Source organism: Engystomops pustulosus, chromosome 6, assembly GCF_040894005.1.
Source record: "Engystomops pustulosus chromosome 6, aEngPut4.maternal, whole genome shotgun sequence".
NCBI classification, from domain to species: Eukaryota; Metazoa; Chordata; class Amphibia; order Anura; family Leptodactylidae; genus Engystomops; species Engystomops pustulosus.
In genome coordinates this window covers 18,623,142-18,695,230 of record NC_092416.1, presented here as the reverse complement: position 1 = coordinate 18,695,230, position 72,089 = coordinate 18,623,142, and the positions used below count along the sequence as shown (strand labels likewise).

General features: G+C 43.8%; 3 protein-coding genes and 1 long non-coding RNA gene across 4 annotated transcripts; all 4 read left to right on the top strand.

The window, feature by feature from the left end:
- Positions 1–24,678: 24,678 nt before the first annotated feature.
- Positions 24,679–29,282, top strand: LOC140065540 (SCO-spondin-like). The gene is made up of 4 exons (XM_072113138.1): positions 24,679–24,749; positions 24,868–24,945; positions 26,329–26,358; positions 28,712–29,282. Exons 2-4 carry the CDS (start codon positions 24,906–24,908, stop codon positions 29,074–29,076), a joined length of 435 nt encoding a protein of 144 aa, XP_071969239.1. The 5' UTR covers positions 24,679–24,749; positions 24,868–24,905; the 3' UTR covers positions 29,077–29,282.
- A 4,056-nt stretch (positions 29,283–33,338) lies between these two features.
- Positions 33,339–37,571, top strand: LOC140065538 (SCO-spondin-like). Its single transcript, XM_072113137.1, has 4 exons — positions 33,339–33,479; positions 33,598–33,675; positions 35,510–35,539; positions 37,011–37,571. The coding sequence occupies exons 2-4, from the start codon at positions 33,636–33,638 to the stop codon at positions 37,373–37,375; spliced, it is 435 nt and encodes a 144-aa protein (XP_071969238.1). The 5' UTR covers positions 33,339–33,479; positions 33,598–33,635; the 3' UTR covers positions 37,376–37,571.
- A 4,436-nt stretch (positions 37,572–42,007) lies between these two features.
- On the top strand, positions 42,008–46,025 carry LOC140065537 (uncharacterized). Its single transcript, XR_011847944.1, has 3 exons — positions 42,008–42,044; positions 44,212–44,357; positions 45,481–46,025. It is a non-coding gene; the product is annotated as an uncharacterized lncRNA (long non-coding RNA).
- Positions 46,026–59,648: 13,623 nt separating this feature from the next.
- On the top strand, positions 59,649–63,407 carry LOC140065536 (alpha-tectorin-like). Its single transcript, XM_072113136.1, has 4 exons — positions 59,649–59,721; positions 59,837–59,915; positions 61,257–61,286; positions 62,819–63,407. The coding sequence occupies exons 2-4, from the start codon at positions 59,873–59,875 to the stop codon at positions 63,181–63,183; spliced, it is 438 nt and encodes a 145-aa protein (XP_071969237.1). The 5' UTR covers positions 59,649–59,721; positions 59,837–59,872; the 3' UTR covers positions 63,184–63,407.
- The last annotated feature ends 8,682 nt before the right edge of the window (positions 63,408–72,089 follow it).

Below are 72,089 nucleotides of genomic sequence, written 5' to 3'. Positions count from 1 at the left end.
GCTTTGGACATGACCCTTGCTGAGAAGGGAGGAGTCTGTAAGATGGTGGGAGTGGCTTGTCGGATATACATCCCAGATGACATCGCCCCCTATGGATCCATTACCCATGCTCGTGAAAAGATTGAAGGACTGTCCAGGGAACTCAAGAGAAACTCTGGGGTGGACACTTTGTCCTTCACTTTGTGGTTGGGGGATTGGAAGGGTTTCCTTTAAGTGGGGGTGATATTGGGGATTGTGATTTTGCTCTTGTCACTTATTGCGCGCTATGTGGTCCCCCTCATCAAGTCCACCATGTCCCAGATGGCCGTCCAGGCGGTAAGAACCACGACAGGAGAAGTGCCCGGAGCGGAGGATGATGCTGCCTGTTTACAAACCTATGGACTATGGGGACTCAGTGATGTGATTTGAGTGTGCGGGCCTGTAACCCCTGAGTGACTGGCCTCCAGGGGATCTGGTGAAGAGGTAACAAGTCCAGCAGGTACGGGCTTAGCCTACCTGTGGGTACCTGGAGCTTGGAGGTGGAGGATGGAGTTACAGGCCAGCAAAGCTCAAAGGGGGGAATTGTTAAGGAGGTCGCACTGGTTTCGAACTCCATCTTGACTACAGCGGCCATGATACAGCGGCCATGTTCCCTAACCATTGTCAAGTTAATGTCATGATTCAAACTTCATTTTATGTAACCTGTTTGCTGGCCTGTCAGCTAATACCCTGTGACATGTAATGAGAAGCCAGTCTGTCCTCGAAGCTGCATTATATTGTGATTCTGGAGCCACTTATCTTCTACTTCTCAGCATTAGTATAAACAATATCTGTGTACAAGGTCTCTGAGAACTGAGCACAATTAATTAACTTTTTTCCCAGAATTTGCTGATGTCCAATAGCTTTGCAGTATACTATTCACGCCCCTTTGATGATTCTTCTGTTTGTTATATATTATGCATTTTGATTATTAAAAGGTAGAAGATCTTTACTAAGAGATTGACGTATGTCTTGGTCTTTATGTTCAATCATGGGTTAATTAGGACTCACCTTACAAAAGTCAAGAGGGCTGTTGGGGCCCTGCATAAAAATCCCTAACAGAGAGGAGGCTGACGAGACACGTGGAGAGACGTGGTGTGTCCAGGGATCGGAGTTAAAAAGGTAATAAAAAAATATAATATTGCTTTCTTTCAAGAACAGCGCCCCCTCTGACCATGGCCTGTGCTGGTATTGCACCTCATTTCTATATAGATGAATGGAGCTCTATCCCCTGCATTGTATTATATTATTTCCCATGGCCGGATTCCTGCATCGCATCTTGTGGGACTTGTCTGATATTGTGTAATATTACACCTGAATAAGAGCCCTCTGTTGTCCTAAATGCGGCTATTGTCTTTTATTGGCATTTTATTTAGACATCATGAAGTATACAGAGCAGAATTGTTACAGATTATTACAATTGGGCAGTTTTCAGAACGGAATATTACAGGAGGCTTCATGGACACAAATGTGGGCACTTCACTGGTCACAAGCAATGGGCAATGTGCTGTTACCTGCAGCCTATGTGACACCGGGGGCTGGGGGCCGGTCCTCCAGCCCATGTCCAGATGAAATTACTGATTACACCCCAAACACAACGAGGACTAGGACCGGCATTATCCTTTGCAGTGCAAACAGTCAGCATACACAAGGCACAGATATACGCAGTGTATGCACCGCACCCATAACCAGGGCCGGCGCTAGGGGTAGGCAAAGGTGGCAATTGCCCAGGGCCCCTGGGAGAAAGGGGAGAATCTCTTCTTTCAAATGAATCTTGAATTTTGTGTCTAGGTGCTATGGATCCAGAGATATTCAGGTTTAAAGTGAGAATATCAGGTGCCATTTTTATATATATAAAAATCACTCCCAACGGCATTTAACAGTTAATATCTCCGTTTTCCTACATTTTAGAAACACAAATTTAGATTCATATAAAAGAGGAGACTCTCTTCTTTCATAGGAAAAAAGAAGTGAGGTTCTATGTGTCACAGAGCCAGAGATACAGCCCCCTGAATTGTCCCCCCTCCAGATCCTTAGCCATCAGGCTGCAGGGAGCATTTGCTGCACACAGGAGCTGCTGCACCTCCCAGATAATGGAAATATTCACTTTATATGTTACTACATTTTGAGAAGGGATAATATCAACTAATATTCATGTTTTTAACCCTTCTCTATGCAGAACTATCTAAGAACACACTTTGGGCCACATGTATCAATCGTTTTTTTCTGTTGTTTTTGCGCCTTTTCATTCAGGCGCACCGTTTTTGTGCCATTTTTGCAACTAAACGCCAAGCTAGCTGCGCAGCAAAAATAACCAGCTTTCCCTCATTTATCCTAGCAATCCAGATGTTTTGCTGCGCCTAATGATATTCATCACTTGCGACTTTTGATTTAGGCGCAAAAACGGGCGCAAAAACACTCCAACCCGAAGGTGGCGTTAAGTGAGAAGAAAGCACTGAGCCCCTCTGCAGAACAGCTCATTTCTAGCAGCAAAGCTCAGCCAGACACTGCAGACACTAGAACAGATCATACAGACATGAGATACTCTGCAGACACTAGAACAGATAATACAGACATTAGATAATCTGCAGACACTAGTACAGATAATACAGACATTAGATACTCTGCAGACACTAGAACATATAATACAGACATGAGATACTCTGCAGACAGGAGCTGCAGACTCTATTTACAGTTCATCACCTTCTATTTACAAAACATTCTGCAGAATCCTGAGCTCAGAGCAAGAGAGAAGAGAACGTTACAGAATGTTGCACATAGTACTGACAAGTGTCCCCCATGTAATTCTGCACAGTATCACCAGTGTATCTGAGGGGGATACTGTGTAGAATTACAGGGGTGCAGCAGGAGACCAGCACTGGGGGAGCCCCTCCAGGAGAAGCCCCTGCTGAGGAGGTCACTGGATGCAGGGTGTCACACACCTGGGTGCTGCTGTGAGGGTTATCTTCATTCTGGGCTGTGGGAGAAGCAGAGAGGAGCTTGTAGCAGGATCACATGTAAGTGCCTGAATCTAACATTGCGCCTAAACTGTGTTAAAGTTAATTGATTAATAAGAGGCAGGAAATTAACTTATCACAGATGGTTGTAGCTTGTGATAATTCTGGAAAACAGTGCGCCAGAATTTAGGCGCAACTACTACACTTAGGTGCACAAAGTGATAAATGTGGCCCATTCTCTCTTATTCCCTTTTATTTTGTGATACTGTTTTAGGAAAGTAGATTTTCTTTATATAAGTATCTGGATTTGTACATATTTTAGAGGAAATTTTGAATGTTAATTGCCAAATGCATCGCCTGGTTGTCTGCTTTCAAAATTCTATAGGTTTTATGGTGCCTTTACTTTTTATTCTGTTTTATTGATATATTTTGCAGGTTGTGACTGTCTAAAAATGTCTAGCTGAAAAGCAGATATCTAGTTATTACAGTTTTAGTGATATTATGTGAACTGTACAAATGTCCACGTATTACATTTAGGAGATGTGAAGGTAAACATTTTCTGTTTGGATCAAATTTTTTGCCATCAAAGTCAAATTTTAAGTATTTTTAATAAAATGTTTCAATTTGAATCAAAATTGCATGAAGGCGCCTATGTCTATAAAATCCTTGATGCAATTTTGAAAATGGGGCAAGTGTCTGCTTTCAGAAAATATCGGTCCCTCTCCCCAATGGGCCTCACAGTCTAATCAACCTACCAGTAATTTTTTGGAGTGTAGGAGGACCCGGAGGAATCCCACGCAGACACACGCATACAAAATCTTTGCAGATGTTGACCAGCACTGCAAGGCTGTAGTGCTAATCACGGAGACACCATGCTGCCCATAAATCTCCCTATCATTTATCTATCTCCTATAAAATTCTCCCATATTACAGTATGTTTTACCATACTAAAGGAGCCTCTTGCTGACTGTGACTGGTCATAAAATAGTTTTATTTTGGGGCCCCACTTTTAGTTTTGCCCAGGGCCCCACTTTGTCTAGAACCGGCCCTGTCCATAACATGCCCAATAGAAACCAATAGGGTCGAGAGTTACTCACTGATTGTCTGGTTAGTTCATGGTCATTAGGGGAGATATAACCAGCAAAAAAACCTGTATAATATACTTTGCCACTTTCCATACATTTTTATAGAAATATGTGGGGCTTTCTTAGAAATCACTGTGATAAATGGGAGGAGCATAATGTTATGTACTTACCTGTAGGTATTGGAAAAAAATGATCTAAAAAATAAAAATAATGTCCAATTAAAGAAACTAAAGATTATTTTATGCTCTTGTGGAATTTTACACAGTTTGAAAGCCTCTTTATACACATTCCCAGCACATTCAGAATCTTTTCTTTGTGATACAATATTAGTACAATGTAATACATGTAAAGACCAACACTATATAAATCTAATATATAAAGCTCAGTGTATGTATATATGCATGTACTAGCTGTAGCTCCCGGCGGTGCCCGGGATAGTATATATCTGCTCTTAGCTACAACAAAATAGAATAGGTTAAAAATATATGTTTTAAATGTATCTACATACTGTCTCAGACTGTCACTCACTGTCTTTCTTATAAACTTTTTTGACAGTCTCTTAAAGTGACTGTTTGTCTCTGACACTCTCATTCCATCGACTGTCTGTTTCTGACACTCTTATTTCAGTGACTGTTTGTCTCTGGCATTCTCATTCCAGTGACTGTCTCTGACACTATCATTCCAGTGACTGTCTCTGACACTATCATTCCAGTGACTGTCTCTTTCTCTGACACTCTCATAACAGCGAGTGTCTCTGTCTCTGACTGTCAGTTTGGGGAGATTTGTAAGACGTATCTGAGAGCAGAACTGCTCTAGTTACTCATGGCAACCAATCAGAGCTCAAGTTTCATTTTTGCACAGCAGTTTATAAAATAAAAGCTGATCTCTGATTGGTTTCCATGGGCAACAGAAACAGTTTTACCTCTGTAATTTCTGATAAATCTCCCCCTATCTCTGTATCCCTATCCATCTTACCTCACGCATGTTGCTGTCTTATACTCATTGCCTATAGTAACCAATCACATCTCAGAGCTCATATTAATGACCTGTGGCAGAACAGCAACCAATTATGGCTCTGCTTCCAACTATCATTTAGCAGCAGACAATGGCTCTTACATATGACGCCTAAAAAGTGAATTTTGGAGATCACGGGGTGAAAATTTAGGCTCAAAACCTGCTCAATGATGTTCCAGGAGTCACAGGCAGCGACTGTGAAAAATGTGGTGATTGTGAACATGGCGGTACAGATTTCTTTAGCGGATATACATACATACACTTAGCTTTATATATTAGATGTATGTATTTCCAATTAAAAAATCTGTACCGTCCCGTTTACAATCACCACATTTTGCACAGTTGTTGCCTGCGACTCACGGAATGTAATAGACTTGGTTTTGAGCCTAAATTTTCACCCAATGCTTTCCAACATCCACTTATTAACTGCCACAGGTCATTAATATGAGCTCTGCGCTGTGATTGGTTACTATAGATAATGAGTATAAGAAGCATATGTGAGGTAAGAGAGATAGGGGAGAAATATCAGAAATGTCTGAGATAAAACTGTTCCAGCTGCCCATGGAAACCAATCAGAGCTCAGCTGTAATTTTTTTAAAAGCTGTGGGAAGATGTAATTTGAGCCCTGATTGGTTGCCATGGCCAAATAGAGCAGTTCTGCTTTCAGACACTTCTGATAAGTCTCCCCATAGAGAAAGTGACAGAGACAGACAGTCATTGGAATGAGAGTGACAGAGACAGACAGTTATTGGAATGAGAGTGTCAGAGACAGACGGTCATTGGAATGAGAGTGCCATTCACTGTTTATAGGACTGAAGGAGGATACATTTGGCCATATTCCGTGCCATGAAGAGCAGATGCTTGACCTGCTCCTCGATTTCTTTCAAGCATCCTTGTTTTTTTAAAGCAGGAACATTGTAAGAAATTCTCAGTATACTGTGTTATGAAAGTATAGGCATTCCCCTACTTAAAGGGGTTGTCCACTTTCATCAAATAATTGATATGGTGCGTGTAAGTTATACAATTTACAATATACTTTCTGTATAAATTTCTCACTGTTTTCTAGATCTCTGCTTGCTGTCCTGCTATAGAAAGCTTCTATGTTTACCAGTTGTTCGAAATATGTCCATGGTCATGTGATGTCACACAGGTGCAGGGCTCGTTAGTATAACAGAGAGTAATCAGAGCTGTGTGACATAACGAGCAGTGCACCTGTGTGACCACGGTCAGATTTCTGTGCACTGGAAATAAACATAAAAGCTTTCTATAGCAGGACAGCAAGCAGAGATCTAGAAAACCAGGAGGAATTGATTCATAAAGTACATTGGAAATTTGTATAACTGTTCCTTCCACAAACCATATAAATTATTTGCTGAAAGTAGACAACCCCTTTAAGAACACCTGACTTACAGATGAAAGCATTTTACTAATGGACCTCTGGTAATTGTTAATTTGCTGCCCTAGGTAACAATCATCAGCTATAACATTCATCAAAGGCGTCTGCAATGAAGGTTTATTGTTAATCCTCGTTCTTATGACAATCCAACATTTTTAAAATCCAATTGTCATGGAGACCAAAACATTTTTGGCTGAAAATACAATTATAAAATATACAGTTCCGACTTACATACAAATTCTTTTTTTATATAATTGTGTTTTTATTATTATTTTTCAAAAATATTTAACAAACAAGTTATCATGTACAAATATCACTTAAAAATTTTCCAATAATAAAATAATTAAAAGACAAAAGAGAAGGGATCTATTTCCCCGTGGAGTATCAACAGTGTAAATATCCTGTTTGCGTATCATAATGCAAAATCCAGCAGTAACATATGCCTACTATATTAAAACAAATACCAAAGATGGCATTATATCAATGCTTAACCATTCTGAAGAGGTTGGGAAAAAGGGTACGGACAAAGACAAAGTCATTCATACTCACTACGACAGCAATTACCACTTGGGAAGACACTAAAAGGATGACCCTGTCACTCTCCTCCTCTTGCTCGTTCCTCAATCCAGTAGCGGTCCCATCGATCCCAGGTTTTGTCAAACTGTGGAATACGATTGTTCAGGGAAGCGGTCAGATATTCCATACTGCGAGTTTCTCTAACCCTAGAGAGAAGATCCATTCGGGAGGGGGGGGCTTGTCTCTTCCAAAACTGCGCTATCAGACATCTCGCAGCTGTGAGAATGTGTAGGCTCAGTTTTGTGGTCGCCTTGGCCATGGGGTGTGGAGAGACGTTCAGCAAGTGAAATAATGGGGAGAGTGGGATATCCACCTCTACGACCTCCCGAAGGAGAGTCTTTACTTCCTGCCAGAAAGGCTGCAACAATGGGCACGTCCAGAAGATGTGTTGAAGAGTACCTCCAACTGAGCCACATCGCCAGCAAGTATCTGGTGTGTCTGGGAATAATCTGTGCAGCAAGGATGGGGTATGGTACCACTGCATCAACAGTTTGTACTGGTTCTCCTTGTGTGTAGCACACAGGGAGGTCTTAGCCGCCCTATGCCAAATCAGTCGCCAAGTGTCCTGAGATATCGGCCCCCCCACTATGCTCTCCCACTTGGCCATATACGAGTGCGCAATGAGCTCGTCTGGGCTGGGATGGAGTAGTATCATGTAGATATCTGATATGAGTCCAGATGTTTGGGTCGCAGTTTTGCAAATGTGTTCAAACGTAGTGGGTGCCGAGACTGTCTCAGCACTGTCCAGGGATTGTAGAAAGTGTCTAATTCGAATGTAGTGAAAATTGGCCGCCTGTGGGAGATGGAATTTATCCTGTAGGGCTGCAAAGGGCAAGATCTTCCTATCGCGGTAATCCACAATATCTGCAAATCTAAATAAACCCTTCTCATGCCATGGTTTAATTTCCTGCCCAGCCCCAGCTTGTTGCATGAGGGGAGTGTGTAAAAAGGATTGCATAGGGGAGCACTTGGACACCAATGGGAATCTGGCCAAACAGGCCCTCCATAACTTAATCGTGAATGAGATAGGGCCTAGTTGGGACTCAGGCAGCGCAGGCGCCTCTTTGGGCCAAAGGTAGGAGTTAGGATGAAAGGGGGCCAGCCACAGTTTCTCTATCTCCATCCACTTAGAGAATGCCAGTAGGGTGGACCATGCAGGAATGCGTCTCAAGTGTGTTGCCCAGTAGTATTTGGTTATGTCCGGCACCGATAGGCCGCCCCTGGATTTGTGAGAGAGTAGAACAGACCTGGAAACTCTGTGTCTCTTTTTCGCCCAGATAAAGTGCAATATTGATGCTTGCAGGGACCTCAGAGCGCCCAACGGCACCGCTACTGGCAAGGTTTCAAAAAGGTACAGCAGCTTAGGCAGAATAGTCATTTTGACCGCTGCTATCCTGCCAAAAAGAGAGAGGGGGAGACTGTTCCAGTTATTAAGGAGAGTCCTTATTTCCTGAAAACTACCAGGAAAATTCTGCCCGTACAGTGTATTGTAAGAGGGGGTCAGAAGTATCCCCAGATACTTAATAGCGTCTGCTTTCCAATTATATCTGAATGTGGCCTTCAATTGGTCTACCAGCGGTTGGGTAAAATTGAGGGGCAATGCCTCCGTCTTTGAGGTGTTCACTTTATAGCCCGAGAGACGGCCATATTGTTGTAGCCTCGCTTGTAGGTTGGGTAGGGAGATTAGGGGCTGAGTGATGGTGAGCAGGATATCATCTGCGAACAACGACAATTTAAATTCCTTGTCTCTAACCATAACGCCATGGATATTGGGGTCTAGACGGATAATGGAGGCCAAGGGTTCGATGCACATAATAAAGAGGAGGGGAGAGAGTGGGCAACCCTGACGTGTACCATTCTTGATCCGCAGAGGTGGGGAGGACGCGTGTGGGAGCTTAATTTCTGCTGTGGGATTTGAATATAACTCCCTCAGAGCCTGGAGAAAGGGACCCTTTATTCCTATGTGTTCCAGGACTTGAAACATAAAGGGCCAGCTGAGGCGATCAAACGCCTTCTCTGCGTCTAAACTGAGAATTAGGGCCTGATCTTTTTGCTTATTAATTACATCGATAAGATCAATTGTTCTCCTCGTGTTGTCGCCACCTTGTCGTCCAGGTACAAAGCCCACCTGGTCCTTATGGATTACCTGAGGAATCCACTGAATCAGGCGATTGGCCAGTAGTTTTGTGAATATTTTTAGGTCTGCGTTTAGAAGTGCAATCGGCCTATAATTAGCACAATCGGTTGCATCTTTCCCAGGCTTGGGGATAAGGGTGATATAGGAATGGGTGAAAGTTGTAGGCATGGGTTCACCTTGTAAGAACGCGTTAAACACTTTTGTCATATGTGGCAGCACCACAGGGGAGAAGGTCTGATAGTAAAGATATGTGAGCCCATCTGGGCCCGGGGATTTCCCATTTGGCATTTCTTTGATCACCTCCTCTATCTCATCCGACGTTAACTCTGAGTTGAGCGTCTCGATGGCCTCTGAGGGGAGTCCCGGTAGGGAGCAGGAGCTCAAGAAGTCCGAGAGCAGCGTTTTTCTAAGGCCCTCATCCAGGGGTAGAGTATTTGGCAGGGAATACAGTTTGGCATAAAATTCTTGGAAGCGAGAGGCAATCGCTCTCGGGTCATGTAATAGGTTTCCCCGGGGATCCCGTATAACATGGGGAGTTTGGTGCTCTCTCTTCTCTCTCAATTGTCTCGCTAGGAGAGAATGGTGCTTATTGGCCTGTTCGTAATACCGTTGCCTAGTAAACACTAGTAATTTCTCTACCTCTTGAGTCTGAACCTCTCGCAACTGCTCCCTAACCTCAATTAACTGTTGGAGTCTCCTCCTAGTGGGTTTGGCTAATAGGGCTGCCTCTTGCTTACCAATCTCCTTTCTCAATTCCTTTTCCAGATGGACCCTGTTTCTTTTCAATCTGGTTCCCTGTTCTATACAATGGCCTCTGAAGACCGCCTTGTGAGCTTCCCATATCATAGGGATAGAGGGGATTGAATCCTCATTAAGCTGAAAATATTCCCGTAGTGCTCCATTTAACTCCTCCTTGATCAGGGGTTTCTTAAGAAGGGATTCATTTAAACGCCAATGACATGCCCTCGTTGTGGTATGGCCCTCACTAATCTGTAATAGGACTGGCGCATGGTCTGACCACGATATGTCTCCCACCTCTGCGGAATGCATCATTCGCAAGAATTGGATGTCTCCAAACCAGTAATCTATACGAGTATGGGTGCCATGTGGTGCAGAATAGAAAGTAAATGAGCGGTCGCCCGGGTTGCCCACTCTCCACAAATCATATAAAGCAAACCTCCTGATGACTCTACGGAAAGCCGCTGAAATAGTGCTCTGTGATCTAGTGGCGGGATTGGGGTCGATAGCCAGCCGGTCCATATTTTCTGAGAAGATTACATTGAAGTCCCCTCCTATCAGTAGGGGTGCTGCTGGGAGTCTGGCTATTTTATTCAGGACCTTGGTAATGAAGCGGACCTGCGATGAATTGGGGGCGTAAATATTGCATAAAATCACAGGCGAGCCGAACATTTTGCCCTGAATAATGAGAAAGCGGCCCATGGGATCCGCAGTTACTGTCTCAGGCACTATGGGGCACGAGGTGGAGAACAGGATCGCCACTCCTGCTTTTTTGTTCTCTGTAGATGCCATATAAGATACCGGGTAAAGGTGCTTAGCAAAATTAAAGTTCCCCGTCGTATCATAGTGTGTCTCCTGCAAGAACACCACATCTGCTCTACTCCTCTTTAGCTCATTAAGCGTGAGACGTCGCTTGCGAGCTGAGTTGAGCCCCTTTACATTGAGTGTCAAAAGCTGAACCATGGTGGGTTAGCTAACCAATACTCTTGGGCAAGATACGCTGTCTCCCCTGAATAGGATGTAACTGGACAAGTTCTGTGTTAGGAGGGGGGGGGAGGGAGGTAGGAGAGGCTAAGTGTGGCCTTTTCTCCCTAAAGCCCTAGAGTGACTGTACTAAAGGGTGTCAGTGAACAGAAGCCTAGAGCGTCAGAGAAACCCGCAGAGGCAACAGGGGGGGGCGACAGGGAAAGGACAAACCTTGCACTCCACAAGACAAACAGTCAAGACAGATAAAAAAGAAAAAACAACAAACCCCCCCCCCCCGAGAGAGAAAAAAAAAAAAAAAGGGGGGGGGGGGGGTAATAAGAAAACAAGGATAAATTCCTTATACTATAACCAGGGAGAGGAGAATCTCCTGGCCCTAGTGCAGGTCTATTCAGCTGGTCTACCCCTAAGATGGGGGAGTATAGTCAGCTGAACCGGTTTCACCACCTCCTGTATCAACCCTATGCCAGGGTCAGAGGGCAGGATCCGGAGTAGACCCACTCGGTGGGGAAAAACGTGGCAATAGAACCTAATAGAGGAAAAAAGAAAAAAAGCATCAAGTGTAGTTCTACACCGAAATAGAAACTGAGATATATCTCTAACTATCGAGACACTAACCCCGGTGCCCTTGTGCAAATTACATCTGAATTCACAAAGGAGGGGAAGGGTACCCCAAATCAATGCAAATATGGGCGAACATAAGACCCCCTTCAAACAAGTATAATAACTATAAAGGATATATGTTCAGCAGATGTTCCTCTCTAATCATAAGAGTCCTGGGATGGAGCTCTGGTTCGCGGCCTTCTTCTCTTCTGTTGCAGCTGGGTCTTATTCTGCGTTTGCCGCATCTGGGGGAGAAGGTCCCCCCAGTCGTCCAGTCGTGGAGTCGGGATGTTCCAGATGTCGCAGAATTCCTGCAGCTCCTCCATCGTTGAGAGCGTCGCCGTTATTCCATCTTTAGTGGCCGACAGGGCAAAAGGAAAGTTCCAGCGATAGGAAATGTCGTGTTGACGTAAAATGTCCAGCAGCGGCCGTAAAATCCGTCTCTTCTGAAGGGTGATCCCAGAGAGATCCTGATAAAGCTGTATGGTATCCCCATTGAAAGCAAAATTCTTTTTCTTCCGCGCCGCAAACATGAGGCGCTCTTTTAATTCAAAGTCATGTACACAGCAGACCACGTCCCTCGGATTTCCTCCCATTACTTTAGGCCTCAATGCTCTATGAGCTCTGTCAAGCTTTACTTGCGTTTCCGGCTCCCCCAATAGTGTCGAGAGAAGCGCTTGAAGTGTAGCCCGGACATCTTCTTTACCTTCCACCTCCGATAGGCCCCTCACCCTTATATTATTACGCCTTCCTCTATTGTCGAGGTCTTCCAGGTGTCTGGCCATGTCTTGTAGTGTGACAGAATGAGAGTGCAGGGTATGTTGCGTATGTGCAATCTGGCGCCTTGAGTCCGCCTGTCCAGCTTCTAAGTGGTCAATTTTCTGCGTCATGCCCTGTATGTCACGCCGTATCTCCGAAATTTCAGATCTGAAAGCCTCCTTCACTTCAGCAATTAAAGATTTAAAGTCCTCTTTGGTAGGGAGATTCTGAAGATGAGTGTGCCAGAGTGGTTCTGATACCGGTGGTCTCTTGACCGCCATTTCGTCTGTGCCGAAGTGCTCAGGCGATGACGCCCATTCTGGGGAAGGTGCAGCGTAGCGGGCAAGAGTAGGGGTTGCACTTAGCTCATCTTCCGTAGCTTGGGACCGGAGGATAAACGGGATTCCAGGAACAAATTCCCCAGGCTGTGGGAGTTGGGGGGATCTCAGTGGGATGTTCTCAAGATGCCGCCCCTGTCCTTCGCTTTCAAACTGACCCTCATCCATAGGGTCGTGTTCTTCTTCAGAGGTCTGCAGATGTTGCAGGTTAGGCTGTTTTAGATGGAGGGGCGACCCCCCCTCAGTGTGGGGTGGGCTGCCTTTCTGGTCAGGATTCTGCGGAGGTGCCCCTTTAGTCTGGCGCTGCTGCGCTGCTGCATTCTGGCGCTGCTGCGCCGTTTCATTCTGGCGCTGCTGCGCCTCTTCATTCTGGCGCTGCGTCGCTTCATTCTGGCGCTGCTGCGCCTCTTCATTCTGGCGCTGCTGCGCCGCTTCATTCTGGCGCTGCTGCGCTGTTTCATTCTGGCGCTGCTGCGCCACTTTATTCTGGCGCTGCTGCGCCTCAGGAGATCCGCGCTGTCTGTCTGGCTGCGTGCCAAGATGGCGGCTCGGCGCGGCCTGAGAGGCCCGGACTGGATTGCCGCGGGCCACGTGTGGAGGCGGCGCGGCGGTGGATACCGCGGATCCCCGCTTACCCGCTGCAGGCGTGGGTGCCATGGTGAGGGCGTCTGTCGGCTGTGGCTGGTTCCTCGGCAGGCCGTCGGTTCTCTGGGCAGCACGTGGTCCTGTGCTGGCTGCTGCAGAAGAGCGGAGGAAAAAGCGGGTGAGTGGTATTTCGCCCACCCGTTTCGCTTTCTGGGGTCTTGAGGTCTTTACTCCCCTTCTGGGGGTCTTTTTAGCTTTAGGGGCCAGGGTAGGTCCCCTCCTTTAGGGTAAAATAGGCACCGGGGCTGCAGAGCTGTCTCAATGTGCTGCCATCAGGCTCAGGGTCCAGCCACGCCCCCCTTTACATACAAATTCAACTTAAGAACAAACCTACAGAATCTATCCTGTACGTAACCCGGGGACTGCCTGTATATGGTAGGATCAATCAGACAACCTAGGGTTAATGTACCCTAGGGGGGTATGAAAAAAGTAAAAAAATATATATAAATAAAAAGTAATCGAAAAATAAATTAAAAAAACAATTTAAATCGCCCTTTTCCCCTAGAACTGATATCAAAATAAACAGTAAAAATGTTAAACTTGTTAGGTAGCGCCGCATAACATAATATCCGATCTATACAATTATAATAATGATTTCCAACATTTAACCCCAAAAACGGAAAAAATAGCGCCCAAATATCTGCAAGGACACTATTTTGCCATTGTCCAACATATAAAAAATGTAATAAAATTAATCCAAAGGCCACACAGTCCTGGTTACAATGAAAACGTCATCTCACCTTGCAAAAAATTACACCTTAAACGGCTGTATGCGCCAATTATTAAAAGATTATTAGCACCAAAAGAAGGCGAAATGAAGATATTTTATTTTTTTAACCGAAGCTTTTAATTAATACAAATTTCCCAATTGAAACTTTTATATAGATGAATGGAGCTCTATCCCCTGCATTGTATTATATTATTTCCCATGGCCGGATCCCTGCATCGCATCTTGTGGGACTTGTCTGATATTGTGTAATATTACACCTGAATAAGAGCCCTCTGTTGTCCTAAATGCGGCTATTGTCTTTTATTGGCATTTTATTTAGACATCATAAAGTATCCAGAGCAGAATTGTTACAGATTATTACAATTGGGCAGTTTTCAGAACGGAATATTACAGGAGGCTTCATGGACACAAATGTGGGCACTTCACTGGTCACAAGCAATGGGCAATGTGCTGTTACCTGCAGCCTATGTGACACCGGGGGCTGGGTGCCGGTCCTCCAGCCCATGTCCAGATGAAATTACTGATTACACCGAGGACTAGGACCGGCCCGATCTTTTGTAGTGCGAACAGTCAGCATATACAATGCACAGATATACGTAGTTTATGCCCAATAGAAACCGGTAGGGTCGTGAGTTACTCACCGATTGTCTGGTTAGATCATGGTCGTAGCGCACGGTCATTAGGGGAGATAAAACCAGCAAAAAGAAAACTGTGCAATATACTTTGACACTTATAAGAATTTTCATACATTTTTATAGAAATGTGGGGCTTTCCTAGAAATCACTGTGAATTTTGATAAATGGGAGGAGCATTATGTTTATGTACTTACCTGTAAGCATTGGAAAGAAATGATCTAAAAAATAAAAATAATGTCCAATTAAAGAAACTAAAGTTTATTTTATGCTCTTGTGGAATTTTACAAACTTTGAAAGCCTCTTTATACACATTCCCAACACATTCAGAATCTTTTCTTTGTGATAAGATATTAGTACAATATAGTACATGTAAAGACTAGAGATGACCAAGCACTAAAATGCTCGGGTGCTCGTTATTGGAGACCAACTTTTCCCGATGCTCGAGTGCTCGTCTCGAATAACGAGCCCCATTGAAGTCAATGGGAGACTCGAGCATTTTTCAAGGGGACCAAGGCTCTGCACAGGGAAGCTTGGCCAAACACCTGGGAACCTCAGAAAAGGATGGAAACACCACGGAAATGGACAGGAAACAGCAGGGGCAGCATGCATGGATGCCTCTGAGGCTGCTTAATCGCACCATTATGCCAAAATTATGGGCAACAGCATGGCCATGACAGAGTTACCGAATGAGGCTAGATAGCATCTAAAACATCCAATAATTGACCCTGACACTATAGGGGACGGCATGCAGAGGCAGCGGCAGCAGTGGCAGGCTAGAGAGTGTCATGGCGACACCAAAGGAGGTGAGCAAGAAGCGCTGAAAAGGTTGACGGTATATTTAGTCGATAACAAAGCATGGTGGCGACATAGTGACCAAGTTCCATAACGTATCCGGTGAAACACCCGAAAAATGAGCCTGACACAGCTCTTTTGATAAGGGGACGACATGTGGAGGCAGCCATGGAGACGACTTCCATGATTAAGAGCGACAGTATGGGGCATTCATATTGCGCTGCTATGATTGCAACTTCAGGTCTCCAGCATGGCGGCGACAGATGGGCCGAGTTCCATTATGAATCTGGTGAAACACCCGAAAATTCTGCCTGACACAGCTGGTTTGATAAGGGGACCATGTATGGAGGCAGTAAAGTAGTAGTAGATTAAAGGTGCAGCAGTTAAAACTATGTTAGTTGGATCTTGGGATGGAGGTGGCGGTCCGCTGCCAGGTGAGCTTTCTCCTGTCCAAGCCCCTGCCTCTCGGCTCCTCCCCACCCAAAATGGGCCTGGGGGCCACAAGCGTTTACTTTGAAAAAATTATAATTTTCAAAGCAGGCGGGGGCTACAAACAGCACTTTGTATAAGATCAAGTGTAGTACTGTTCTTATAAGTAATTGGCTTGGTTATGGCGGTTATTCAGGTTGAGCTTCTTTCACCTGGTGGAGAATGGAAATCCGGAGAAATCCAGGCTTTATTCATCTTTATAAGCGTCAGCCTGTCAGCGCTGTCAGTCGACAGGCGTGTACGCTTATCGGTGATGATGCCACCAGCTGCACTGAAAACCCGCTCGGACAACACGCTAGTGGCAGGGCAGGCAAGAACCTCCAAGGCGTACAGCGCCAGTTCGTGCCACATGTCCAGCTTTGAAACCCAGTAGTTGTAGGGAGCTGTGTGATCATTTAGGACGATGGTATGGTCAGCTATGTACTCCCTCACCATCTTTCTGCAAAGATCAGCCCTACTCTGCCGAGACTGGGGGCAGGTGACATTGTCTTGCTCGGGTGACATAAAACTGGCAAAGGTTTTGTAAAGCGTACCCCTGCTAGTGCTGGAAAAGCTGCCTGCTCGCCTACTCTCCCTCGCTACTTGTCCCGCAGAAGTACGCCCTCTGCCGCTAGCGCTGTCAGAAGGGAAATACTGTTTCAGCTTGTGCACCAGGGCCTGCTGGTATTCATGCATTCTCACATTCCTTTCCTCTCCAGGGATGAGAGTGGAAAGATTTTGCTTTTACCGTGGGTCCAGGAGAGTGAATACCTACTAATCGGTGCTGGAATAAATTCTTTGAACGCGAGGGTCACGGGATAGGCAGCCTAGCATGAAATCTGCCATAGGCGCCAGAGTCCCAACGCGCAAGAATTCACTCCCCTCACTGACCTGACTGTCCATTTCCTCCTCCTTCAACTCCTCCAAATCCTCTTCTTCTGCCCATACACGCTGAACAGTGAAGGACTGAACAATGGTCCCCTCTTCTGTCTCGCCAACATTCTCCTCCTCTTCCTCCTCATCCTCCTCCACCTCCTCCAATATGCGCTGAGAAACAGACCTAAGGGTGCTTTGGCTATCAACAAGGGAATCTTCTCCCACAGTTTCTTGTGATGAAAGCAAAGCTTCCGACTTCATGCTGACCAGAGAGTTTTTCAACAGGCCAAGCAGCGGGATGGTGAGGCTGATGGTGGCGGCATCGCCACTGACCATCTGTGTTGACTCCTCAAAGTTACTCAGCTTCTGACAGATATCAGACATCCACGTCCACTCCTCATTGTAGACTTGAGGAAGCTGACTGACCTGACTACCAGTTCTGGTGGAAGTTGACATCTGGCAGTCTACAATCGCTCTGCGCTGCTGGTAAACTCTGGATAACATGGTTAATGTTGAATTCCAATTTGTGGGCACGTCGCACAACAGTCGATGAGCGGGCAGTTGGAGGCAGCGCTGCGCTGCCCTGAGAGTGGCAGCATCTGTGCTGGACTTCCTGAAATGCGCACAGATGCAGCGCACCTTCGTGAGCAAATCAGACAGATTGGGGTATGTCTTGAGGAACCGCTGAACTATGAGATTTAACACATGGGCCAGACATGGCCCACGTGTCAGTCGGCCGAGTTGCAGAGTCGCCACCAGGTTACGGCCATTGTCACACACAACAATGGCTGGCTTCAGGTTCAGTGGTGCCAGCCACAGATCAGTCTGCGCCATGATGCCCTGTAATAGCTCTTGGGTGGTGTGCCTTTTATCGCCTTGGCTCAGCAGTTTGAGCACCGCCTGCTGTCTCTTAGCGATGGCACTGCTGCTGTGCCTAGAGCTACCGACTGATGGCACCATGCCCACGGATGGTAATTCGGAGTAGGAGGTGGAAGAGGGGTGGGAGGAGGAGGAGGCATAGTAGGCCTGAGAGACAGGGACTGAGGTAGGCCCTGCAATCCTCGGCGTCGGCAGTATATGAGCAGCCCCAGGGTCAGACTCGGTCCCAGCCTCCACCAAGTTAACCCAATGTGCCGTCAGCGATATATAGTGGCCCTGCCCGGCAGCACTCGTCCATGTGTCTGTGGTCAGGTGGACCTTGTCAGAAACGGCGTTGGTCAGGGCACGGATGATGTTGTCTGACACGTGCTGGTGCAGGGCTGGGACGGCACATCGGGAAAAGTAGTGGCGGCTGGGGAACGAATACCGAGAGGCGGCCATCGCCATGAGGTTGTGAAAGGTCTCAGTCTCTACCAGCCTATAGGGCAGCATCTCCAGGCTAAGTAATTTGGAGATGTGGACGTTGAGGGCTTGGGCGTGTGGGTGGGTTGCACTGTATTTCCCCTTGCGCTCCAGCGTCTGGGGCATAGACAGCTGAATGCTACGCATGGAGACATTGGTGGATGCTGTGGAGGATCGTGGAGGTGAAGGTGTGGTTTTCGCATGGGAGGTGTTTGGTCCGGGGTCCTGGGCAGGGGGCTGACTAGCAGAGGCAGCAGATGACACAGGGGAAGGAGCAGTGGTGTTCCCTGCCGGAGGTGAACGGGCTTGGTTCCATTGAGTGGGGTGTTTAGCATTCATATGCCTGCACATACTGGTGGTGGTTAAACTGGTAGTGGTGGAACCCCTGCTGTTCCTGGTGTGGCACAGGTTGCACACCACAGTCTATCGGTCATCCGGTGTTTATTTAAAGAACCTCCAGACTTCTGAAAATCTAGCCCTCGCCACGGGAGCTTCACTACATGAAACATTTGGCGCTGATGCACCAGCTCTGGCCCTGCCTCTCCGTCTGGCCCCACCACTGCCTCTTCCAACCTGTTCTCGCCGAGGACTCGCCTCCATCTCAGAAGCACTGTGTTCACTCGACCTATCAACCCAGCTTGGGTCTGTCACCTCATCATCCTCCGATCCCTCAGTCTGCTCCCCCCTCGGACTTCCTGCCCTGACAACAACTTCACCACTGTCTGACAACCGTGTCTCCATCCGACACTTCTTTACACACTTCTTCCACTATGTCAACAATGTCATCATCACCCACAGACTGCGAACGATGGAAAACCTGGGCATCGGGAAAGAGCTCAGCAGCAACCAGACAAGTGGTTTGTGACTCTGGGAAGGGTCCAGAAAACAGTTCCTCAGAGTATGCCGGTTCAAATGCCAAATTTTCCTCGCATGGGGCAGACTAGGGGGAAGGAGGCTGAGGTGGAGGAGCTGGAGGAGTGCTGATTTCAGTGACATGGGTGGACTGCGTGGAAGACTGACTGGTGGACAAATTGCTAGAAGCATTGTCCGCAATCCACGACATCACCTGTTCGCACTGTTCTGGCCTCAACAGTGTTCTACCACGAGTCCCAGTAACTTGAGACATGAACCTAGGGAGTGTAGCTCTGCGGCGTTCCCCTGCTCCCTCATCAGCAGGTGGTCTCACCCCGCCCAGGACCACGGCCTCTGACCCCTGCAGTAGTTGGACACCCACGCCCTCGTCCTTTACCCCTACCCCTAGCCCTCGGGTTCAACATTTTCAAAATTAAATTTTTTTTTGTTTTTTTGTGTTTTTTTGTGTTTTTTTATTTGTTGTGTTTTTTGTGTTTTTTTTTTTTTTTAACAAAACGATCAGAAGAAATCACACAGCAACCACAGAAGATGATGATGATTGCTATGGCTAGTTTCTAACCTACACTGACAACACACAACAGGATTTTGTGCTTTGCCTGTGATGACTTTCAGACTGTGTGCCTAATTCAATCACACCCCTAATAAATTGTCCCACTTAGGTGTTTGAGATGTTTGTGTCACTAAGAGCTGAAAATAACGTTCGCAAGTCTCCCTGAAAATTCGTCACAATATGGCACTAGCTGCACTACTAGTGCCAGCAAGGCCAGCCACAAGCAAATAAAAAAAAAATCAAAACGGAGGAGATGCCATTTTCTCGAGCGGACGAAATAGTCGTCCGAGCAGCGAGCAGTTTCGAGTACGCTAATGCTCGAACGAGCATCAAGCTCGGACGAGTATGTTCGCTCATCTCTAATAAAGACCAATGGGGGATAAAGAGCGGGAACATTATGAATAAGGGCATAATTTGAGGGGGATTATAAATGGGGGCTTATTGAGAGGGGGCATTATAAATGGGGGCTTAATGAGAGGGGGAATTATAAATGGGGGCATAATGAGAGAGGGCATTATGAATAGGGGCAAAATGAGAGAGGGCATTATGGGGGTGTTCACATGTTGTAGGTGATTCTTAATAGGTGGTTTCTCAGATGATAAGTTTGATGGTTTCCAAGTTGGGGACAGTCTCACACATGTGTGTTGTCATCTCCATGGGATGAAAGTTGTGGATGTCAGGGTTAGTTATAAGTCAGGGTTAGTTATAAATAAGGGTAAGTTATAAGTCAGGGTTAGTTATAAGTCAGGGTTAGTTATAAGTGAGGGTAAGTTATAAGTCAGGGTTAGTTATAAGTCAGGGTTAGTTATAAATAAGGGTAAGTTATAAGTCAGGGTTAGTTATAAGTTAGGGATAGTTATAGGTCAGGGTTAGTTATAAATAAGGGTAAGTTATAAGTCAGGGTTAGTTATAAGTCAGGGTTAGTTATAAATAAGGGTAAGTTATAAGTCAGGGTTAGTTATAAGTTAGGGATAGTTATAGGTCAGGGTAAGTTATAAGTCAGGGTTAGTTATAAGTCAGGGTTAGTTATAAGTCAGGGTTAGTTATAGGTCAGGGTTAGTTATAGGTCAGGGTTAGTTATAGGTCAGGGTTAGTTATAAGTTAGGGATAGTTATAGGTCAGGGTTAGTTATAAGTCAGGGTTAGTTATAAGTGAGGGTTAGTTATAAGTGAGGGTAAGTTATAAGTCAGGGTTAGTTATAAGTCAGGGTTAGTTATAAGTCAGGGTTAGTTATAGGTCAGGGTTAGTTATAAGTCAGGGTTAATTATAGGTCAGGGTTAGTTATAAGTCAGGGTTAGTTATAGGTCAGGGTTAGTTATAGGTCAGGGTTAGTTATAAGTCAGGGTTAGTTATAAGTCAGGGTTAGTTATAAGTCAGGGTTAGTGTTTTAAACTTCATTTGTTGTTGAATTGGGAATCCAAGGAGAGAGCGGCAGAGAGGAGGCTGACGAGACACGTGGAGAGAAGTCGTGTGTCCAGCATCAGAGTTAAAAAGGTAATAAAAAATAATTATATTGCTTTCTTTCAAGAACAGCGCCCCCTCTGACCATGGCCTGTGCTGGTATTGCACCTCATTTCTATATAGATGAGTGGAGCTCTATCCCCTGCATTGTATTATATTATTTCCCATGGCCGGATCCCTGCATCGCATCTTGTGGGACTTGTCTGATATTGTGTAATGTTACACCTGAATAAGAGCCCTCTGTTGTCCTAAATGCGGCTATTGTCTTTTATTGCCATTTTATTTAGACATCATAAAGTATACAGAGCAGAATTGTTACAGATTATTACAATTGGGCAGTTTTCAGAACGGAATAATACAGGAGGCTTCATGGACACAAATGTGGGCACTTCACTGGTCACAAGCAATGGGCAATGTGCTGTTACCTGCAGCCTATGTGACACCGGGGGCTGGGGGCCGGTCATACAGCCCATGTCCAGATGAAATTACTGATTACACCCCAAACACAACGAGGACTAGGACCGGCATTATCCTTTACAGTGCGAACAGTCAGCATATACAAGGCACAGATATACGCAGTGTATGCACCGCACCCATAACATGCCCAATAGAAACCAATAGGGTCGAGAGTTACTCACTGATTGTCTGGTTAGTTCATGGTCGTAGCGCACGGTCATTAGGGGAGACATTAGGGGGATATAGTCAGCAAAAAGAAAACTGTATAATATACTTTGCCGCTTATTAGAATTTTCATACATTTTTATGAAAATATATGGGGCTTTCCTAGAAATACAGAAGGTTTTATTCTTCACATCATTATGGAATCATCCGCCCCCTATTTATAAGCGATAATAACAAAATGTGTGGGGAACAGAATATCCATGGAACCACAAAAGGTAGGGTTTAGGTCTACAAGGGAGAGGTGGGGTACAATAGATGCTCCTGGTTTTGGAAGCTTTTTCATGCATAATGTTATGTACTTACCTGTAAGTATTGGAAAAAATTCACCTAAAAAATAAAAAAATGTTCCCAGCACATTCAGAATTTTTTCTTTGTGATACAATATTAGTACAATTTAATACATGTAAAGACCAACACTATATAAATCTAATATATAAAGCTCAGTGTATGTGTATGTATATATGCATGTACTAGCTGTAGCTCCCGGCGGTGCCCGGGATTGTATATATCTGCTCTTAGCTACAACAAACTAGAATAGGTTAAAAATATATGTTTTAAATGTATCTATATACTGTCTCAGACTGTCACTCACTGTCTCTTTCTTATAAACTTTTCTGACAGTCTCTTAAAGTGATTGTCTGTTTTTGATACTCTCATTCCATCGACTGTCTGTTGCTGACACTCTCATGCCAGTGACTGCCTGTTTCTAACACTCTCATTCCAGTGACTGTTTGTCTCTGACACTCTCATAACAGCGACTGTCTCTGTCTCCGACTGTCAGTTTGGGGAGATTTATAAGAAGTGTCTGAGAGTAGAACTGCTCTAGTTGGCCATGGCAACCAATCGGGGCTCAAATTTCATTTTCTCACAGCTTTTTACAAAATTACAGCTCACCTCTGATTGGCTTCCATGGACAGTTTTACCTCAGACATTTCTGATATTTCTCCACTATCTCTCTATCTCTCTGCATCTTACCTCACATCAATGCCTCTTATACTCATTATCTATAGTAACCAGTAACCAATCAGCCAAATACGGCTCGGGTTCCAACTGCCACTTTAGCAGCAGACAATGGCTCCTGTATATGATGCTTAATAAGTGAATTTTTGAAATCACAGGGTGAAAATTTAGGCTCACACAGTCACACTCAGCTTTATATATTAGATGTATGTATGTACCGTGTGTCCCATAAAGGAATCTGTACCATTCCGTTTACAATCACCACATTTTGCACAGTTGTTGCCTGCAACTCATGGAACGTAATAGACTTGGTTTTGCGCCTAAATTTTCCCCCTGTGCTTTCCAACATTCACTTATTAACTGCCACAGGTCATTAATATGAGCTCTGAGCTGTGATTATCAGAAATGTCTGAGGTAAAACTGCTCCTGCTGCCCATGAAAACCAATCAGAGGTGAGCTGTAATTTTGTAAACAGCTGTGGGAAAATGAAATTTGAGCCCTGATTGGTTGCAACAGACAGAATTCTCTCTCCACCCGAACTGGAATACAGCTACTGTCCACATTTCAGATCGTGCTTGACAAAGGTCGATTCAGACCGAAACGTCGCCAAGGAAACTTTATGATCTGTTGTTAAAAAAAGTACCTTATTTTCATAAACCCGCTGGAGCTGTAATTATGAAATATATGATATGAAATAAATGTTAATTTAAAATTCATCACAGGATGTGTGCTACGTATCTCTCTACTGTCTATTTGGGCTGAGTGCCCGACGTAAGCACCATCCATATCCCACAAGGAGTGCGGTACCCCTGTTACCTGGACTGGTTGCCAGTGACAGAAAGTCACTGAAAGAGACTGCCGGCAACAGACAGCCACTGAAAGAGACTGCCAGTGACAGAAAGTCCCTGAAAGAGACTGCCGGCAACAGACAGTGACTGAAAGAGCCTGATGGCAACAGACAGTCACTGAAAGAGACTTTTGGTGACAGACATTCACTGAAAGAGACTGCCAGTGGCAGAGAGTGACTGAAAGAGCCTGCCAGCAACAGACAGTCACTGAAAGAGACTGATGGCAAAAGACCAACATTTTAACAGACTGCTAAGACAGGCAGTCACTGAAAGACAGTGCCAATGACAGACAGTCACTGAAAAAGACTGCCGGCGACAGGCAGTCACTGAAAAAGACTTCCGAGACTGTAAGACACAGTCAGACAATAAAGAGCGGGAGCATTATGAATAGGGGGATAATGAGAGGGGGCATTATAAAAGGACATAAGGTGAGGGGGCATTATAAAAGAGGTCGTAAGGAGAGGAGGTCACTAGACATGGGGTCATAATATAAAAAAAGGGAAAGATAAATAGGGGCACAATGAGCAGGGGCATTAGGAATAGCGGCATAATGAAAGGGGGCATTATGAATGTGGGATAATGAGTTGAGTATACCATTCAGGCCCTATAAAGCCATTTAAATTTCTTTTGTGGACCCATGGGAAGGTGCCCTCGCTGCTATACACCAAGAAGTAACATACAGTTACCTACCACTTAAGCACAAATGGGAAATAAACGAAACCAGGCTGAACTGCCCCCCCCCCCCGCAGTAGGGTAATAACTTGTCATAGGTAAATCTTAGTTGGTGGGTTCCAAGGAGGGAGCAGCAGAGAGGAGACTGACGAGACACGTGAAGAGAAGTGATGCATCCGGGCATCAGAGTTAAAGAGGTTGTAAAAAAATAATCTTGCTTCCTTGATAGAACAGCGCCCCCTCTGACCATGGCTTGTGCTGGTATTGCATCTCATTTCTATATAGATGAATGGATCTCTATTCCCTGCATTATATTATATTATTTCCCATGGCTGGATTCATGCATCTTATTACACCTGAATAAGAGCCCTCTGTTGTCCTAAATGCGGCTATTGTCTTATTATTGGAATTTTATTTAGACATCATAAAAAATACAGAGCAGAATTGTTACAGTTTTTTAACAATTATGCACTTTTCAGAGTCTAGAATCCTGTGTCTACAGCAGGTAAGTGTTACACAAGATGTTACATAAACCATTATCCCGACTCCTATAAATATCTGAGGTCCAGGAGTCCCAATACAGAAGCTTCTCCAGAACCTGGGAACCAACAGGTAAAGTAGAAGGAGGGAGATCATTACTGACCTTTCCATCCATCTGATTTTGTTTTAATATGTTAACATTTATGTGTATTTTTCTCTGTATTATCCTATCTATATATTGTCTTATCAGCGTCTTGTTATACACTAAGCCTTCACATCAGCTGAGACATGGGGATCCTGACATTGTCCATTGTCTTCCTGGTTGCATGTAAGTATTTCATTTTAATATTACATATTATATACAGAATTACCTTCCAGTCTTCCAGATGAGAAACAGTGGATAATGTTATAAATAAAATAAAATAATGGGTTAAAAAGAAAACATTTTATATATCTCTTTCTGTCTGTCTTATACCATCTCTCTAACCTTCTCTGCCTGACTTTTGCTGTTGTTCTCTGTTTCTCTCTGTCTGTCTTTGACTGCCTCTATCTGTCTGTCTTTGACTGTATGTCTATGACTGTCTCTCTTTGACTCTTTTTGACTGTTCTTTCTGTTTGAATTTAACTGTCTGTCTCTGTCTGCTTTGAGTATCTTGGCTTTCTCTCTCTTTTTCTCTGTCTGTCTTTCTGTCACTGTCTATCTTTGACTGTTTTTCTTTGACTGTCTTTTATTGTCTGTCTTTAATTGTCTCTTTCTGAATGTTTCTCCCTACTTCTCTGTGTCCCTTTCTCTGTCTCTCTATCTGTCTCAGACTATATCACTCTGTCTCGATCTGTCTGTCTGTACTTTACTGTATTTCTCTGCCTGTCTTTGACTGTTCTTGTTAGCCTTTGACATTTTCTCTCTCTGCTTTGAAAGCCTCTGCCTTTCTATGTCTGTCCTTTACTGTCTCTCTCTGTCTATGACTGTTTCCCTCTGTCTGTCTTTTATTGAATTTCTGTTTCCATCTGTATTTAACTGTCTCTCTCTCCATCTGTCTTTTACTGTCTGCCTTTAACTGTCTCTTTCAGTCACTATTTGACTGTCCCAGTCTGTCTCTGTCTTTCTGTATTTGACTGTCTCTCTATTTGACTTTGAATGTATCTATATTACCTCACAGATAATCTGTCCTTTACTCATTTCCTTTAGTAACCAATCAATGCTAAGAGCTCATAATAATGACCTGTGGCAAAACAGAAACCAAACACAGCTCAGTTTCCAACTGCCACAGCAGCAGCAGACAATGGCTCTTATGTATGGTCATTATTAGGTGTATTTTGGGAAGTGCAGGGTAAAAATTTGACTTGAAACCTAGTCTACGCCTAGAGAGTGGCTGTGCAAAATCCTTTAGCGGACATACATACATACATACATACATACACACACATGTGTATGAAATTAGATAAATCTTTTTTAAAAATTAAGCTATTTTTAAAATACTTTACAGTGTAAGAGTTTTGTAACCTATACTCTGAAGAAGACACAAATTTAGGTGTTGACAGGTAACAACCAAACCTGGCAAGTCTCTCCTTAAATGGGTGGTAGTTGGGTTCTATATGATCCCTACTCATGCATAAAGCCAGAAGAATCTGTATATGAAAATTGTTAAGTTAAGAAAAACTTGTAATGAAATGCAGTTCATTGTCATTAATCTGTATTATTCTCTTTTAGTCTTGCAGGGGGAATGTGATACATCAGAAAGTAAGTAGTATGTATGTATGTAATGTACGACATCAACAATACAATAAAAACATTTGTGCTACATAATGTTATGATATTTTGGATAGATAGGAAAGCGGGATTGTTAGATAGATAGATAGATAGATAGATAGATAGATAGATAGATATGAGATAGATAGATAGATAGATAGATAGATAGATAGATATGAGATAGATAAATATATAGATAGATAGCAGTTTTGCTAATACTGACTTATGGCCAAGTACATATAAAATAGAAAGCAGAATACAGACGGTCTCCTACTTAAGGACACCTGACTTACATACGGCCATACATTTTATTGATAATCCTTGGTCCCATTACTGGGACAAAAAAAAAATTCTGTCTGGAGCAACAATTATAAAATATACAGTTCTGACTTACATACAAATTCAACTTAAGTACAAACCCAAGGAACCTTTCTTGTATGTAACCTGGGGACTTTATCTCTCCCTCTCTTCACATTCATCTACAGTGATAGAGACAAGGAAAGGGAGGGTGAGAGCAGGACAAGTTATAATTTTGCTGCTGCAGCTCCTCCTGTTCATCAGAGCTCAGTGGTGTAAAGGATGGAGAGTTTGCACACAGTACAGTAGTAAGTGGCAGGACTTCTGAATCACTTAAAGGGGTTTTCCCAAGAAAAAAATTCTCAAATGTCAATCCCCTAGTGATGTTTACACAATAAATCATTTTTAACCCTTTACTTTACAATGTTACAAAGTTTTATTGCAGTTTTTACTCCTATCACTAAGTGACGATAAGTGCAAAATTCCAGTGTGTGGGCGGGGACTCTCCTATGCAGACACTTCATGATCTCTCTAGTTCTGTGTGCTGAAAATGTGGTTAGATTATCAGGGTACAAGGTTTATATACACTTTTATTTACCTTCTGAACATTTTTAGTATCTGACACATTGAAAAAGAGAGGAGATGATCCTGTGCCTTCCTCCTCCGATAAATAACTTATTTGTCAGTAGATTGTAGTTCTCCTTACGCTGCTTCTGGCAGAAACTCAGATTCTGCATCAGTGAGTGAGATCCACCCCGGACTGCATGGGGTGGGCCTAGAGTGCATGGGGCGGGTCTAAAATGTGGATAAAAGTGAAGGGGCGTGGCTAGAGTGCCAGGGGCAGAGAGAGAGACAGAAATCTTGGTTCCATAGCCGTCACACAGAAGTTCAAGATGACTTCCCCGACCCTAAATCAGAAGTTACAGGGTCGTGTCTAGGGGCAACTGAAATTGTATACACCAGGACTGATAGAGACAGGTTGGACTTATATCTGTGAAATGCTGCATTTTTGTTAATAACAGTGAATTAGAAGAAACTTGTCTTCGTGGGGGTACAAAGTCACGGATTATGTACAAGGCAATAGAGGCACATGAGAAATGTATGTACTGGAGTGGCCAAACCCTTTAAGCATAGTTTTACTAATCGATATGATAATTAGACTCTCAACTGTCAGTTGGGTGGCTTAGCTCCACCCATTTGACATTGATTGACAAAAATGGGTGAAGGGGTGTATAACCCGGATGATAGAAGTAAGAATGAAATGGTGCTACGATAAGATCTTTACATCTTCCTAATACTATGTTATATCACATCAGTAGGGAATGTGCAGCACATGGAGTGAAGCCAATAAAATGTAAATACATTTAAAAAAAAAACATAATTCTAGCGATAGATTAAGGTTAGAGTAAAAGGCACAATCTAGGTACAAGACACAATGTGGCAGATTTACTTACCCGGTCCATTCGCGATCCAGCGGTGCATTCTCTGCGCTGGATTCAGGTCTTCCGGCGGTTCACTAAGGCAGTTCCTCCGACGTCCACCAGGTGTCGCTGCTGCGCTGAAGTCCGCTGAGGTCCGCCGGAGTTCACGATCCATTGCTGGGTGCAGGTAAGCGCGTGTCCAGCGACACTTTTTTTGTTTTTAAATGCGTCGGTTTTTCCGAATCCGCCGGGTTTTCGTTCGGCCACGCCCCCCCCCCCCATTTCCGTTGCGTGAATGCCGGCTCCGATGCGCCACAATCCGATCGCGTGTGCCAAAATCCCGGGGCAATTCAGGAAAAATCGGCACAAATCAGAAATATTCGGGTAACACGTCGGGAAAACGCGAATCGGGCCCTTAGTAAATGACCCCCAATGTACAAGAAATAAAACACTGTGTTGTAGATGTCACTTTCTAGCAACTTTAAAATGACCTCTCCCTTATTATACATCAATAATCATCATTATTATCATTATTGTTAGTGAAAGAAGATTTTTTTTTCAATTATATGTACATTATGGTTTTTATGACCACGTATAAAATTGTACATTTCCTTCTCTTTGACTAGTTATGGAATGTCCTCCGGGAAGCACATCTGGAGAGGTTTCACCTTGTGCCTTAACCTGCGGCAATGTGGACAATCGACCGGCAGGAGAGTGCCCCGAGAAGCCCGTGCCGGGGTGTGTATGTGATGATGGATTATACGCACAGACCGGAACATGCGGCTTCACTGTGGAATGTGTTGATCCTAAATGCTGCAATGCAACGTGTGGCCCTAATAAGACCTATCAGTCTGTCGCACAAAGCTGCCCAGCAACGTGTGAGGACCCAGACCTTCCTCAACGCTGTCGGCCCCTACCACTTCCCCAATGTGCCTGTAATGAGGGATATCTTCTAAAAGATAATTACTGTGTGCTCCCCGAACAATGCTGAATCACAACCTGACTCCCTGCAGTCATCAATCCCATGATAACAAAAAAAAAATCTTATCTTATATTTCTTTCACTAAATTTACATATGAGCACATGATAAACGGAACGTGGTGACACCTGATATCTCAATAATTCAGCCATAAAATTACTTGATTAGATAATTAAATCATCAATAACAATATCAATAAAGGAATTCATTTCAATTTAGAAAAATTAATGAGTACTTATTTTTTGAGGAAGGTAAAACCTAGTGGTGCGTCTTGCGTGGTAGTTTGTATGTGACTGTCATCAGAAATTGGCCTAATAAACCACGAGCACTAGGTTGTCAAGCAGCTGGGCAGCGTCTTTCATGGTCTGGTGTGGTGGTATCATCCAGAAAATAAACTTTGAAGTGAGATGCAAATTGGTTTTATGAAGTCAAGAAGGCGGAGAGTTTATCACTGAAGTCAAACCTTTCCTGCCCTAAATGCCCCATTCACTGTAATTGATGGTCCTGCGTTTAGGGACATCATTGATCAGATGTCCTAAAGTCTGGCGCATGATGTCAATCAGATGGGAGCATGTGTTCAGAGGCAGGGAGAGCATGACTTCAATGTTAACTCTCCGCCTCCCTGACTTTATACACCTAATTTACATTCAGCAGGCTCCCAATCAGAGCCCTCCTGTAATGACTCAGAGGAAGCTGATCAGCAATCCAAGATGGTGACAGCCATCGAAAGCACTGGTAGTGTGGTGGTGTGCTGGACAGGCAGGTGCACATGCAGTTATTATCACACAACTTTGATTACTCTCTGTGATACCAGGGGTTTGTGCACCTGTGTGTCTGTCACATGACCATGGACAGATTTCTATCCACTGGAAGTAAACATAAAAGCTTTCCATAGAATCACAGCAAGCAGAGATCTAGCAAACCATGAAGAATTGATACAGAAAGTATATTGGAAAATTATGTAACCTTTCCTTACACAAAACATATCTATTATTTGCTGAAAGTGGACAACCCCTTTAACTGCCGCAATTGGTGCCATCACAGACTGCAGTAGTTACTGTCAGGTGTCAGCTGTGTAATACAGCTGACACCCTTGGCATATGGAGAGGGCTCACTCCCCCACTGCTTTACACAGTATATAGTGTTACTCCAAACTTAATTGGCTTAAAGAGGAGCTGTCACCCAATTTATCGGCACTGCACCGATAACACTGTACCCCGCCGCAGTGTTTGATAGCGTTACTGGAGGTTTCCGGTAACGCTATCACTCTAACACTGCGGCGTTTGATCAAGCACTAGGAGCTGCTTACTTTAGTAAGCAGCTCCTAGTGCCGAAAATTTAGGTGACAGGTCCTCTTTAATTAGAACACTCCTTTAGCAGACCTTTAACAACAATACAATGCACCGCCCAGCCTGAGATCCAGCCTGATATACAAGTGCTTCTCAATAAATTAGAAAAATATAGGTTTTTTTTCCCACTAATTCACTTCAAAAAGTGAAACTCATATATAGTGGACCCAAACTTTACTGAATTTTACTAGTTAAGCACCCATGGACACAGAGCCCGAACACACTACCTTATTTGGGGTCTGGCTCTGTGTTCAGGAAAAAACTGTGACTCTGCTTAATTGACTGCAGAAGCAGCCAATCAAATATCTTCCAGACCCCAGATCCTTCGTAGGCATGCCTGTGATTGGCTGGGCTGCAGTATAAGAGCAGGGTCATACCATCCAGAACCCATTACACACAGGAGATAGCCAGAGTCAGCTTGGCAGGGACTTGTTAACCAGTCACAATTGTAAGAACACTGATGTGTATAAAAGAGGCTCCTATTATTAGGGACAGACGGATGTCTGGAATAATTGCCCTTTTTGTGGGCACTGTGAAGCACTGCATCAGTTCAGGGATATTCTTAGTGATTATACAGGGTTATACAGTAATATGTAGAAAGACCAGACCTGATTATTAGCATTTACTGCATCATCCAGTAAGATCTTGAAGATCCTTTCTCTGTCTAGTATTTAGCCACATCATCAATCATACCCTGTTTGAAAATTTTCTCCTTTCAGAGAGCGCTAGTTCAGAAAAAGTGTGGTCAGTGAGAATATACTTACAGATATGTAGATCAAAAAAATTCTTCTGCTGTTACAGAATGTTGGGGAGATTTATTAAAGGGAACCTGTCACCAGGGGACCCATTTTTAGCACTCCCCCAGTCCCCACAGAGCATAGTACATACACTGCCAAAGTGTTTTTGTAAAAGATATGTTATATTGTACCTTTCAGTACCATGTGCTGTGTCACTAGGCAGTTGCCAATTGGGAGGGTCTGGAAAGTAGCAGTCCCCCCCCCAACCTTGGGGAACAGCTCCTCCATGTGACCTTTTCAAATATATGAAAACACCCATCACTTGGCTTAGCTATGCCCCCTGCTCCTCTACAGCCAATCCCGAGTGAGGGGAGTTATTCATATATTTGAAAAGGTCACATGGAGGAGCTGTTCCCCAAGGTTGGGGGGGGGGGACTGCTACTTTCCAGACCCTCCCAATTGGCAACTGCCTAGTCACACAACAGATGCTAATGAAAGGTACAATATAACATATCTTTTTGTCCGTAAAACCAATTTTTTATACACAAACACTTTGGCAGTGTATGTACTATGCTCTGTGGGGACTGGGGGAGTGCTAAAAATGGGTCTCCTGGTGACAGGTTCCCTTTAATCTGTCTACGACATAATTTTGTCTTGATTTGCACTTAAAATCGTTCTGCACCACATTTATGAAGGGTTTCAGACAGTTTTCTGGTTCTCCTACAATGTGCTTGACAATGTCATATGAAAAGGGGGTACAGCCTCGCACTAAAAAAGTCGTTCTCACAGAATGCAGAAGGCAAGACAAGTGTCATTTGCAAGCTGTGCCACAAGTCCATACAGCATGGCCAAAGCCTTAACAACCGGAGCACCGCATGTAGGACCAGGCACCTGCATAGTAAACATGGGCTGCAGTGGCTGAGGCACCAAAGAGACCTGGAAACTTCTAAGGCTCCCCCTGCTGCTTCACTTGGCCCAGCCTGATCCACCACCTCCATAGTCACAATGACACTCCTCTCCCCACAAAGGGAGAATGTGAAGCCCCCGCCACCACCATCAGCAGCACCACCATCAGCAGCAACAACACCATCATCAAGCACGTCCACACCATCCATTGAGCTCCCCATCCCCAAAATCATGGAGAGAAAGCCAAAATTTGTCCCTCACAAGCATAATATCATAAGTCCTGATTATTAGCATTTCCAAATTGCTGGCCTTTGAAATGGTCCTGTTCAGGCTGATGCAAATGGATCTGATGGTTGGTGCTGTCCAATGAAAGTAGTTTCCAGCCACCACTACTTTTCTTATCATTTTTTATGTTTTGGAAATGTGTACATTTTAGGGCCAAAAAAACGTATAACCGACAAAATTTGACCATTCTAATTTTCCCCGCCATTTTGATTTAATTATTATGAGGATCTGATAGTTTGAGGGGGGCAGATTTGAAAATGGGTTGAAACAAAGGGGGTTTATATGGTATATATTTAAAATATTATTAAAACAATAATTATCCCCAAAATAGTAAATTCTGAAAATACAGAAAACCGATATTCGATTTGTAAGCCCTCGTTACATCTAAAATAAATTATCCAGATATTTCAAAAATTATGAAAATATAAAGTAGACAATTGGGAAATGTTATACGGCAACTAATTTAGGTGGTAAATCTTTCTCCCTGAAAATGCACTGATTTCGAATTTTTAAAATTGGTAATTTTTTCCAAAAGTTCATCAGTTTTTCTTTTTTTTTTTATAAATAAAATTTACCACTGAAATGAAGTAAATAATAATAATCGCTTTGAAAAGTAACAGTGTTCAAAAGTTAAAGCGACGCAAATCAGAATACAAAATAATAGGTCTGAGCCTCAGGCTATAAAATGGCTGCATCTTAAAGAGGTTATAAAACAAAAATCTTACTTTCTTTATAGAACAGCGCCCCCTCTGAACATGGCATGTGCTGGTATTGCACCTCACTATCTATAGATGAATGGAGCTCTATCCCCTGCATTGTATTATATTATTTCCCATGGCCGGATCCCTGCATCGCATCTTGTGGGACCTGTCTGATATTGTGTAATATTACACCTGAATAAGAGCCCTCTGTTGTCCTAAATGCGGCTATTGTCTTTTATTGGCATTTTATTTAGACATCATAAAGTATACAGAGCAGAATTGTTACAGATTATTACAATTGGGCACTTTTCAGAATCTAATATAACAGGAGGTAAGTGTTACACAAGATGTTACATAACCATCACACCGGCTCCAATAAATATCTGAGGTCCCGGAGTCCCAATACAGAAGCTTCTCCAGAACCCGGGAACCAACAGGTAAAGTAGAAGGAGGGAGATCATTACTGACCTTTCCATCCATTTGCTTTGGTTTTATTATGTTAACATTTATGTGTATTTTTCTCTGTATTATCCTATCCATATATTGTCTTATCAGCGTCTTGTTATACACTAAGCCTTCACATCAGCTGAGACATGGGGATCCTGACATTGTCCATTGTCTTCTTGGTTTCATGTAAGTATTTCATTTTAATATTCCATATTATACACAGTTCAATTGTATAAAGAGATTCAGACTAGGAATGTGTTTCTGCTCTCTAATAAGTATTGTCAGAGGAATTGTTATTTTATTTTGAATCCCTATTTTTGTCAGGGTAGGAGATAAATGTATGATTGTGGAGGGCAGGCAGCCAAAACCTCATCATCTCCAAAACTGAGGATCTAAAGTCATCCTGACCTGTTTCATATCCAGTTGGGTTTCAAAGGTTCCATGGAAGTCAAGGAAGACAGAATTCAGATCTGTCCTGCCCTTCATTGACTTCTATGTTACTTCCAGATTTACATAAAGGACAACCAAAACCCTTGAGCAGGAGTAAAAGTCCCCCAGGGTTTTGGATGCTTTGTCTTTGGACCCTGTGATATATAATTTATCCTTTTTTTTTTTTAATTTGACAAAGGTTAAATATTTCACAACCTATTAAAATCATTTGATAAATTCAATGTGTTCTGTAATGTGTTCCCAGTATTGCCCCAGATAGTAAATAACTGCTCTTAGCTATAATAAAATTGCTTTACATAAAAACATTTTATATGTTTTTGACTGTCGCTCTCTGCCTGTCTTTGTCTATCTTTGACTGTCTGTCTTTGACTATATGTCTTTGACTGTCTCTCTCTGTGACTGTCTTCAAATTTCTGCCTTTGGCTGCCTGTCTTTGATTGTATCTGTCTGTATTTGACTGTTTCTTTCTGTCTGCCTTTGACTGTCTCTCTCTTACCTTGACTGTCTCTTTCTGTCTGTCTTTGAAAGTCTCTCTCTCTGTCTTTCTTCGATTGTCTGTTTTGACTGTCTTTCTCTGTCTGTATTTGAATGTTTCTTCCTGTCTGTCTTTGACAATCTCTTTCTGTCTTTAACAGGCTGTATATGACTGTCTCTCTCTCTTACCTTAACTGTCTCTTTCTTTCTGCCTTTGACATTCTCTCTCTCTCTGTCTTTCTTTAACTGTTTCTCTCTATCTGTCTTTGACAGTCTTGACTTTCTCTCTCTGTCTCTGGTTGTCTTTGACTGTCTGTCTCTATCACTTTCTGTCTGTCTTTGACTGTCTGTCTCTGTCTATCTTTTTCTATCTTTGACTGTTTCTCTTTGTCTGTATTTGACTGTTGCTGTCTTCCTTTGACATTTTCTCTCTATCTATCTGTCTGTGACTGTCCCTGCCTGTCTGTCTTTGACTGTATCCATATTACCTCACACATAAGCTGTCTTTCATCAATTGCCTATAGTAACCTATAGTTGTCTATAGTATTTATAACCTGTGGCAAAACAACAACCAATCACTGCTCAGCTTCTAAGTGCCACAGCAGCAGCAGCAGCAGACAATGGCTTCTGTATATGGTGGTTATTAAATGTATTTTGTAAAGTGCAGGTTAAAAATTTTGACTACAAGCCAAGTCTATGACGTTCCCTGACTCACAGAGAGTGGCAGAGCGGGTGTGCAAAATTTGGTGATTGTAAATGCGATGGTGCGGATTCATTGAGCAGACACACATACACATTCACTTAGCTTTATATATAAGTTAAATCATTAAAAAAAAAAAAAATTAAGATATTTTTCAAAATACTTTACAGTAACAGATTTGTAACCTATACTCTAACAAAGAAGAGGACACAAATTTAGGTGTTGACAGGGAACAACCAAAACTGGCAAATCTCTCCTTAAATGGGTGGTAGATGGGTCCTATATGATTCATCCTCATGCATAAAGCCAGAAGAATCTGTATATGAAAATTATTAGGTTAAGAAAATTGTTATGAAATGCCATTTATTCTCATTAATCTGTATTATTCTCTTTTAGTCTTGCAGGGGGAATGTGATACAGCAGAAAGTAAGTAGAATGTAATATGTGACATCAACAATACAATAGAAACATTTGTGTTACATAATGTTATGATATTTTGGATAGATAGGAAAGGGAGATTGTATTTGCCTCCTTTGTAAGCTGCAGTCGCTCCCTGTTCTCAGCATGCTGCCCTCTGTACACATACAGCTGTCACCTCTCTCTCTGCTCCAGCTCATCCATGTGACGTTGTCCTCTCTCTCTCTATCTCCCTCTCTCTCTCTTCACATTCCATCTACACTGACAAAGACGGGAAAAAAGGAGGGGGGGGGGAGACGAGTCATAACTTTACTGCTGCAGCTCCTCCTATTCAGCAAAGCTCAGTGGTGTAAAGCATGGAGAGTCTGCACACAGTACTCTGGAATTAATCCCTTAATAAACGTTCAGTAGAGGCACATGAGCAACTTATGTACAGGAGTGGCTAAGGTTGGGTTCACATAACGTTTTTTGTACACGTTAAGCATATACCTTAGGAAAGCGCCCGATGTTTATGCTTAGCGTGTACCTTGCCGAACAGTGGCCACTGGTTGTCTGGCCACTATACCTCCAGTAGGGCAAAAAATGCAGCAAGCTACGTCTTTTCATCCTGCAGCATCCCCCTGAGCGACGTATGCACTTGAAGGAAATGGGCGGCAATGGGGGGGAGGGGTGGGGGAAGCAGCATATTGCATGTCTCCCTACAGCCCATCAAGTGCATTTGTCATTTGGCACAATGGATGACCCATTGATGTCTCTGCACATATTAGGACAGTGACATCACTGGGGGAACACTCTGTTAATCGGCAGCAGCCAATTGCCACTCAGGGGGTGGGTCCCCAGGCAACGTATCCCATATAGGCATATAGTGGGATACATCTTTGTAATACATTGTATGGACATATCGGAATCCTCCTGACGTGTCCTAACAATGAATGACGAAAAAAAAGGTGTGATTCCAGCCTAATCCCTTCAAGCATAGTTTTAATAATGGATATGATAATTAGACTTCTAACTGTCAGTTAGATCGCTTAGCTCCACCCATCTTATATTGATTAACAAAAACATTTACATTGTTTTGGAATGTTGGAATGTTGTGTAGGGTAGAGTTAGTGAAGGGACTGAATAACCCGGATGATAAGAGTAAATCCGAAATGGTGCAGCAATAAGATCTTTACATCTTCATAATACTATGTTACATCACATTAGTAGAGACTGTGCAGCACATGTAGTCAGGTCAGTAAAATGTATATAATTAAAATATATATATAGAGAGAGATAGAATAAGGATAGAGTAAATTCACAATCTAGACGCAATGACCTCTCCCTTATTATACACCATTAATAATCATTCTCATAATTATTAACAAAAGAATATAGTTTTTTTATTATGTTACACTAATATTACATTATTGGGTTTTTTTGATACATTTAAAAACATTTATAATAAAATTAAATTATACATTTCCTTCTCTTTCACCAGTTATGGAATGTCCTCCAGGAAGCACAATGGGAAGTGTTTCACCTTGTGCCTTAACCTGCGGCAATGTGGACAATCCACCTGCAGGAGAGTGCCCCGAGGAGCCCGTGCCGGGGTGTGTATGTGATAAAGGATTATATGCACAGAAAGGGACATCTGGCTTCAATGTACAATGTGTCGATCCTAAATACTGCAATGCAACGTGTGGCCCTAATAAGACCTATGAGGCTGTCGCAAAGATGTGCCGAGCAACGTGTCAGGAACCAAACTTGGCAACAATCTGTTTTCCCCAACAAATTCCCCAATGTGCCTGTAATGAGGGATATCTTCTAAAAGATAATGACTGTGTGCTCCCCAAACAATGCTGAATCACCACCTGACTCCCTGCAGTCATCAATGATAACAAGAAAAATCTTCTCTTATATTTTCTTTCACTGAATTTACATATGAGCACATGATAAGCGGAACGTGGTGACACCTGATATCTCAATAATTCAGCCATAAAATTACTTGATTATATAATCGAATCATCAATAACAATATCAATAAAGGAATTCATTTCAATTTAGAAAAATAAATGAGTACTTATTTTTTGAGGAAGGTATAACCTAGTGGTGCGTCTTGTGTGGTAGTTTGTATGTGATTGTATATGGTGAATTTCATCAGAAATTGGCTTAATAAACCACAAGCAGTAGGTTGTCAAGCAGCTGAGCGGCTTCTAGAAGATGTTTCTTTCATAGCCTGGTGTGGTGTGATGATCCAGAAAATCAACTTTGAAGTAAGAGGTAAAGGTTCACTGTAGGTGGAGGTATTTTTTTTAAACAAAGACATTAAAATATAACTTTTATTATTCTTCATCTAAAATTGAAAAACAGGACTTCAGATTCAGACGTACAAACACAAAACACAAATGGTTATTTCTCAGTGTTCTGAGACTAGGTAAGTGCAGTCGCGTGTTGCTTCACCCATTTAGCGATACGGTGCGACCCTGGTTGTTGCTTTTATGTTTTCAGGCAACAGCCCCACACTGAGAAATAGTAAAAGTGGAACCAATTGTTCTGTGGCAGTGTGTGTGGATTTTTTGTTTTCCGCCACACTGCTTCACAGTTATAGCGGTGAGCTGTGTTGGTGTCAGTCAATTGAACGTATGTACTAGCATACTAGTTGAGACAATCACACAGCAGGTACAAATAGCCGGTTGTTTTTGGTTGCTGTTTGTTACACAGCAGCTTATATCATGTAAAACTGCCGTGTTGAGGAGATAGCCAATTGTTTTGATCTATTATTTCAAAACGTCTTATGGCTATTTATGCTATCACCCTGATAATCACAGGGATAGCTGCTGATGTTCTGGCTAATTTTGTCGTGTTTATAGCGGAGACATCCATCAGCTGTAGCTCAATCGTTCCAATAGCATGAAATCCACTAGCTGGTTGGTTGACTAGTTGCTAGAACTGACTGGCTATCAAGCTAGCTACTGCTCACTGCTCATATAAAACCCTAGGACTCGACGCGTTTCCTCTGCCTCAATTCATCAGGGGTCTCTATTCGTGGCTATTATATCTAGGGTATATGCCCTGTAGGTCTGTGCTGTGCGCACGTCGGCATTATTCTGGCCGCAGCGCGCTCTGTTACAGCCCTGCTTATATTCCAGATCTGTGGCTCGTCACCGCTGACGAGCCTCCCTCGTAGACCAATCGGCTGGCTCAGATTCAGGGAGGGTGTGTCTCTCCTGTCAGGCCTCCTGACCAATCAATGCTGACGGGGAGGTGCCACAAGTGACCTGGTCCATCCCTCTGGCCGTTCGTCATGCATCCGGGTGAGAGATGACGGCGGATAAGGTAAACAACCATACAGAGATCATATCCCTATTAGCGATCTATGTGCCATGATTCTTGTGTCATGCAAATTTATAGAATTACTTTCTATATCTTTGACACTAAGCTGGTACCTTTGGAGCTTATCTCCTCCCCCTCCCTGTACAATGACCTCTATATAGATAACACTGACCCATCATTACATCACTACTGACAATAGATGATGTCACAGCTTATCTCCTCCTCCCTGTACAATGACCTCTATATAGATAACACTGACCCATCATTACATCACTACTGACAATAGATGATGTCACAGCTTATCTCCTCCCCCTCCCTGTACAATGACCTCTATATAGATAACACTGACCCATCATTACATCACTACTGACAATAGATAATGTCACAGCTTATCTCCTCCCCCTCCCTGTACAATGACCTCTATATAGATAACACTGACCCATCATTACATCACTACTGACAATAGATGATGTCACAGCTTATCTCCTCCCCCACCCTGTACAATGACCTATATATAGATAACACTGACCCATCATTACATCACTGCTGACAATAGATGATGTCACAGCTTATCTCCTCCCCCTCCCTGTACAATAACCTCTATATAGATAGCACTGATCCATCATTACATCACTGCTGACAATAGATGATGTCACAGCTTATCTCCTCCTCCTCCCTGTACAATGACCTCTATATAGATAACACCGACCCATCATTACATCACTACTGACAATAGATGATGTCACAGCTTATCTCCTCCTCCCTGTACAATGACCTCTATATAGATAACACTGACCCATCATTACATCACTGCTGACAATAGATGATGTCACAGCTTATCTCCTCCTCCTCCCTGTACAATGACCTCTATATAGATAACACTAACCCATCATTACATCACTACTGACAATAGATTATGTCACAGCTTATCTCCTCCTCCTCCCAGTACAATGACCTCTAAATGGATATTATTGACCCATCATTGGCACAATGAAGGTGAAAACTGGCCCCAGAGTCTGTTAATCGTTTATCTCATTCTGGACCCTCCTTATCTACGACCTACATCATTATTTACACTGCATCTGTGTCTTTTATTTCCCATTGTCGTGTTTCATCACCTCAGGTGTGATTTGTCTGATATTGTGTAATACTGTACCAGAGTCAGATCCATCATAAATGCCTCTATTGTTTTTGTTATTGTTCCAAATTTTATTTAGACATCATAATGTCATTGACAAAGAATTTCTTTCTTCCTTCAATGACGTATATAGAGCACAATGGTTCCATATAATTACAATTATTTACGATCCAGAAATTATAATATATACATTTTTATAATCCAGAAATACAGCAGGTAAGTGTTACACAAGATGTTACATAAACCATCACACCGGCTCCTATAAATATCTGAGGTCCAGGAGTCCCAATACAGAAGCTTCTCCAGAACCTGGGAACCAACAGGTAAAGTAGAAGAAGGAAGATCGAGTCCTTACACCGATTTACATTTATTAAATTTACATATATATATACAGGCGGTCCCCTACTTAAGGACACCCGACTTACAGACAACCCATAGTTACAGACAGACCCCTCTGACCTCTGGTGAAGCTCTCTGGATGTTACTATAGTCCCAGACTGCAATGATCAGCTGTAAGGTGTCTGTAATGAAGCTTTATTGATAATCCTTGGTCCCATCAGCAAAAAATGTTTAAACTCCAATTGTCACTGGGGCCAAATTTTGTTTTGTCTGGATCTACAATTATAAAACATACAGTTTCGACTTACATACAAATTCAACTTAAGAACAAACCTCCGGACCCTATCTTGTATGTAAACCGGGGACTGCCTGTATATATATTTTCTCTGTATTATTGTATCTATTTATTGTCTCATGAAGATCTTGTGATATATGACTTTCATATCAGCAGAGACATGGGGATCCTGACATTGTCTGCAGTCTCCTTGCTTGTCCGTAAGTATTTCATTTTAATTTTGTGTATCTTAATGAATAATGAAATAATTTAGGGGAAATAAAAATGTAAAACCTTTATATGAGAAACAGTGGACAACTTTATTAACCCCTTTCTTTCCAGGCTTTGCAAGGCATTAATAATTGCATTTTGAGCAAATATATGCAGTCCCCAGGTTAGGTACAGGATAGGTTCTGTAGGCTTGTTCTTAAGTTGAATTTGTATGTAAGTCAAAACTGTATATTTTATAATTGTAGATCCAGACAAAATAAATTTTTGCCCCAGTGACAATTGGAGTTTCAAAATTTTTTGCTGTAATGGGACCAAGAATTATCAATAAAGCTTCATTACAGACACCTTACAGACACCTTACAGACATCCCCCTCTGCCCACTGTGACCTCTGGTGACCTCTCTGGATGTTACTATAGTCCCAGGCTGCAATGATCCAGAGGGGTCACCAGAGGTCACAGTGGGCAGAGGGGGTCAGTCTTTAACTTGGGATTGTCTGTAAGTCGGGTGTCCTTAAGTAGTTTATTCATACTTATTGGTCTAAGGGCCATAACTTTTTTTGTGCAATACAGTAAAAATTTTTGCAGAATTTTTTTTTTTTAAAAACAGGAAAGTTAAAAATCCCTGTAACAACTAAAAGGTCCTTTATTCATGTTTATTTTATTTTGTGGTTTAATATACAATTTTCAAATTAACCATTACACCATTACAAAGGAATTCCCTAATGTGTGTCATTTATCTTTATAATATGTATAGTCTCCGGCAAAGAGGACGTCTGTGGCAATGTTTTATATCGTGTAATGCTGGGATTTTATTATTATTATCATTATTATTATTATTATTATTATTGTTGTTATTGTTATTGGGGAACGATAATGTTTATTTCTAAATATTATTAATATGTTATTTATTGATAAATAAATATTTTTAAAAGATTTTAAAAAAGTGAAAATACACATTTCAATTTACTTTACAATTTTTAACCTTCACCCTGGTTAGGAAGAAAACACAAATTTAGGTGTTGACAGGATATAACCAAATCACGCAAATTATTAAAAATTGGTGGTAGTGGAAATCTGAAATATGATTCATGTAGAATATGATTATACTAATTGCTTTTTTATTAGGTTAAGAAGAAATTGTTATCATTTGCCGTTCTTTCTCAGTAATTTGCATTATTCTCTTTTAGTCTTGCAGTGGGGATGTGAGGCTTCGGAAAGTAAGTAGAATGTAATGTACAACATGAGATACAATCGATAAAGATGCTATATTGTTAATATAGATGTGTATAATGTTAAGAGATAGAGAGATGTTGGATAGAGAAGTAGGAGATAGAGTAAATAGATAAAATCCTAAAAACTTTGGCAGTAGGGAGAAGTGGAACTGTTAATCTTCTGTTTGGGTTTAGGTAAATATACCGAACCTGAATACTCATCCCTTTCGGTAACAATTGGCAGAAATAGTGGGAGCCACTGGCAGAGCCTGCACACCACAATGTTCCTTAGGATTGTTGTTCCCAGGACATCATTGGGGAGGAAAAAGATGGCAGCACCTACACATGGCAGTGTGTAACTAGGGGGTGCAGGACCCCATAACAGACTGCTGAACGGGACCCCCTTCCCATATATATTTGTATACTCACACATGAGTTACAATCATGCACAGTATATAGACACAATATATACATACATACAGCATACATGCATGTATATAGTACCATTTACACCCATTCATCATATACACATCACATATATGCACACATACACAGATATGTACAATGCCATATACATACATACTGCATCTACACAAACACATACAGTATATACACACCACTCACACATACAGCATATACACACACACAGTGCACACCCAATACCCCAGATGCTAGGACCCCTAACACTGTGGGCCCCATCACAGCTGCTATGGCTGCTACCCTTGTACAGAAGTTACACCCCTGGATTTTGGATGTTACAGGTCAGAAGTCATGTGCGCTTTTGAAACATTGGAACAATTGGAATATTGTCCAAGGATAGAACCTATTACTCTTCTGTGCTCTATTTATAGATATTAGGATTGCTGGATAGAAGGAAGATAGATGGGAAATAGATAGATGGATAGATAGATATGAGATAGATAAATATGAGATAGATAGATAGATAGATAGATAGATAGATAGATAGATAGCACGGTGGCTGAGTGAGTAGCACTACTTCCTTGCAGCACTGGGGTTCAATGGGGTTCAAATCCCACCCAAGTCAACATCTGCAAAGAGTTTGTATGTTCTCCCCCATGGGACCAATTTGTCATGCTTTGTGCAGCGCTGCGTAATCTGTGTGCTATATAAATAAAGAATTATTATTACTAGATAGATAGATAGATAGATAGATAGATAGATAGATAGATAGATAGATAGAGATAGATAGATAGGAGATAGATATGAGATAGATAAATATGAGATAGATATGAGATAGATAGATAGATAGATAGATAGATAGATAGATATATAGATAGATATGAGATAGATAGATAGATAGATAGATAGATAGATAGATAGGAGATAGATATGAGATAGATAAATATGAGATAGATAGATAGATAGATAGATAGATAGATAGGAGATAGATAGATATGAATACAGATAGATAGATAGATAGATAGATAGATATGAGATAGATAGATAGATAGATAGATAGATAGATAGATAGATAGGAGATAGATATGAGATAGATAGATAGATATGAGATAGATAAATATGAGATAGATATATAGATAGATATATAGATAGATAGATAGATAGATAGATAGATAGGAGATAGATAGATACTAAAAGGAAAGTCCAAGCAGCACAAACCTTAAGACAGGGAAGTGGGTGCAGGCATCCCAGGATTGGGCCACAAGTCCTCTAGTTATAATATGAAGAAAGCGGGCAGCACTCCGTTGTAGGTAAAAATTGCAAAAGTGTCTTTATTCCATAGTGAGTAACAATGACAGCGACGTTTCGGCTCTGCAAGAGCCTTTTTCAAGCCATTCAAACAGTGAAATGGTGGCCATATATATATACAACAAGTGATCGCATGACTGATTGGGATACTCCCACCATTTTTGTATAACTGTGATATAATACATATTACATAAAAAAATGCATATAGTGAATAACAAGTATAGTGCACATTATATAATACTTTTATACATGTGTAATTGACTTTAACAATATGACATATGTAGCAATCCTCTTTGTTAGTGACACAGATCGATCCATCCACTGACCTCATCTGTGTGAAAGTGCTCAAGTGCTTCTGTGCTAAAAGGCTAAGTTTCTGACAATGCTTCCCAGTTGTTTCCACGTGTCGACCATCCCTGATCGGTTGAAATTATCTCCGATATAGACTGAAAGAAAACACTGTGGTGGAACGCACGGTGGAACACACGCTCTGCGCCTAATTGTGCGCATGCGCGGTATGACCCGGCAAGCACGTCTGATGCTATGGCAACTAAGAACGAATACAAAGTAATAATTAGCGATGAAACATTAGTAAGTATCATTCCGATGTATATGTACCTGTGTATATGTACCTGTGTCTTTGTACCTGTGTCTTTGTACCTGAGTCTTTGCCTACTTCGGTATCTTCAGCCTTTCCCTGCCCTCTGTACACACAGCTGCCATCTCTATCACTCGTATTGTACAGGAGTGGACACCCCCTTTACGCAGTTTCAGTAACACATATTTTTATTACGCTGTCAACTCTCAGTTCGGTGGTCCTGGGCTGGAGCTCCATCCATCTGACTGTGATTGACAAAAATATTAAAATTGATTGTTTTGGAAAGTTGAAGGCTGGACAGAAAATCTATGAATGTGGCGCCTATTATGAATGGAAGTAGAGTTTATGGGGGTGGTGAAAGGGCAGTATAACCAGGATGATAAAAGTAAAAACAAAAATGGTGCTACACCTGCGCTACTATAAAGCCAAACTGAATTTTACCTCTGCATAATACTATATTATATCATATAAGTAGAGAATGTGCCGCACAAGCAGTGAGGTCAATAAAATGTGTATAAAATCTTTTTACAAACATAATTATAGAGATAGAATAAAGTTTTAATAAAAGGCACAATCTGAAAAGTTGATCCAGATTAAATCAAAACAAAAGACAAGGGGGCACTGTCTCCATCTGGAGAAAACAAGGTTAAAGGGCTTTTTCACTATGAGAACTGTCAGTCTGTGGAATAGCCGAGCTCAGGCGCTGGTCACAGCAGGGACAGCAGAGAGCTTCAAGAAGGGTCTAGATGCCTTTTTACACCTAAATCACATTGATGGTTATGTTATATAGAATTGTTTTCCCTAAATCCCATCCTCATCCAATCCCTTCCCTTCCTTGGTTGAACTTGTGTCTTTTTTTCAACTGGATAAACTATGACAGGTACAAGATACATTGTGCAAGAAATTAAAATGCCATGTTATTTTCTAGCAACTTTAAAATGACCTTTATCTCAGTATATGCTGATAATTCTCTTCATCCGCATTATATTATTATTATTATTATTATTATTGTTTTAATTTTTATAAAATTTTTATATCTAACTTATCATGGTATTTTTATACATATACAATGAACTTTTAATAAAACAAAAAATACCTTTCCTTCTCTTTGACCAGTTATGGAATGTCCTCCCGGAAGCACATTGGACAGTGTTTCACCTTGTGCCTTAACCTGCGGCAATGTGGACAATCGACCTGTAGGAGAGTGCCCCAAGCGGCCAGTGCTGGGGTGTAAATGTAATAACGGATTATACGCACAGACCGGGACATCTTTCTTCACTGTGGAATGTGTCGAACCTAAAATATGCAACGCAACATGTGGCCCTAATAAGACCTATCAGTCAAGCGCAATGAGATGCACACCTACATGTAAGGAGCCAACACGTTATGAATACTGTAGACCCCAACAAATTCCACAATGTGACTGTAACAATGGATATCTCCTACAAGGAAATGACTGTGTGTTGCCCCAAGATTGTATAATCACAACCTAACTCCCTGCTGTCATCATTGCCTTAACTACAAGAAAAATGACAAAATGTTCTATATTTCTTACACTAAATTTTACATATGAGCGCATGATAAATGGAATGTGGTGTCACCTAATATCTCAATAATTCAGTCATAAAATTACTTGATTAGTTGATTATCATTAAAAAGAATAGCAATAAAGAATGACTTTTCAATTTAGAAAAATAAATTTGTATTTTTGTTTATTGAAGAAGGTAAAACCCAGGGGTGCGTCTTATGTGTTAGAACATAGTTTGTATGTGATTGTTTAGAGTGAACACAAATTAAGAGGGTTCATTTACAGTGTAAATTCTTTAAAATCTTAAATACGCTCTTCAATCTAACTCCAATACAAAACCGAATAAAAGAAGTGATTACAGAGGGAGACTTTTGGGGAGATATATCTCGCAAAATGTGTAAGAATTCAGGCGAAATTTGCAACACAAAACTACAACACATCTCTAACGTGTAACTCCAAAGGCCAATATTTTAATACAGTTGAAGAGAACCTTTGACAACAATTCCAGAGATACCCATGTCTTGCATGAGTCTTTATCCTAGCCTAAGATCTAGCCTGGCATATCTATCAGCCCTACTTGTAACATCCTCTTTAGCTCCTCCCATAATAGACTGAGGCCAGAGCATCTTCCCTCACTTACCATAATGCGGAGCTCTTCTCACATGCACTACAAGGAGACTGACTGACCTTAATGACCTTCAGTAATGATGGCCACTTGTTTTTCTTTACTTAGCTGCTTATTTCTAGCCATAATAAAAATTCTCACAGTCTATTCAGTAGGACTATCAGCTGTGTATTCACATGACTTCTGCACAACACAACTGATGGTCCCAAACCCATTTATAAGGCAAGAAACCCCACTTATTACACCAGACAGGGCGACTTGTGATGTGGAGACCTTTGCATGTATATAATACATATTTTCAGTTATTTTACACTTTTTTGTTAAGTGTACAATTTCACATGTGTTAATTCACAGTTTTGATTCCTTCAGTGTGAATCTACAATTTTTAAAGTCATGGAAATACAGAAACTCTTGGAATGAGAAGGTGTGTACAGACTTTATGTCTGTACTGTATATACACCCATGTACTGTTACACAGATATATCTATAATATAACAGCCTTATGACGACTATACAAACTACCTGCTATTATGGATGTGCCAAACAGGCTGTTCAGCAGATACTATCACTCTCCCCTCATCCCAGGACAGTGGGTAATGGGCAAGACACAGAAAACGGAGGAGACAGAGCAAACAGAGGTAGTCTTCATCCTGCATATCATACTGATGTGCTGACCCAACCCCTGACTCAGCTATAGCCTTGTCAAAGCCCAGACCGAAGTGTGCAGTATGCAGACCAGGCTTATAAATTATACTCTGTGCACACTAGTAAACTGAGCAGCTACAGGAGGAGTAAATGGATTAGTGTGTTAACACAGGAGGGAGTAGACATGCATCTTATCTGCTGGCTTGCCGTAATTACTGAGCAGAGACTCAGGGAATGAGCACATTGCATAGCCCCACTCTTTCACTTCCTGTTCATCCTGTATATGGAACAATTCTAGTTTTGAGATATTCCAGCTATAGAAAAAAAAGTTAATAAACTTTACAGTTACACTTTAATGTAATGAGTAGGGATTTCCATGAAAGTGTTGTTGCTTTGGGTATGACCTAACCTGTGTTGCTAAATTCCCCCCAAAAATACTCCTTTCATGCTCAAAGAAAACCTGTCAACACATTTTTCACAAATATGGCTAGTGGCAGGTTCCCATAGAGCTCTAGTGACTAAGTGGGTACAGTTTGCTAATGTTAAGAGGCTAAAGGACCTGTGATGATGTCACACTGGTCACATTACATTAGGCCGCACCCCTCAACTTGCTTTAAAGATCCCTAAATACCAGGTAAGTTCATAACTCTGACATTTGTGAAAATGTGGTGACAGGTCTGCTTTAAAGTAAGCCAACAAACATGTAGTTATAGCAGAGTGTCTAATAGTGTGACAGATCTATGGTCCGGTTCAGCCGCTGTAATATACTGAATTTGAAGACTTTTAAAAAAAACATTTTTTCCAATAAATTTAGAAAAGTATTCTGCTCCCAGCAAGATGAACTGTGCCGCAATTCATGAAGATCGTGCGCCCAATATCCTGCATGTGTCACCTCCACGATCAGGTCCACCAGAGTTCACCTTCTTCTTCCCAATGTATGTAAGTGCATGGCTTGCGGCACAATTTTTAAGTTAAATCCCGCAGTTTGTCCGAATCTGTCGGATCGTCCAACGGCCAGCACCCAAATTTGTGTCGCATGAAAGCGGAAAAAAATCCGATCGCCTGCGCCAAAAACCCCTTTAAATCCTTGTCCCAGTGGCGCAATATAGAAATCGTTGGGATGTCCGACGAAAGTGCGGTCCACATTGCCCGTAGTTAATGAGCCCCAGGGTGTTCTCTAATTTTGATCTCCTTTTGTGTATAGATGTTTATATGGTTTCTAAATATAAAAAAAATTGAAGTGTAAGAACAAAATAATTGTGGTGCGCCATGACCCAAATACATGGTTAGGGCATCATCTGGTTATCCATTCAGCTTAGAAATAACTTTGTACATTGAACATTTATTTACTGACCGATCGTTTCTATCTCTTTAGAATAATCTGCGTCACCATGGGACATTGTTTACATCCATTACCTGGCAACCAAGTATGCGCTTCATTTACCCGATCTCCTTGTGAGTGCCAACCAGTATGTGCCAATATGCCCGATTCGGTTTCACACTCAACCCATGTTTACTGATTTCTTAGGAAGCCAACATTCTCGAAGAACCGAAAATGGTCGGACCGTGCGCCACAATTCTGTCTGAGCCACAATTCTGAAAGAAATTGCAACAGAAAAAAATGATGCATTCTGTTGGAGCAGTGCAGGGGGCGCCAGATTCATGAAGAATGTGTGACACATTTCATGAATCTGCCGCACCAGGCACACTCCGAAGGGAAACGGCACGCATTATTTTTGATAAATGTTGGTCAAAATGTTGAAATATTGCATGCCAGGTAAATAAAAGAACCGATTATAGACGCCAACTACTGAAGTTCTGCAGAAATTCTCTTTTGGACCATACAGTAGTAACAACACAGTAAGATTATCGGACGGACTGATGAAGGATAAAGGAGATGACTAGAGATGAGCGAACATGCTCGTCCGAGCTTGATGCTCGGTCGAGCATTAGGGTACTCGAAACTGCTCGTTGCTCGGACGAATACTTCGCCCGCTCGAGAAAATGGCAGCTCCCGCCGTTTTGCTTTTTGGCGGCCAGAAACAGAGCCAATCACAAGCCAGGAGACTCTGCACTCCACCCAGCATGACGTGGTACCCTTACACGTCGATAGCAGTGGTTGGCTGGCCAGATCAGGTGACCCTGGGATAGACTAGCCGCTGCCCGCGCTGCTCGGATCATTCTGTGTCTGGATGCCGCTAGGGAGAGAGCTGCTGCTGGTCAGGGAAAGCGTTAGGGTGTTCTATTAGCTTACTGTTAGGCAGGAGTGATTCTCAAAGAACCCAACAGCCCTTCTTAGGGCTACAATAACGTTCTACTTTTTTTATTTTAATCTAGTACCATTTTGTGAGGAATTAGCAGGGGGACTTGCTACCGTTGTGTTTAGCTCTTAGTGGCACACATATCCATAGCAAAGACCGAAGTGGGAAAATTTAGTAGGGGTTGGATTTCAATTAGGCACTAACTCAGTGTCATCTCATCTGGCATAGTAGTGTGCTTTGATACTTGGCTAGAAAATAGCCATAGGAGAATACAAAGAGCTTACTTACGCCTACAGTAGCGTTCTATATATTTGATTTCTGGTTGATCTGCTGGTGGCTGTACTTTCTGCAGTGCATGTACTAGCCAATTCTGAGCAATTTGTAGTGAGACTTGCGACCGCTGTGTTCTGCGCTTAGTGACGCACATATCCATAGCAAAGGACGAAGTGGGAAAATTTAGTAGGGGTTGGATTTCAATTAGGCACTAACTCAGTGTCATCTCATCTGGCATAGTAGTGTGCTTTGATACTTGGCTAGAAAATAGCCATAGGAGAATACAAAGAGCTTACTTACGCCTACAGTAGCGTTCTATATATTTGATTTCTGGTTGATCTGCTGGTGGCTGTACTTTCTGCAGTGCATGTACTAGCCAATTCTGAGCAATTTGTAGTGAGACTTGCGACCGCTGTGTTCTGCGCTTAGTGACGCACATATCCATAGCAAAGACCGAAGTGGGAAAATTTAGTAGGGGTTGGATTTCAATTAGGCACTAACTCAGTGTCATCTCATCTGGCATAGTAGTGTGCTTTGATACTTGGCTAGAAAATAGCCATAGCAATAGGATAGCATTGTTTGGTTTTAAAAACTCAAAAAAAAACAAAAAACACAAAAAAAAACAAAAAAAATAAAGTTATAACTCTCATTTTAAAAATGTTTAACCCGAGGGCTAGGGGTAGAGGACGAGGGCGGGGATGTGGGCGTCCAACTACTGCAGGGGTCAGAGGCCGTGGTCCTGGGCGGGGTGAGACACCACCTGCTGATGAGGGAGCAGGGGAACGCCGCAGAGCTACACTCCCTAGGTTCATGTCTGAAGTTACTGGGACTCGTGGTAGAGCACTGTTGAGGCCAGAACAGTGCGAACAGGTGATGTCGTGGATTGCTGACAATGCTTCGAGCAATTTGTCCACCACCAGTCAGTCTTCCACGCAGTCCACCCATGTCACCGAAATCGCCACTCCTCCAGCTCCTGCACCTCAGCCTCCTCCCCCCCAGTCTGCCCCCTCCCAGGAAAATTTGGCATTTGAACCGGCATACTCTGAGGAACTGTTTTCTGGACCCTTCCCACAGTCACAAACCACTTGTCCGGTTGCTGCTGAGCAATTTTCCGATGCCCAGGTTTTCCACCAGTCACAGTCTGTGGGTGATGATGACCTTCTTGACGTAGTGGAAGTGTGTAAAGAGGTGTCCGACGATGAGGAGACACGGTTGTCAGACAGTGGGGAAGTTGTTGTCAGGGCAGGAAGTCCGAGGGGGGAGCAGACTGAGGGATCGGAGGATGATGAGGTGACAGACCCAAGCTGGGTTGAGAGGCCGGGTGAACACAGTGCTTCTGAGACGGAGGAGAGTCCTCGACCAGAACAGGTTGGAAGAGGCAGTGGTGGGGCCAGACGGAGAGGCAGGGCCAGAGCTGGTGCATCAGCGCCAAATGTGTCAACTAGTGAAGCTCCCGTGGCGAGGGCTCTTGCGGCGAGGGCTAGATCTTCAGAAGTCTGGAGGTTCTTTAAGGAAACACCGGATGACCGACGGACTGTGGTGTGCAACATTTGCCAAACCAGGCTCAGCAGGGGTTCCACCACTACTAGCTTAACTACCACCAGTATGCGCAGGCATATGAATGCTAAACACCCCACTCAGTGGCAACAAGCCCGTTCACCTCCGGCCGTGCACACCACTGCTCCTTCCCCTGTGTCAGCTGCTAGTCAGCCCCCTGCCCAGGACCCTGCCACAAAAACCCCATCGTCGCCTCCACGATCCTCCACAGCATCCACCAGCGTTCAGCTCTCCATAACCCAGACGCTGGAGCGGAAACGCAAATATAGTGCAACCCACCCGCACGCCCAAGCCCTTAATGTGCACATCTCCAGATTGCTTAGCCTGGAGATGCTGCCCTATAGGCTAGTAGAGACCGAGGCCTTTCGCAACCTCATGGCGGCGGCCGCCCCTCGGTATTCGGTCCCCAGCCGCCACTACTTTTCCCGATGTGCCGTCCCAGCCCTGCACCAGCACGTGTCAGACAACATCATCCGTGCCCTGACCAACGCCGTTTCTGACAAGGTCCACCTGACCACGGACACGTGGACGAGTGCTGCCGGGCAGGGCCACTATATATCGCTGACGGCACATTGGGTTAACTTGGTGGAGGATGGGACCGAGTCTGACCCTGGGGCTGCTCATATACTGCCGACGCCGAGGATTGCGGGGCCTACCTCGGTCCAGGTGTTTCAGGCCTACTATGCCTCCTCCTCCTCCCACCCCTCCTCCACCTCCTCCTCCGAACTACCATCCGTGGGCACGGCGCCATCAGTCGGTAGCTCTAGGCACAGCAGCAGTGCCGTCGCTAAGCGACAGCAGGCGGTGCTCAAACTGCTGAGCCTAGGCGACAAAAGGCACACCGCCCAAGAGCTATTACAGGGCATCACGGCGCAGACTGATCTGTGGCTGGCACCGCTGAACCTCAAGCCGGGAATGGTTGTGTGTGACAACGGCCGTAACCTGGTGGCGGCTCTGCAACTCGGCAGACTGACACATGTGCCATGCCTGGCCCATGTGTTAAATCTGATAGTTCAGCGTTTCCTCAAGACATACCCCAATCTGTCTGATTTGCTCACGAAGGTGCGCCGCATCTGTGCGCATTTCAGGAAGTCCAGCCCAGATGCTGCCACTCTCAGGGCAGCGCAGCGCCGCCTCCAACTGCCCGCTCACCGACTGTTGTGCGACGTGCCCACGAGGTGGAATTCAACACTGACCATGTTATCCAGAGTTTACCAGCAGCGCAGAGCGATTGTAGACTGCCAGATGTCAACTTCCACCAGAACTGGTAGTCAGGTCAGTCAGCTTCCTCAAGTCTACAATGAGGAGTGGACGTGGATGTCTGATATCTGTCAGGTGCTGAGTAACTTTGAGGAGTCAACACAGATGGTCAGTGGCGATGCCGCCATCATCAGCCTCACCATCCCGCTGCTTGGCCTGTTGAAAAACTCTCTGGTCAGCATGAAGTCGGAAGCTTTGCGCTCGTCACAAGAGACAGGGGAAGAATATTCCCTTGTTGATAGCCAAAGCACCCTCAGGTCTGTTTCTCAGCGCATATCGGAGGAGGTGGAGGTGGAGGAGGATGAGGAGGAAGAGGAGGAGAATGTTGGCGAGACACAAGAGGGGACCATTGTTGAGTCCTTTACTGTTCAGCGTGTATGGGCAGAAGAAGAGGAGTTGGAGGAGTTGGAGGAGGAGGAAATGGACAGTCAGGCCAGTGAGGGGAGTGAATTCTTACGCGTTGGTACTCTGGCGCATATGGCAGATTTCATGCTAGGCTGCCTATCCCGTGACCCTCGCGTTCAAAGAATTTATTCCAGCACCGATTACTGGGTGTTCACTCTCCTGGACCCACGGTACAAGCAAAATCTTTCCACTCTCATCCCTGCAGAGGAAAGGAGTGTGAGAATGCATGAATACCAGCAGGCCCTGGTGCACAAGCTGAAACAGTATTTCCCTTCTGACAGCGCTAGCGGCAGAGTGCGTAGTTCTGCGGGACAAGTAGCGAGGGAGAGTAGGCGAGCAGGCAGCTTGTCCAGCACTGGCAAGGGTACGCTTTACAAGGCTTTTGCCAGCTTTATGTCACCCCAGCAAGACACTGTCACCTGTCCCCAGTCTCGGCAGAGTAGGGCTGATCTTTACAGAAAGATGGTGAGGGAGTACGTAGCTGACCATACCATCGTCCTAAATGATCACACAGCTCCCTACAACTACTGGGTTTCAAAGCTGGACATGTGGCACGAACTGGCGCTGTACGCCTTGGAGGTTCTTGCCTGCCCTGCCGCTAGCGTCTTGTCCGAGCGGGTTTTCAGTGCAGCTGGTGGCATCATCACCGATAAGCGTACACGCCTGTCGACTGACAGCGCTGACAGGCTGACGCTTATTAAAATGAATAAAGGCTGGATTTCTCAGAATTTCCAATCTCCACCAGGTGAAGGAAGCTCAACCTGAATAATTGATCCACTCCTCCTCCTCCTCATTTTCCTCCTTCTCCTCCTCTTTGTACAGTAAAGCAGAGGAAAATGGCTATTTTTTGACAGGGCCCACTGGCTCTTGCTATAGTACTTCATGCATTTAATTTTTCTGGAGGGCCACCTACCCGGTCCTCTGTTTGAAACAATTTTTGTGAGTGCCACATACAGGCACTCAATCTATTCCATTTTACTGCAGGGCCACCTACCTGCTCCTCTGGTTTGAAACATTTTTGGGACTGCCACATACAGGCACTCAATCTATTCCATTTTACTGCAGGGCCACCTACCTGCTCCTCTGGTTTGAAACATTTTTGGGACTGCCACATACAGGCACTCAATCTATTCCATTTTACTGCAGGGCCACCTACCTGCTCCTCTGGTTTGAAACATTTTTGGGACTGCCACATACAGGCACTCAATCTATTCCATTTTACTGGAGGGCCACCTACCTGCTCCTCTGGTTTGAAAAATGTTTGGGACTGCCACATACAGGCACTCAATCTATTCCATTTTACTGGAGGGCCACCTACCTGCTCCTCTGGTTTGAAAAATGTTTGGGACTGCCACATACAGGCACTATCCAAATTAAATTGTCTCCATAGCAGCCTCCACACGTTGTCTCCATTGCTACCTCCAAAATTCGTCCATATAGCTGCCTCCATACATCGTCCCTTTATCAAACGAGGTGTGTCAGGCAGAAATTTGGGTTGTTTTCATGGATTCCACATCAAAGTTGTTAACTTTGTCGCCACCCTGCTGTGTTATCCACAAAATATACTGGCAAACTTTTACCATTTAGGGATATTATTTCAGCGCTTCTTGCGCATCTGTTTACATTCCCCTCACCCGGCATATCCTAAACTTATAAGAACGCTACTACACTTGATCTTATACAAAAGGTTCTTAGAAGTGCTGTTTGGGGAGTAGCCTAGAGACAGGGGCTTGGATTGGCGAAAGCTCGCCTGGCAGCGGAGCGCCAGCTCCATGCGCATCATGCGCTTCTTGCGCATCTGTTTACATTCCCCTCACCCGCCATATCCCAAACTTATAAGAACGCTACTACACTTAACTTGGTGCAGGCTGGGACCGAGTCTGACCCTGGGGCTGGTCATATACTGCCGACACAGAGAATTGCGGGGCCTACCTCGGTCCAGGTCTCAAAGGCCTACTATACCTCCTCCCACCCCTCCTCCACCTCCTCCTCCTCCGAATTACCATCCGTGGGCATGGCGCCATCAGTCGGTAGCTCTAGGCACAGCAGCAGTGCCGTCGCTAAGCGACAGCAGGCGGTGCTGAAACTGCTGAGCCTAGGCGATAAAAGGCACACCGCCCAAGAGCTATTACAGGGCATTCCACATCAAAGTTGTTAACTTTGTCGCCACCCTGCTGTGTAATCCACAAAATATACTTGCAAACTTTTACCATTTAGGGATATTATTTCAGCGCTTCTTGCGCATCTGTTTACATTCCCCTCACCCGCCATATCCTAAACTTATAAGAACGCTACTACACTTGATCTTATACAAAAGGTTCTTAGAAGTGCTGTTTGGGGAGTAGCCTAGAGACAGGGGCTTGGATTGGCGAAAGCTCGCCTGGCTGCAGAGCGCCAGCTCCATCCCAAGATCCAACTAACATAGTTGCAGCACCTTTAATCTACTACTAGTTCACTGCCTCCATAATAATAATAATAATAATCTTTATTTATATAGCGTCATCATATTCTGTAGCGCTTTACAAATCATAGGAAACAAATACAAATGTAATGTAACAGAGCACAACATTTGTATGGAACAACAGGAGTGAGGTCCCTGCTCGCCAGAGCTTACGGTTTATGAAGATGATGGGGTAACACGAGGTAAAAGAATATTTAATGGTCAAGCCATTCTTCTTAGGGAATAGAAAAAAATATGATAAATGGAATTGCTGTCGCTTGAACCACTCAGCCGTCATCTTATATACCAGGTCCAGGGTGAATGGGACTGCAGAGAAGTCTGGTGCCTGTTGGTTGCTGGATAACAGATGGGAGGACGACACAGGACGGGTTAGTAGAAGAGTTAAAACTTCATGCAGTTAATGAGTGTTATAGGCTTGCCTAAAGAAATGGGTTTTAAGAGCACGTTTGAAACTTTGGAGGTTAGGTATTAGTCTGATAGTCCGGGGCAGAGCATTCCATAGAATTGGTGCAGCTCTAGAGAAGTCTTGGAGACGCGAGTGGGAGGTCCGCACTAGGGTAGAGGTTAATCTAAGATCACTGGCGGATCTAAGAGCACGGGTTGGGCGATAGACTGAGATAAGAGAGGAGAGGTAGGGGGGTGCAGCATTATACAGAGCTTTATGGATGAGGGTTATTATTATTTTAAACTGTATTCGAAAGGAGACTGGCAGCCAGTGCAGCGACTGGCATGAACTGTAAGCATACATGGTCCCCTTATCAAACGAGCTGTGTCAGGCAGAATTTTGGGTTGTTTTCATGGCTTCCATGTTAACTTTGTTGCCACCCTGCTGTGTAATCCACAAAATATACTGGCAAACTTTTATCATGTACCGATATTATTTGAGCGCTTCTTGCTCACCTCCTTTGGTTCCTCTCTGACACCCATTGGTTTGAAGCCTGAGTCCAATTAGGGTATGTCGCCATGCCACTCTCTAGCCTGCTGCCGCTGCCTCTGCATACAGTCCCCTATAGTGTCAGGGTCAATTATTGGATGTTTTAGATGCTATCTAGCTTCATTCTGTCACTCTGTCATGGCCATGCTGTTGCCCATAATTTTGGCATAATGGTGCGATTATGCAGCCTCAGAGGCATCCATGCATGCTGCCCCTGCTGTTTCCTGTCCATTTCCGTGGTGTTTCCATCCTTTTCTGAGGTTCCCAGGTGTTTGGCCAAGCTTCCCTGTGCAGAGCCTTGGTCCCCTTGAAAAATGCTCGAGTCTCCCATTGACTTCAATGGGGTTCGTTATTCGAGACGAGCACTCGAGCATCGGGAAAAGTTCGTCTCGAATAACGAGTACCCGAGCATTTTAGTGTTCGCTCATCTCTAGAGATGACATGTCAGGCTAATGTACAATGGACAATGTAATTGTTTGTCTTTCCAGTATGATTAACAATACAACAATGTCATCATGCCGTCATATATACCTCTATGAGGAAGTCTTTGGATCCTACTCTCCGGAAGGCTCTCCACATAAATAATAATGAAGGAGCTATGTTGTAGAACACGGAAGGAACAGAATGTTTTAATACAGATCTCAATTTCTGTCGCAATATTCTGGATTACATGTGTTGGAGTTGATCTGGAAAAGGCTTTTTGCAAATTGGTTTCTACAATACCTATACATATTTAAAATACAATGAATTTGAGCTGAAGAATTAAGGTACCTTTATTCCCATGTGTAGCGACCGTTCAGCTCCTCTCACACTGGAGCTTTTCTCACCGTGAGGTGAGGCAATCTCCGTAAAGAGGACTTTGCGACAGTAGTCAGAAGCCAACCAGACCCAAACAAGTCCAAACAGCGCTGTCTACAGTTGGGAGTCTTTTACTTCTGGAATAGATATATTGGTTTGGTTTCAATCCCTCATCATGTCATAAGGCTTCCTGAAGGTCATGCTTGATGTCAAGGGAGCTGCCTTCCACCGTAGCTAAAATATGTGTGGTTTTCCTTATCCCTTCCTGGAATACCTTGCATATTTTTCCTCTACTGTCAGGGGCACTATAAACTGGGTGCAACTCTTTGAGGGTAAAAATGTCTAATAAACATGAAGTTTTTATTAGGCAATGAGTGGTAACAGGCAAAGTAGAAGCAATGCCAGCAGGAAGGCCATAGTTACACCAGTAGGGAAGTCAAATGGAAAAGATTAGGAAAAAGTGAAAGACCTAAAATAGTATGTGAAGAACAATATCTGTGAAGAACACAGTGCAGATGTATGGAAACATCTGCAATGTGTTCTTAACACATATTGTTCTTAACATACTATTGTGAAGAACACCGTTCTGCATGCGTGTCTTTGGATAAGTTAGCAGCTGTACGGAACATCTGCAATATGTTCTTCAGTGTCCTTCTTTCAATGTGTTCTTTCAGTGAAAAATACTCAAGTCTCCCATTGACTTCAATGGGGCCCGTTATTCGAGACGAGCTCTCGAGCATCGGGAAAAGTGTGTCTCGAATAACGAGCACTCGAGCATTTTAGTGCTTGCTCATCTCTACTTACAGTCTATGAGGATGAGGGGGTGACACAAGAGCTTACAGTCTATGAGGATGAGGGGGTGACACAAGAGCTTACAGTCTATAAGGATGAGGGGGTGACACAAGAGCTTACAGTCTATGAGGATGAGGGGGTGACACAAGAGCTTACAGTCTATGAGGATGAGGGGGTGACACAAGAGCTTATAGTCTATGAAGATGAGGGGGACACAAGAGCTTACAGTCTATGAGAATGAGGGAGGACACAAGAGCTTACAGTCTATGAGGATGAGGGGGACACAAGAGCTTACAGTCTATGAGGATGAGGAGGTGACACAAGAGCTTACAGTCTATGAGGATGGGGGGGGGTGACACAAGAGCTTACAGTCTATGAGGATGAGAGGGGGACACAAGAGCTTACAGTCTATGAGAATGAGGGGGTGACACAAGAGCTTACAGTCTATGAGGATGAGGGGTGACACAAGAGCTTACAGTCTATGAGGATGAGGGGGTTACACAAGAGCTTACAGTCTATGAGGATGAGGGGGTGACACAAGAGTTTACAGTCTATGAGGATGAGGGGGTGACACAAGAGCTTACAGTCTATGAGGATGAGGGGAACACAAGAGCTTACAGTCTATGAGGATTAGGGGGTGACACAAGAGCTTACAGTCTATGAGGATGAGGAGGTGACACAAGAGCTTACAGTCTATGAGGATGAGGGGGTGACACAAGAGCTTACAGTCTATGAGGATGAGAGGGTGACACAAGAGCTTACAGTCTATGAGGATGAGGGGGTTACACAAGAGCTTACAGTCTATGAGGATGAGGGGGTGACACAAGAGTTTACAGTCTATGAGGATGAGGGGGTGACACAAGAGCTTACAGTCTATGAGGATGAGGGGGTGACACAAGAGCTTACAGTCTATGAGGATGAGGGGAACACAAGAGCTTATAGTCTATTAGGATGAGGGGTGACACGAGATATTATGGCACAGCATTCTTTGTAAGGGAATAGTATAAAATAATTTAATACATAACATATTCTGCTGCTTGGACCAGTCATCAGCCGCATCTTATATACAAGTTCAAAAGTGATAGTGACAGCAGAGAAGCCTGGAGCTCAATCTGGTGTTTGCCGGATAACAGATGGGAGATAGTACATAGGATGAGTTAGTAAAGGGAGAGTTGGCATTTCATGCAGTTAGCCAATATGATAGGCTTGTCTAAAGAGATGGGTTTAAAGAGCACGTTTAAAACTGGTGGACGGTTATTAGTCTGATAGTCCGGGAAGGGCATTCCATAGAATTGGTGCAGCTCGGGAGAAGTCCTGGAAACGTGCATGAGAGGTTCGAATAACAGAAGAGATTAATCTAATGTCACTAGCATATCGAAGAGCACGGCTTGGGCAATAGACTGAGATGAGAGAAGAGAGATATGGGGGTACAGCATTATTCAGAGCTTTGTGGATGAGGGTTATTATTTTAAACTGAATTTGGAAGGCGACGGGCAACCATTGCAGTGTCCGGCACAGACTGGGGGCATCCGTGTAGCGTTTGGTCAGGAAAGACCTACTTTAATATTCACCACTGATCTGTTTATTTTATTTCCCATAGCCGCGTTCCTGCATCACCTCAGGTGTGACCTCTCTGATATTGTGTAATACTATAGCTGAATGACGTATATAATACTTTTCACAAGCCAGAAATACAGGAGGTAAGTCTTACACAATATATATATATTACACAACATAAACCCTCATACCGGCTCCTATAAATATCTGAGGTCCAGGAGCCACAATACAGAAGCTTCTCCAGAACCCGGGAACCAACAGGTAAAGTGGAAGGAGGGAGATCTTATATTTCCTGACATTATCATTGATCTGCATTGTAGTGTATTTATGTTTTTATATATTTTCTCTGTATTATATCTTTATATTCTTTTATCAGTGAGTGTTGAAGTCGGATTTTGAATCATCAGCAGAGATGGGGATCCTGACATTGTCCTCCGTCTTCTTCTTGGTTGCACGTAAGTATTTCATTTAACTTTTTTGTATTTTCATCAATAACTAAATAATTTAGGGGAACTATCAAAGTATAATCTTTCAGTCTAGAGATGAGATACATTGGGTTACTTCAGCTGTAATTTCATATGCAGTTATTATTATGGAATCATCCGGAATAGAATGAGACAAATAGACGTGTTGTCCAATTCCAAAATCACCGCTCTACTGACGTCATAGTGGAGCAAGTTTTGAAACTTTTAAAATCTTCCACTTTGAGCAACATGAATGCTAAAATCTTAGAAGTTTTGATGGAATTTTTTTTTCCTTTGAATCACTTATTTTTTGTTGGGTTTCTCCCATCCAAAAGATAGGAATTAAATGTACGATTGTGCACAACCGAAACCCCATGATCTACAGAACTGGGGATCTTAAGTCATCCTGACCTGACTATTATCCAGTTGGGTTTTTGAAGTCCCATGGAAGTAAAGAGAACCAAGATCCGGGTCTCTCCTGCCCTTCATTGACTTATATGTTACTTCTAGATTGGAATAAAGGATGGCCTAAACCCAGAAGTCCTCTGATCATAGGGTTAAGGTTTTGGACTTTGGACATCTGTGGTAATTTATCTATCCATGTTTAATGTGATAGGAGTGAAACATTTAACTTGATGCACTTGATAAATACCCTCAATGTTTCTGTTATTTATTGGCAAATTAATCTTTTTAACAAATTAAGACATTTTTCAAATTACTGGACACTTTGGGGCACATTTACTTACCCGGTCCAGTCGCGATCCAGCGGCGGGTTCTCCGACGCTGATTCGGGTTCTGCCGGGATTCACTAAGGTCCGTGCACCGATATTCACCAGGTGTCGCTGCTGCGCCGAGGTCCACCGAAGTTCACCTGCTTTTTTCTGGTGTATGTGAGTGCCTGATCTTGCGACACAAATGGCTTTTTAAATTCTGCGGTTTTTCCGAATCCTTCGGGTTGTCCGGTGGCCTCGCCCCCCAATTTCTGTCGCGCGAAAGTCGGCGCGATTGCGCCAAAAATCTATCGCGTGCGCCACAATCCCGTGAAATACAGCGCAAAGCGGAAATATTCGGGAAAAACCCGACGGATTCGCGGCTGCGGACCCTTAGTAAATGTGCCCCATTATCTGTATGTAACCTTCACCCTGGCAAAGAGAAGTGGACACAACATTAGGTGTTGACAGGGTACAAGTAAAAACGACAAATCCCTTATCTATATGATCCCTACTCATGCATAAAGTCAGAGGAATCTGTACATGAAAATTGTTTGGTTAAAATAAAAAACGTGTAATCAATTGCCGTTTATTCTCATTAATCTGTATTATTCTCTTTTAGTCTTGCAGGGGGAATGTGATGCCACGAGAAGTAAGTAGAATGTAATGTATGACATCAACAATACAATAGGAAGTCTGAGATACATAATGATTAGAAAGCCGTGAGGAATTGATACAGAAAGTGCATTGGAAAGTTGTATAACTTTTAATAATACAAATAATAACATTAATTTGCTGTAATGGGAACACCCCTTTAAGCATAGTTTTAATAACTGATATGTTATTTAGGAAGTGAGTTGAGTGGTCCTGGGCTACAGCAGATGCTAAGCTCCACCCATCTGACATTGATTGACAAAGTATTGACCTTGATTGTTTTGGACAGTTGGAGGCTGGAGAGAACGTTTATGAATGAAGCATCTACTATGTGTGGGGGAAGAGTTTATGGAGGTGGTGAAAGGGCTGTCTAACCAGGATGATAGAAGTAAAATTAAACCTGCACTTCTATAAGATTTTTTACATCTTCATAATACTATGTTATATCACATCAGTAAAGGATGTGCAACACATGTTCAGTAGTGAGGTCAATAAAATGTCTATACAATATTTTTAAAAAACATAAATATAGAGTTAGATTAAGGTTTGAGTTATAGCATTTGCCCTTTTTCCTCATTTTCTGTGCATTTTAATTTTTTCATTCTAGTTTTTTTCTGTTTTGTGCCTTATTCATCTTTGAGCTGCGCCGATGTCACGGGATTTGGGAATTTGGGAATGCTGGAAACTTTGCACATAAGAGCGTGATTTATCAAAATAAAATATGCCCTTAGATTAATTGAACAGCAGAATAGCTCAAAAATTGCAAGACTAAAGATACATCTGCCCCATGGTGTAATCATAGTATCATAGTTTATACGGTTGAAAAAAGACACATGTCCATCAAGTTCAACCAAGAAAGGGATTGGATGAGGAAGAGATTTAGGGGAAACAATACTATATGACATCAATGTTATTTAGGTGTAAAAAGGCATCTAGACCCTTCTTGAAGCTCTCTGCTGTCCCTGCTGTGACCAGCGCCTCAGCACGGCTATTTCACAGATTGGCAGTTCTCATAGTGAAAAAGCCCTGTCGTCTCTGGTGATTAAACCTTGTTTTCTCCAGACGAAGACAGTGCCCCCTCGTCTTTTGTTTTGATTAAATCTGGAACAACTTTTCAGATTGTGTCTTTTACTCAAACTTTATTCTATCTCTATAATTATGTTTTCAAAAAGATTTTGATTGACCTCACTGCTTGTGCGGCACATTCTCTACTAATATGATATAATATAGTATTATGCAGTGGTAAAAAAATTCAGTTTGGCTTTATAGTAGCGCAGGTGTAGCACCATTTCATTTTTACCAGCGCCTGAGGCAGGCTATTAATGGATTTATAGGTAGATTAATGTGTAATTATTAATAATATTATTATTATTAGTGTTATCATTTATTTTAAATATTATTTTTAGATTTTATTTTTGTATCATTGCTATATAATTATTGATTTTATTTACATTATTATGATTTTATATGCATTATAACACACCTATAATAAAATAAAAAATAAGCTAACCTTTCTTTCTCTTTGACCAGCTGTTTTTTGTCAACCCGGAAGCACAGTGGGAAGTGTTTCACCTTGTGCATTAACTTGCGGCAATGTGGACAATCCACCTGTAGGAGACTGCCCCGAGGAGATGATGTTGGGATGTGTATGTGATAAAGGATTATATGCACAGACCGGGACATCTGGCTTCACTTCACAATGTGTCAAACCTGGAGACTGCGACGCAACGTGTGGCCCTAATAAGACCTATCAGCCAAACGCACTGAGATGCACACCTACATGTCAGGAGCCAACGCGTTATGAATACTGTAGACCACCACAAATTCCCCAATGTGACTGTAATAAGGGATATCTTCTAAAAGGAAACGAATGTGTGTTGCCTGCAGATTGTTAAATCGCAACCTAACTCCCTGCTGTCTTCTTTCCCTTGATAACAGGAAAAATAGATTAATATGTTATCTTATATTTTCTTACACTAAATTTTAGATATGAGCACCTGATAAATGTAACGTGGTGACACCTGATATCTCAATAATTGTGTCATAAAATTACTTTTCTAGATTATGAAATCATTAAAAACAATATCAATAAAGAAATCCTTTCAAATTCCAAAAATAATGCAGTATTTTTTTTAATTGAGACATTTGGGGAGATCTATGAAACAAAATGTTGTAAGGATTCCAAGAAAAAGGGAAACACATTTTTAAAGTGTAACCAGAAAGTTACCTGCCTATGAGCAGTTTTAGCACTGCTGGAGTGAACATTTGATGACAATTCCAAAGATGTCTATATCAAAGCTTTATCCTATCCTGAGAACCAGCCTGGTGAATCTATCAGACCTACTTGTAAAATCATCTTTAGCTGAAGTAAGCGGACACTTCGAGGTTGTGTCATCAAGGAACTGAGGTCACAGCTTCTTTCCTCACTTCCCAGAATGCTGAGCTCTACTCAAATGCATTACCACTAGCAGCCCAGCCAATCAGGACACAGACTCTCAATATGTGTAAATCTACCATGACAAATACATTTAATAATATATGGAGGGAACCTGTAATATTAACACTGTACAAGGCACTGGTTTGGCCACACCTGGAATATGCTGTCCAGTTCTGGGCACCTGTCCATAAAAAGGATGCCCTGGAGCTGTAGAGGGTTCAACGTAGAGCCACAAAAATGATAAGGGGTATGGAGGGTCTTAGTTATGAGGAAAGATTAAAACAACTAGATTTATTTAGTCTGGAAAAGAGACGACTACGAGGGGACATGATTAATTTATATAAATATATGAATGGTCCATACAGAAAATATGGTGGTAAGTTGTTTCAGATTAAATCAAATCAAAAGACGAGGGGGCACTGTCTCCGTTTGGAGAAATCAAGGTTTAATCACCGGAGGCGACAGGGCTTCTTTACTATGAGAACTGTCACTCTGTGGAATAGCCGAGCTCAGGCGCTGGTCACAGCAGGGACAGCAGAGAGCTTCAAGAAGGGTCTAGATTAGAGATGAGCGAGCACTAAAATGCTCGGGTACTCGTTATTCGAGACGAACTTTTCCCGATGCTCGAGTGCTCATTTCGAGTAACGAGCCCCATTGAAGTCAATGGGAGACTCGAGCATTTTTCAAGGGGACCAAGGCTCTGCACAGGGAAGCTTGGCCAAACACCTGGGAACCTCAGAAAAGGATGGAAACACCACGGAAATGGACAGGAAACAGCAGGGGCAGCATGCATGGATGCCTCTGAGGCTGCTTAATTGCACCATTATGCCAAAATTATGGGCAACAGCATGGCCATGACAGAGTGACCGAATGAGGCTAGATAGCATCTAAAACATCAAATAATTGACCCTGACACTATAGGGGACGGCATGCAGAGGCAGCGGCAGCGGCAGCAGCGGCAGGCTAGAGAGTGTCATGGCAACATACCCTAAATGGACTCAGGCTTCAAACCAATGGGTGGCAGAGAGGAACCAAAGGAGGTGAGCAAGAAGCGCTCAAATAATATCGGTACATGATAAAAGTTTGCCAGTATATTTTGTGGATTACACAGCAGGGTGGCGACAAAGTTAACATGGAAGCCATGAAAACAATCCAAAATTCTGCCTGACACAGCTCGTTTGATAAGGGGACCATGTATGGAGGCAGTGAACTAGTAGTAGATTAAAGGTGCTGCAGTTAAAACTATGTTAGTTGGATCTTGGCATGGAGCTGGCGCTCCGCTGCCAGGCGAGCTTTCGCCAATCCAAGCCCCTGTCTCTAGGCTACTCCCCAAACAGCACTTCTAAGAACCTTTTGTATAAGATCAAGTGTAGTAGCGTTCTTATAAGTTTGGGATATGGCGGGTGAGGGGAATGTAAACATCTGCGCAAGAAGCGCTGAAATAATATCAGTAAATGAAAAAAGTTTTCCAGTATATTTTGTGGCCTACACAGCACGGTGGCGACAAAGTTAACAAGTTTGATGTGGAATGCCCTGTAATAGCTCTTGGGCGGTGTGCCTTTTATCACCTAGGCTCAGCAGTTTGAGCACCGCCTGCTGTCGCTTAGCGACGGCACTGCTGCTGTGCCTAGAGCTACCGACTGATGGCGCCATGCCCACGGATGGTAATTCGGAGGAGGTGGAGGAGGGGTGGGAGGAGGAGGAGGCATAGTAGGCCTGAAACACCTGGACCGAGGTAGGCCCCGCAATCCTCTGCGTCGGCAGTATATGACCAGCCCCAGGGTCAGACTCGGTCCCAGCCTGCACCAAGTTAAGTGTAGTAGCGTTCTTATAAGTTTGGAATATGGCGGGTGAGGGGAATGTAAACAGATGCGGAAGAAGCGCTGAAATAATATCCGTAAATGGTAAAAGTTTGCCAGTATATTTTGAGGATTACACAGCAGGGTGGCGACAAAGTTAACAAGTTTGTTGTGGAAGCCATGAAAACAACCCAAAATTCTGCCTGACACAGCACGTTTGATAAGGCGGCCATGTATGGAGGCAGTGAACTAGTAGTAGATTTAAGGTGCTGCAGTTAAAACTATGTTAGTTGGTTCTTGGCATGGAGCTGGCGCTCCGCTGCCAGGCGAGCTTTCGCCAATCCAAGCCCCTGTCTCTAGGCTACTCCCCAAACAGCACTTCTAAGAACCTTTTGTATAAGATCAAGTGTAGTAGCGTTCTTATAAGTTTAGGATATGGCGGGTGAGGGGAATGTAAACAGATGCGCAAGAAGCGCTGAAATAATATCCGTAAATGGTAAAAGTTTGCCAGTGTATTTTGTGGATAACACAGCAGGGTGGCGACAAAGTTAACAACTTTGATGTGGAATCCATGAAAACAACCCAAATTTCGGCCTGACACACCTCGTTTGATAAAGGGACGATGTATGGAGGCAGCTATATGGACGACTTTTGGAGGTAGCAATGGAGACAACGTGTGGAGGCTGCTATGGAGACAATTCAATTTGGATAGTGCCTGTATGTGGCAGTCCAAAAAAGTTTTCAAACCAGAGGAGCAGGTAGGTGGCCCTCCAGAAAAATGGAATAGATTGAGTGCCTGTATGTGGCAGTCCAAAAAAGTTTTCAAACCAGAGGAGCAGGTAGGTGGCCCTCCAGAAAAATGGAATAGATTGAGTGCCTGTATGTGGCAGTCCAAAAAAGTTTTCAAACCAGAGGAGCAGGTAGGTGGCCCTCCAGAAAAATTGAATAGATTGAGTGCCTGTATGTGGCAGTCCAAAAAAGTTTTCAAACCAGAGGAGCAGGTAGGTGGCCCTCCAGAAAAATGGAATAGATTGAGTGCCTGTATGTGGCAGTCCAAAAAAGTTTTCAAACCAGAGGAGCAGGTAGGTGGCCCTCCAGAAAAATTGAATAGATTGAGTGCCTGCATGTGGCACTCCCAAAAATTGTTTAAAACAGAGGACCGGGTCGGTGGCCCTCCATAAAAATTAAATGCATAAAGTACTATAGCTAGAGCCAGTGGGCCCTGTCAAAAAATAGCCAGTTTCCTCTGCTTTACTGTACAAAGAGGAGGAGAAGGAGGAAAATGAGGAGGAGTGGATAAATTATTCAGGTTGAGCTTCCTTCACCTGGTGGAGATTGGAAATTAGGAGAAATCCAGGCTTTATTCATCTTGATAAGCGTCAGCCTGTCAGCGCTGTCAGTCGACAGGCGCGTACGCTTATCGGTGATGATGCCACCAGCTGCACTGAAAACCCGCTCGGACAAGACGCTAGCGGCAGGGCAGGCAAGAACCTCCAAGGCGTACAGCGCCAGTTCGTGCCACATGTCCAGCTTTGAAACCCAGTAGTTGTAGGGAGCTGTGTGATCATTTAGGACGATGGTATGGTCAGCTACGTACTCCCTCACCATCTTTCTGTAAAGATCAGCCCTACTCTGCCGAGACTGGGGACAGGTGACAGTGTCTTGCTGGGGTGACATAAAGCTGGCAAAAGCCTTGTAAAGCGTACCCTTGCCAGTGCTGGACAAGCTGCCTGCTCGCATACTCTCCCTCGCTACTTGTCCCGCAGAACTACGCACTCTGCCGCTAGCGCTGTCAGAAGGGAAATACTGTTTCAGCTTGTGCACCAGGGCCTGCTGGTATTCATGCATTCTCACACTCCTTTCCTCTCCAGGGATGAGAGTGGAAAGATTTTGCTTGTACCGTGGGTCCAGGAGAGTGAACACCCAGTAATCGGTGCTGGAATAAATTCTTTGAACGCGAGGGTCACGGGATAGGCAGCCTAGCATGAAATCTGCCATATGCGCCAGAGTACCAACGCGTAAGAATTCACTCCCCTCACTGGCCTGACTGTCCATTTCCTCCTCCTCCAACTCCTCCAACTCCTCTTCTTCTGCCCATACACGCTCAACAGTGAAGGACTCAACAATGGTCCCCTCTTGTGTCTCGCCAACATTCTCCTCCTCTTCCTCCACATCCTCCTCCACCTCTACCTCCTCCGATATGCGCTGAGAAACAGACCTAAGGGGGCTTTGGCTATCAACAAGGGAATCTTCTTCCCCCGTCTCTTGTGAGGAGCGCAAAGCTTCCGACTTCATGCTGACCAGAGAGTTTTTCAACAGGCCAAGCAGCGGGATGGTGAGGCTGATGATGGCGGCATCGCCACTGACCATCTGTGTTGACTCCTCAAAGTTACTCAGCACCTGACAGATATCAGACATCCACGTCCACTCCTCATTGTAGACTTGAGGAAGCTGACTGACCTGACTACCAGTTCTGGTGGAAGTTGACATCTGGCAGTCTACAATCGCTCGGCGCTGCTGGTAAACTCTGGATAACATGGTCAGTGTTGAATTCCACCTCGTGGGCACGTCGCACAACAGTCGGTGAGCGGGCAGTTGGAGGCGGCGCTGCGCTGCCCTGAGAGTGGCAGCATCTGTGCTGGACTTCCTGAAATGCGCACAGATGCGGCGCACCTTCGTGAGCAAATCAGACAGATTGGGGTATGTCTTGAGGAAACGCTGAACTATCAGATTTAACACATGGGCCAGGCATGGCACATGTGTCAGTCTGCCGAGTTGCAGAGCCGCCACCAGGTTACGGCCGTTGTCACACACAACCATGCCTGGCTTCAGGTTCAGCGGTGCCAGCCACAGATCAGTCTGCGCCGTGATGCCCTGTAATAGTTCTTGGGCGGTGTGCCTTTTATCGCCTAGGCTCAGCAGTCTGAGCACCGCCTGCTGTCGTTTAGCGACGGCACTGCTGCTGTGCCTAGAGCTACCGACTGATGGCGCCATGCCCACGGATGGTCGTTCGGAGGAGGAGGTGGAGGAGGGGTGGAAGGAGGAGGAGGCATAGTAGGCCTGAAACACCTGGACCGAGGTAGGCCCCGCAATCCTCGGCGTCGGCAGTATATGACCAGCCGCAGGGTCAGACTCGGTCCCAGCCTCCACCAAGTTAACCCAATGTGCCGTCAGCGATATATAGTGGCCCGGCAGCACTCGTCCACGTGTCCGTGGTCAGGTGGACCTTGTCAGAAACGGCGTTGGTCAGGGCACGGATTATGTTGTCTGACACGTGCTGGTGCAGGGCTGGGACGGCACATCGGGAAAAGTAGTGGCGGCTGGGGACCGAATACCGAGGGGCGGCCGCCGCCATGAGGCTGCGAAAGGCCTCGGTCTCTACTAGCCTATAGGGCAGCATCTCCAGGCTTAGCAATCTGGAGATGTGCACATTAAGGGCTTGGGCGTGCGGGTGGGTTGCACTATATTTGCGTTTCCGCTCCAGCGTCTGGGGTATGGAGAGCTGAACGCTGGTGGATGCTGTGGAGGATCGTGGAGGCGACGATGGGGTTTTTGTGGCAGGGTCCTGGGCAGGGGGCTGACTATCAGCTGACACAGGGGAAGGAGCAGTGGTGTGCACGGCCGGAGGTGAACGCGCTTGTTGCCACTGAGTGGGGTGTTTAGCATTCATATGCCTGCGCATACTGGTGGTAGTTAAGCTATTAGTGGTGGAACCCCTGCTGATCCTGGTTTGGCAAATGTGGCACACCACAGTCCGTCGGTCATCCGGTGTTTCCTTAAAGAACCTCCAGACTTCTGAAAATCTAGCCCTCGCCGCAGGAGCCCTCGCCACGGGAGCTTCACTAGTTGACACATTTGGCGCTGATGCACCAGCTCTGGCCCTGCCTCTCCGTCTGGCCCCACCACTGCCTCTTCCAACCTGTTCTGGTCGAGGACTCTCCTCCGTCTCAGAAGCACTGTGTTCACCCGGCCTCTCAACCCAGCTTGGGTCTGTCACCTCATCATCCTCCGATCCCTCAGTCTGCTCCCCCCTCGGACTTCCTGCCCTGACAACAACTTCCCCACTGTCTGACAACCGTGTCTCCTCATCGTCGGACACCTCTTTACACACTTCTTCCAGTACGTCAACAAGGTCATCATCACCCACAGACTGCGACTGGTGGAAAACCTGGGCATCGGAAAATTGCTCATCAGCAACCGGACAAGTGGTTTGTGACTGTGGGAAGGGTCCAGAAAACAGTTCCTCAGAGTATGCCGGTTCAAATGCCAAATTTTCCTGGGAGGGGGCAGACTGGGGGGGAGGAGGCTGAGGTGCAGGAGCTGGAGGAGTGCCGATTTCGGTGACATGGGTGGACTGCGTGGAAGACTGACTGGTGGACAAATTGCTCGAAGCATTGTCGGCAATCCAGGTGTCCACTGTTTTTGATGCCCCAAGCAATACGAGCCAGAATGTGGAATTCAGGTCATTGACAGACCAACTCATGGATGCGCACAAAAGTCTAACCAGAACCTGGTGGAACCTCCGTAGCTTGGAGGAATATAAGAAGCTCCGCATTGTCCCCAGAGGACTCCGGGTCCAGATTTTTCCCTCATGGGAAGCTGACAGTGACTTTAAGATGGTATGGGAAACTGGCTTACACCAATGTTCCACCATCCTTCTGGATTTATTGCTTAAACACGATTATGAGGTGCTTAGGCTAACAAAAAATGAAATACATATTTTGGAAAGCAAATTACCCACCTTTGACCAAACAACACTGGTCCAGCCGTTTCAAATGAGATTAAAAGAAACTATAGACAAATATGAAAAGGACATCATACAAAAGAAACGAGACAAGTTTAGCAGAGATAGAAATGATTACGAAAGGAAAAAGGCATACAAATGGACACACACAGGGAACATGAGGAGATCTGTCAGACGCACAACTACGCAGGCCACGGATAGGGAAATGTCTTCCAGTGATTTTTTATCCTCAGACACAAGCGAGCCAGAAGGCGATCCAGGAAGAAACGTGCCCAACACCAAGAAAAGGGGCCTACGGAATCGATGGTCACCGAACTACAAGAGGGACCCTCAACGGCACAGGAACAACAACTAATGAAAGAAGGTAGGCAAAGTCTAGAAATCATCAACCTGTCTTCATACCAACTATCTGATGTAGAACGGACAGTCTTGAGTAAAGGCCTAAATTTTTCTCCCACGCAAAGATTGGACAAGTTCACGCTGGTTAAGGACATATACTTATACTGCAGACAGCTATCCTTCAAATTACTATATCATCAACCATCTTTGATGGATGTTATGTCGGATGTGGATCGTAGGACATTTACGGACCTTTTGGACCTGCTTAGAGAAAATGAACAAGACCAGAGAGACACAACAGGTAGGCCACAATTTACACTGCGTATTCCCTCTCAAGCCACCCCTAACCTTCGCTTATTCCCAGCAGTACAGATCTTCTTCGACTGTATGGTACGGGATATCAGAGAACTAAGGGAAGTTCCGTGGAAATATGAAAACATGACCAGAGCTGAACGCCAAGCAATTGCAAATCTACGTAACAACACCAACTTTATCATAAAAGAGGCGGATAAAGGGGGTAACGTAGTGTTGTGGCCTACCGAACAATATATTTCAGAGGCTAAGCGGCAGCTACTTAACCAGCGCTATTACTCCTCTCTTCCCTCAGATCCTACTATTTGTTTTAAGACCAAACTTGATCGGCTTGTTGAAGCAGCTTGGGGACACGGCATCATCTCCCGACGAGAAAAAGACTTCCTCATTGTGAAGACTCCAGTAACTCCCACCTTCTATATGCTACCGAAGGTACACAAGACCCTGCAGAACCCTCCAGGTAGACCCATCGTGGCGGGGATTGGCAGTCTCTCTGAGAAAGCCTGCATTTATATTGACTTTTTTCTCCAGGAACGGGTAACCAAGCTGACCTCGTATGTTCGGGATTCCTCACACTTACTGAACCTGTTGGAACATTTGGAGCTGGCGACCATAGAAGAGGAGGTTTGGATCATCTCTATGGATGTTGAGTCACTCTATACCAACATTTTACATGAGGTTGGTATAGACGCAGTGGCTTTTTACATGCGACAAGGGCAGGTGGGGGATGAGAGACACAATCTTTTTTTGCTGGACCTTCTGAACTTTGTCTTGAGACATAACTACTTCATCTTTGACAGGACCTATTACAGACAGGTCTCGGGCACCGCGATGGGTGCACGCTGTGCCCCCTCCTACGCCAACCTTTTCCTAGGTTGGTGGGAGGAGACCAGCGTGTACCCCTCCGGGCCCTTCCAGCGGCACGTGATCGGTTGGTACCGCTATATCGATGACGTGCTAGTGTTCTGGAGGGGTACGCTCGAGACCTGTCAGGCTTTCGTGGAACAACTGAATGCCAATCCTTGGCAGATACGCTTAACCCCTGTTTTTTCTCAAACAGAAGTCAGTTTCCTGGACCTACGAATTTCAATCCATCAGAAAAATGTGGAGACAACATTATATCGAAAAGAGACTGCAACGAATAGCCTATTACATTATCAGAGCTTCCAT

What these genes read in the sequence shown, in the direction of transcription:
- LOC140065540 (XM_072113138.1), top strand. Translation starts at nt 24,906, where the DNA reads ATGGGGATCCTGACATTGTCCATTGTCTTCCTGGTTGCAT. An exon ending in CATTGTCTTCCTGGTTGCAT is followed by an intron (nt 24,946 to 26,328) that starts GTAAGTATTTCA and finishes ATTCTCTTTTAG; the next exon opens with TCTTGCAGGGGGAATGTGAT. An exon ending in GGAATGTGATACATCAGAAA is followed by an intron (nt 26,359 to 28,711) that starts GTAAGTAGTATG and finishes CTCTTTGACTAG; the next exon opens with TTATGGAATGTCCTCCGGGA.
- LOC140065538 (XM_072113137.1), top strand. Translation starts at nt 33,636, where the DNA reads ATGGGGATCCTGACATTGTCCATTGTCTTCTTGGTTTCAT. An exon ending in CATTGTCTTCTTGGTTTCAT is followed by an intron (nt 33,676 to 35,509) that starts GTAAGTATTTCA and finishes ATTCTCTTTTAG; the next exon opens with TCTTGCAGGGGGAATGTGAT. An exon ending in GGAATGTGATACAGCAGAAA is followed by an intron (nt 35,540 to 37,010) that starts GTAAGTAGAATG and finishes CTCTTTCACCAG; the next exon opens with TTATGGAATGTCCTCCAGGA.
- LOC140065536 (XM_072113136.1), top strand. Translation starts at nt 59,873, where the DNA reads ATGGGGATCCTGACATTGTCCTCCGTCTTCTTCTTGGTTGCAC. An exon ending in CGTCTTCTTCTTGGTTGCAC is followed by an intron (nt 59,916 to 61,256) that starts GTAAGTATTTCA and finishes ATTCTCTTTTAG; the next exon opens with TCTTGCAGGGGGAATGTGAT. An exon ending in GGAATGTGATGCCACGAGAA is followed by an intron (nt 61,287 to 62,818) that starts GTAAGTAGAATG and finishes CTCTTTGACCAG; the next exon opens with CTGTTTTTTGTCAACCCGGA.